This window comes from Abrus precatorius, unplaced genomic scaffold, assembly GCF_003935025.1.
Source record: "Abrus precatorius isolate BTA unplaced genomic scaffold, Abrus_2018 Scaffold4, whole genome shotgun sequence".
Lineage (NCBI taxonomy): Eukaryota > Viridiplantae > Streptophyta > Magnoliopsida > Fabales > Fabaceae > Abrus > Abrus precatorius.
This window is the reverse complement of record NW_020874384.1, coordinates 10,244,704-10,303,513: the sequence shown is the minus strand read 5'-3', so window position 1 is coordinate 10,303,513 and position 58,810 is coordinate 10,244,704. Positions and strand designations below refer to the sequence as shown.

The following is a 58,810-nucleotide window of genomic DNA, read 5'->3' as shown; positions in this document are numbered from 1 at the left end:
AATGTTTAAATTATTAATATACTCTAATTTAATCTTATAATATTTTATAGTTTTTAATAAAAATATTATTTATTAATTTTTCATTGTGTACACTTAAAAATTATTAAAACATTAATAAATATATAATAGAAACGAATTCAATGTTAACTTTGCAATATACTTTAAGCGGTTAGACAAATTTTATGCAAGATGACTAGGTTAGAAATATTTTCCAAAAAATAAAAAATAAAAATTCAACGTTTCATTTTGTTTTATAGGATATACTTCTATTTAATATTATATAAAATAAAATTATTTTAAGTGATATGATATTAGATATTGTATCTTTAATTATTTATCTTCTTTGAAAATAAAGTAAGGTTTAATTTGAGTAAATTTTTAGAAAAATCATTGTGAAAGATAAAATTTAATGTAAAAAAATAATTTTTTTAGTATAAGTTAGCAACAATTTATCTCCTCAAATTTTAAAAATTTAAATAAGAAAATTTTTAAATATAAAAAAGCATAAATTGTTTCTAATTTATAAAAAAAATATTTATTTTTTCTCTCATAAATTTTTTGAAAAATTTACTAATACAACATTATTCAATAAAATATAATATTGTATATATAACTTATTAGTCATGTAACCAATTTAACATAATATTTTAACAATAAATCAATGGGAAATAGGAATTTTAATTAACATTTTTTAAATTTTATTTTCTATAAAAAAATATAAGTGTACAATGATCAAAATTAAATGAAATCCTTTAAAAAGTTAATGGTGGCTTTATGTTTAATTTCATAAAAGGTAATAAGAAGACTCATAAATAAAAATTTGAAGTTGTTTTCATGAAGTCGCCATCAAGTTGTCCTTTGATGAATGGGTTAGTATAATCCAAATAGTAATATTTTAAAGTGCGTTAATCTTATATATCAAGTGTTTGATGGGTCATACCTCAAAAACAAGCGTTTCATGCTATTCCCTATTCTACTTCATCGTCGGTCACATAAACAGCGTTGACTTGTATGCCGCAGACTCGTCGATGTTCAACATCAACAACATTAAAGATTATAATATAAAGGTTTGTTTTTTCATTTTTAAAAACTTTTTTTTAACATAAGTTTTATTTTTATTTTCTTTTTAAAAATACTTTTATAAATTATTTTAAAATATAATTTTTAAAAATTAAAAATCAAAATTAAAATAAATAAGCATTTTATTTGGACGAGTAGGAATTAGAAAGTAAAGAAATAAGAGAAACTGAAATAAAAAATAGAAATAGGGTGAAAATAAAAGAAAAATATTAGTATTGTTTGGATATAATTAAATAGAGTGGAAAGAGATAAGAAAGAAATTTAAAAATTTAGTTTTACTAGTTTAGATTGGGTGTAAAAAAGAAAAAAATAATAAATATAATACAAAATTATATATTTATTTTTTTATTAAAATTTTTACTTTGAGATTAACATTTATAGTTTTCATTAGATATGACAAAATAAGTTTATCTATCTTATTTTATCTCGTCTTGTTGTGAATATATTAGAAACGGGTTAGATGAACCTAATAACAAACTAAAAAAAGTTTTATTAACTTCAATTTTTAAAGTTGAGGATAAGTGGCTAATAATAGTAAAATTTTATCAGAAATAGAAATATTTATTATATTTTTATAATTTCAATATAATAATTGTATTTTTTTTTATAATTTTTTTTTATTTATAGATGTTTAAACTCATATAATTGATATTAGCAAAACTCAACTAAAAATAACATTTTATCTAACTTTTACATTGAATTCACTTATTTAAGAAATAAATTATAAAAATATATATATATTAAAATTTAAAATAAATAAATAATTAGATTTATTAATATTCAAATATATATAAAATTTAATTTGTGACACTCTTATTATTATTATTATTATTAATTCATTCATTTACATCTAATTAAACATTTATAAAAGAATACCTACAATGAATGAAATCATTGACACAAATAAATAAATTTAGATAATATGTTGGAAATCATAGGAAGTCTGCTTTTGGAATTATTTCATTACAGTGTGAACATAAGTTTGGTTAAAATTTAAACCCCAAAAGAAATTATAACGAAATATATGTCTTATTAAGGGCATAAACAGATTGAATCCAAACGATTTTTTTTATCTGGAATCAAAACAAATATTTAAAAGTGAAAGTTTAACTTACGAAAAGAGGATATTTGAACTTGTTATACTTATTTAAACAAATATCATTTAATACTTTAATTTAATTAAAAATTAACTTAAATATGATTTTGTCCCTTTAAAATTATAGAAATATAATAGTCAAAATAAATCTTATCATTACCCAGTTTTCGTTAATTTTTAATATCATCGTACTATTTAAAAAGTTAAATTTATTTTTAGTTACTATAAAATTATAAGAATTCACTTTTACTCTTTATAAAAAATTATTTAATCGCTTTGACTTCCAAGTTCCAACATCTTAGTCCACACTTTTAAGAATAGTTGAAACTTTTTCAACTTTATACTCATTCTTTTCGTCATCATTTGAAATTTCTTCAACAATCATTGTTGAAGAGAGAAATAGATGATTAACCATAAAAACAAGTAGCATCTTACATAGATGCAAAAATATATTGACTACATTTATGCTTTAGAAGATGAAGACAAAGTTGAAAATATCAGAAAAAAAAAAGCGAATTTTGATAATTTTATAGAGATTAAAAGTGAATTTGGATAACTTTATAGAACTAAAGGTGAATTTTGATAAATTTATAGAAATTAAAAGCAAATTTAATTTCAGTATTTTTATAGGAATCAAATATTATATATATGAGATGTATTTAATACAAAAAGCCTTTTACATGAAAGTGAAAGAAATAAGTTTGAATTATACACATATATGCAAGATATTCAGGAGCTATCAATATTAAACCTACAAAGTTAGGTTTAACTTATACAAATAATTGAATAAAATTTTAAATCCAATATTCTTTATTTAACTTAGCAAAAATTGAATTAGCATTTAATAAGTAAAAAAAATTCACAAATAAGTAAACTCATTTATATTCTTATAAGATATCTAATGACATGTAATTTTATTTAAAGAATAGATAAACACACAATGACATATTGATTTACTAAAATTTTTATAATTAATAACGTTAGTAAATATCAAATACTCCATTTCTTCTTATCTTTAATTAAGGTATTTTGACAAGTATGATTTAGGAATAGTCTCTTTAATTGACATTAACTATACATTTAATTATATGTATTTTTTTTTTTCAATCTCATGATTGAAGTTGAGAATTGATGATGAAATATTTTTAAGAATACGAATTGGATAAAAGGTACAATAATTGAAAACAAAGCAAAGATTGGTGTTAACTATGCGCAATGAAGAATAATTCAATCCTAATAAAATATTTGATATAGCCATCATAAAATAATTTACCTTAATTAGTTAACAATTTAACAAAAAGGATAAACATATATGTTTACCGCCTAAGAACAATATTTACAAATACAAACTAAATTGCCAAAAAGAAGTTAACTCAAAAAATGAGTTCAATTATCCTTTAATTTTCTCATACATATATTTTGTTAGAAAATAAAAATAAATTTACAATAAAAAAAGCAAGTCATTTAGTAATTTGATCCACTAATACAAATATAATTTATAAATATGATATTTTAAAAGTTAATGTTTCTAAAAGCTTTCTCAATTAGAAAATTTTTTACAAATTAATTCTCTTTAAGTGCTTATTTTTTATTTGAATATTATTTGAAATTGTAAATTTTTATAATTTATTATAAAATTTATATCTTTATTTTATGTACTAGAATATTTATTATTAATAATTATAATATTTACTATTTTTAAATTTATTAAATTTTAATATAGTCATATAATATTTTTTTAATTAATTATTTAAAAATTCATTATAATTTAATAATACCCATACAATATAAAAAAAACTACATTTAGTAAATTGATGTACATATAGTCAGCCAATCCAAGAAAATTGTGGTTACATATATAAATCATATTTTCCCTCTACATAAACATTTACATTGGGGTAGTATGCTAGTCTTATAGATCATGCTAATTATAATTCAATAACTACACCCTCTAAGTCTACTTATTTGAAACAACTATCACTATTTTTAAGTCTAAAAATATAAGGAATAAAAACTCATTTTTAAATGCATTAAATGCTAAATTCTTTCTATATTTTTATTTATTGTGAGATTTATATTAATAAGACACTCACATGTTATTCATATAACTGAATAAATTTAATACTTTTTATTAATCTTGATAAATTAATTATTGTTCTCTTATAAAAATAACTTGAGAGAGTATTGGCTAGTGATTCAAGAAAAGCAACATCCTAATTTAGTCCTTAAAATTGTTAACCAAATGCCGAGATGTCATTTTAAATGACATGTATGAGTGATTGAATAGCAAAAATGAATTTATATATGATGTAATATAGGGTTTTCCTTTATTTTGGTCTTTCAAATTCTTAAAATGTTTTATGTATCTATCTTTCTTCTTCATTCTATGTTAATATTATTATCACCAAAAATCACCATGGACAAAACTCATACTATTATCTAGAAAGGCTCTACATTTTTAGATGAAATGAAATCAATTTTAAAGAATAGGGATTTTGAGACTAGAAAGGAAAAAAAGAAAACCTAGAAAGAGAAGAAAGAGTTTGGGAAGAGAGAGTGTGTGTCAACCAAGGTTGCGATTGCAAGCAAATCATAGAGAACATAAACGAAGGACATCCATATTTAGTGTATTTCTCATTAACAAAAGGTTGTTATTGCTTCTGCGTTTTTCTCCCTTTATTGTTTTCCTATGTTTTAATATTCAATCCCTTTATTTCCTTCTTCTTTGCTAAGTAATCACACCAACCTTGACTTCAAGGGATGTGGGAGAGAGCAAGTCACAAAGATAAATCTGGTAGTCAAGGTGGAAAGCTCAAAAAAATTTGAGAATGAAAGAAAATTATATATCATATAATGCTATTTTGTCACACAATCAATCATATGTCATTTAATGTGACATTTCGTTACTATTTCTTAATGAGAAATAGGCAGGACTAGATTGATATACAAAGATGAATGTCAAGACCATTGAAAACATTTTAAAATTTAAAAGATTAAAATGTCTAACACTGACAATATCAAAGACTCAAATAGAAAACAAAATGCACGCACCAGGAAAAAATGAAAACAAAATCTGCTACTTATTTAATATTCCTTCGCAAACGTTTAAGTTACAGTTTTTACACTTTTCTGTATATCTCATGCCATCACTTTCCTTGACATTTACCAATGGAACAGGATGAATGAGGCAATAATTGGTCCAATCAACATAGCTAAATCCATTTCTTCCATTTTCCGTAAAGAAAGAATTTCCCAACTTCTCTAACTTTATCACCCAAACAATTCTCTCATCATCGACTTTCCTCAAATATATCTTCATCTTGATGGAGCACTGGGTTACTCTTCATGTATGCAAGGCTTGATTGGCTAGTTCCCTCAATCAATGATGACCGAACTACCTGCAAAATAATTCTTTTTTTTTGTCATGATTGATAGAATACCATCACACTTATCTTGAAGATGTTATAAAATTTTCTAGTTCTAGGAATGTGAGACTCGAAGAACTTGATGAAGAATAGAAAACCATACAATGAAAGGTTCCGAAATTGCTTTATTAAGATGAAGAGAAGATTACAAGAATTTAATGAATGAATTACAAGATAACCCAATCTAACATCAGAGTTGTCATTTATAGCAAAACTGACACAATTAACACTTAACAGACTTTGATCAACCCAGCTAGCAACATGTGGCAACCTACTAACAGCCTCACCGACTAAAGGCTTTAAATATTTCCTAACAGAAGAATACAGGAGGACGTGTGAATCTCAAAATTTCTGCATCAATTTTTACCTGTGTAATACATAAACTTAAGCTACATTCTCTTCCTAGATGTGGATGTGGCATCACATATTGCAAGTTTGTTGATTCAAATAATGCTTACAAAATTAACACTAAGTAAACTAATTATTTAGATAATCTGTCTCCATGATTAGTTTAATCTAAAACCAAGTATTAAATACACCATGAAACCAATGCTAGGCAACATAAACATAACAGATACTTTAGTATATAGTAAGAGGAGAAAAATATAAACACCCATAATAAACCACAAAACAAAGTCAAGTTTTAGGACAAGATTTGGTAATATCTGAGACCAATCTGTAATTTCAAACATTATCACCCTTGCACTAGCAATAATAGAAAGTGGGACCTTATGGATATCTGCTCTCACCAAATATTTCGATAATGAATTAATGATTGATCAAAACTGGATCACAATTATAGAAAAAAAGTTTCTATTAATAGAAAAGAGTACAAATGATTTCCCAGGACTTTTGAGAGGCTTAGAGTCTGCCACAACAATCTGAATTTCCTCTCAAATATCAAGATAATACTTCCCTCTCAATAGGGTTGTCAAAATGGGCTTGGTCCAATGGGTCAGCCCACTTAACCCACCAAATTAGCAGGCTGGGCTGGCCCCATCGGGCCCATTTTTTATTTTTAAAATTTTAAAAATAATTATTTATTAATTAAATATTAATTTTTATTAATATAAAATATTTTAAAATATTTTTTATTATTTATCGTAATTTTTTTATTTTTTTGTTAATTTTCATTGGGCTGGCCCATTAATTTAATGGCCCACCAACATTTTTTATTTTTTGGTTTTTGGCCCACTCTTAAACAGGCCAGATTAGAAAATTAAGCTCATTTTTAAAAGGAGCGAGTTTAGACTAACCCATTTTTGGACAAACTTTTGACAAGCTGGGGTGGGCTGGCCCGTTTTGCCATCCCTACCTCTCAATCCCTTCAATTCTTTGTAGGCTGTTTCCTATATTTCTCTTAACTATCCCAGCCCCAAGTAATTAACTACATATCTCCCAAGCACACAAATTCCACTACAGGGGTCACCTATCAACGACTATCATTGAAAACAAGAATACCAACCATCAATATCCAATAACCCAAACAAACATCCAGATCTGGAAACAGGTTCAAATAGCATATGTTCTTACTAAATGCTTATTCAAAAGCCATTTTGATAATATAGTTGGTAAGCTGTCTACTGAGAAAGAGAAAAGAGAAAGCTTATGATTACTGTGTTTGGAATATATGATGGAGCTATCTATTTATAATAAGTCATAATAAATACATGATATACAGTTATCTATAATTACAATAATTACATAAATTACCCTATTTACATATTACTATTTACATTAAATTTAGCACTTCTCCTTCTCCTCAAGCACAAGCATATAAATCACATGTACCATGCTTGTTACATAGATATCTGATATGGAGGCCCTCTCAAGTGAAGATATGTGTCGGTTAATCATTAGTGTTGAGAGGAGAAAAGCCAAGAGATATTGGAATGAATCCGTGTGTTTTGGTCATACCAGAGCTATTAAATTCTATAAGGAAAAGTACATAATTACAGAACATATAATTACTATATTTACAAGATTTTAACAAATTCTAACACTCCTCCTCAAGCTGGAGCATATAGGTCATATGCACTAAGCTTGTTATATATGCAGTTAATTTAAAGACCTCTTAGTGACTTAGTAAATATATCTTTTAGTTGATCATGGAAATTGACAAAATTAATAGATATTTTTCCGGACATGACTTTCTTTTTGACAAACTAACAATCAATTTCAATGTGCTTTGTCTTCTCATGAAATACTGGATTTGAGACAATATACATGGCGACTTGGTTATCACATATAAGTGACATATGTATAACTTTTCCAAACTATAGTTCCTGAAGCAACTGTTTGCCATAGCTCGATACTCTGCCTCCACACTGGACCTAGCTACAACATTCTACTTCTTACTTTTTCAAAAGACAAGGTTATCTCCAACAAATATATAGAACCCAAAAGTAGACCTTTCAATGGGAGATCTTGCCCAATCTGCATCCAAATACCCCACGACTTGAGTGTGTCCTTTATCTTCATACAAAAGATCCTTTCTTAGAGCTCCTTTGATGCATCGAATAATGCGAGTCACTGCATCCCAATGTTCCTTACATAGAGAGTTGAAGAATTGACTTACTACACTGACTATGAATGAGATATGTGGATAGGTAACAGTTCAACTTCCCTACTAATCGCCTGTACCTTTTACGATCTAAAAGAGGCTCCTCCTGATTTGGCAGGAGCTTGACATTGGGATCCATAAGTATCGACTAACATTCCTATTTCTTCTAGAATATCCATTATATACTTCCTTTGGGATATGATAATTCCATTTTTGGACCATGCTACTTCTATTCCCAAGAAATATTTGTTTGCCAAGATTCTTTGTCTAAAAATGTTTAAAGAGATGCTGCTTCACCTATGCGATGCCAAGATGATCACTACCCGTGATGACAATTTTATCAACATAACCAGGTAAATGCAACCAGTAGGTGAGTGACAATAGAAAACATAATGGTTAGCCTTACTCCGAATCATGCCAAATTGTTAAATCATAGTACTAAACCTGCTGAACCATGCTTTGAGTGACTGCTTGAAGCCATAAAGATTTTCGCAGTCAACATCCAGGACTAGAAGACTCCCAATGAGCAACAAAGCAAAGAGGTTGCTTCGTGTAGACCTCCTTGAACATATCACTATGTAAAAAAGCATTCTTGATATCCAACTGATAGAGAGGTCAATAACGGATGGCAACAATAGATAGGAATAGTCACACAAAAAGCATTTTGGCCATGGGAGAAAAAGTGTCACCATAATCCAACCCGAAGATTTGAGTATAGCCTTTGGCAACGAGACGAGCCTTAAGTCGGTCAACCTTGCCGAATGGACCAACCTTTACTGTATACACCCATCGACAATCAATAACTAACTTCCTTAGTGGTAAAGGAACGAGGTCCCAAATTTCAGTGTTCTGTAATGCACACATCTCATCTAACATATCTTGTTGCCATCTTGGATGAGCAAATGCATCATCTGCACTCTTAGAAATAGAAACAAAGGACAAAGAAAAAAGACAAGAATAATAAGGAGAAAGAAGATGATAATTCAAAGTAATATAATGAGAAGAAGGATTACAAGTAAAACGTACACCTTTTCGAAGAGTAATGGGAATGTCAGTTTAGGAGGCAGGACCAGAGGATAAGGCGAAAGAGTTGGCTTTGAAGGTGAGTCCATGGTGTTGCTAGCGCTAGGTGGTGGCAATACAGAATGGATATGATGCTGATAGACCTGCAAAGGTGGAGGAGATGGGTCTGGAGGGGATGGAGACTCCTCTGGAGGACAAAAAAGGACTAAAACGAGTGGAGTCGTAGCAGGAGAAGACTCAAATGTAGATGCTCTAGGTCCAAAGAATGGAATGGAATGAAAAAAAAGTAATATCAGCCAAGATGAAATACTTGCAAAGAGTAGGAGAACAACACTTATGCCTTTTTTGAGATCGTGGGTACCTAAGGAGAAGAGTTTGGGTAGTCTCAACAAGATGACTATTTTTGCGTCCTACAACCCCATTCTATTGGAGGAGGGTATGAGGCCAAGATGTTTGATGCAACACACCATGAGACATCATAAAGGTCTGAAATGGAGTAGACAGATAATCATGCGCATTATCACATGGTAAAGCAATAGGGATACCAAATTGATTTTTGATTTCATGAATAAAGAATTGAAAAATTAAAAATAACTCTGAACGTTCTTTCATTAAATATAACTAATTATAGTGAGAAAAATCGTTTCTAAAAATAACAAAATTAACAAAATATCTATACCCTAATATAGAGGAAATACAACTTGGACCCCAAACATTTGAATGAACTAAAACAAATGGGGATGAAGCCCAACTCATAATGTGACTAAAAAAAGAATTACGAATATGCTTTCCTAATTGACATGATTCACAAGACAAAGATCTAACTTAGAAAGACTAGGATATAACTGTTTCAACTTATCAAGACCTGGATGTCCTAACCGAGCATAAATCAGAAGTGGAAATGTTGTTGCTGAACCAACAAAAGAAGACATGTTGAGCTGATAGAGGCCATGGGACTTACATCTGGAGCCAATCGTCCTCCCTGTACTCCGATCCTACAAGGAAACAAAATTTTTGGTAAAAGAAATGACACAATCAAGAGACTAGGTAAGTTGACTAATGGACAATAAATTAAAGGGAGTCCCAGAGACATAAAGGACATCATGAATAGAAAGAGAAGGAAGAGGATGAACAATAACAAAAAAAGAATTAAATAGAAGTAAAATAGAGAAAAGGAGCTGAAGTAATAACAGAAAAACAAAGAGTAAAAATATAATAATGGAGAAGGAAACTTGGAAGTTAAAACAGAAAAGTAGAATCAAGAAAATAGAATAATAAGGAAAACCGAAAAAATTAGCGGAGTAAAACAGAATGGGAGAGGGAAAAACAGAATTAAAAAAAAAAAGAATAGGGGAGGGAAAAACTAAAAAAAAGAGGGAAACTGAAGATGCAGACTGAGTGAGAAACCGAGCATTGTTTGAAGAAGAAAAACACAGCACCAGAAGAAGCAAAATAGACGCAAAGAGCGTGACAAATAGAACACTGTATGAGGCAGAAAAACAGAGCACAGAGAAGCAAAATGGAAAATAGATGCTGAAAAACAGGGCCCTCCACTCGAAGTTGCCGAAAAACAGTGGAAAAAATGTCTTCTCTGGAGGAAATGGTGAAGAAGAAGTTGGCATTAGAGAAGAAGAAAAACAGAGCAAGAGAGAGAACATGTGTATGTACCACTTACTCAAGAAGAGAAGGAAAAATTTTTAAGTGGGACAAAAAGTTCATTTAGCCCTAAAAAAAAGCCCTAAACGACACTATCAGGGGCAAAATCAGACTTTTTCTCCCTTTCTCCATCACCATTCAAAAATCCACACTCACACCCAGAACTTGTCTACAATTAGGGCTCAACCTCTACAATGGAAGAAACACTTCACTACAACAAGTATCTCGCATCACTTTCAATCGGGTTGGATTAGAGGCCCATTTCATTTTTTTCCCTCAAAATTTGACATTTTTTGCCCTTGCTGCCATTACCGCCATGGCATCAAGCAATGCTTGATGAAATGTGTGCACTTCACAGCAATGGAACTTGGGACCTTGTTCCTCTTCCTTTAGGTAGATTTGTTGTTCATTGCAAGTGGATATACACTGTCAAAGTGGGTCCTGATGGTCAAGTGGATTGCCTTAAAGCTCGTCTTGTGGCAAAAAGATATACTTAGATCTTTGGCTTGGATTATGGTGACACATTCTATCCAGTCGCTAAAATGACTTATGTGCGTTTGATCTTGTCCATGGCCACCATCTTCCACTGGAACCTTCATCAACTTGACATCAAGAATGCATTCCTTCATAACGACTTTGTTGAGAAAGTTTATATGGAGCAATCTCCTGGTTTTGTTGCTCAGGGGGAGTCTTCAAAATTAGTTTGTCGTCTTTGAAAATCCTTGTATGGTCTTAAACAATCTCCAAGAGCTTGGTTTGATAAATTCAGCATTGTTGTTCAACAGTTTGGGATGATTCAAAGTGAAGTTGATCACTAAGTCCTTTATCACCACTCAGCCACAAGATGCATTTACTTGGTTGTGTATGTGGATAATATTGTTATCATTGGCAGTGACCATCATGGCATAACATAGTTGAAAAACCACTTATGTCACCATTTTCAGACCAAAGACAGTGAAAATTTTTGATATTTCTTGGGAATAGAGGTGACATAATCTAAGCATGGTATTGTATTTTTCTAAAGGAAGTATACATTGGATATATTAGAAGAAACAGGTTTGATGGGGGCCAAATCTGTGGTAGGATCCTAATTCTAAACTTTAATCAAGTTAGGAAGAGCCTCTTGTTGACCCAAAAAAGTATAGAAGATTAATTGATAAACTAAATTACCTCACGGTTATTCGACCCGACATCTCTTTTGCTGTTAGTGTGGTAAGTTAGTTCCTCAACACTTCCAGTAAAAGATATTGGGATGCATTGATTCGCATCTTAAAGTATATCAAAGGTGTCCTAGGAAAAGGTCTCCTATACGAGGATAAGGGTCATGATAAGATTGTTGAATATTCTTATGCAAGTTATGCAAGCTCTCATGATAGGAGGTCCATTTCTAGCTATTGTGTTTTGATTGGAGGTAATCTAATTTCTTGGAAAAGCAAGAAGCAAAATGTGGTTTCTCTCTAGTGCAGAGGCAAAATATCGAGGCATGGCTCCAGTCACATGTGAACTTATATGGCTGAAACAACTACTTAAAGAATTGAGATTTGGAGAAGATATTCAAGTGACACTCATTTGTGATAACCACACAGCCTTACACATTGCCTCGAATCCAGTCTCTTACGAACAAACGAAGCATATTGAGATTGATTGTCACTTCCTTTGTGAAAAGATTTTATCCAGAGTTATTGTCACCAGTTTTGTCAATTCAAATGATCAACTGACAGATGTATTCACGAAGTCTGTAATGGATCCTCGTATTAATTACATATGTGATAAGCTTAGTGTATATGATTCATATGCTCCAGCTTGAGAGAGTGTTAATTAGGTAACAGTATCTATGTAATTTATAGTAATTAGGTAACCGTATATTTGTCTTTAATTTTGTAACTATGATTACTATCACCGTTATTAATATAAATATACATCCTGTGGTGTAGTTGAAACACACAGAATTCTGCTCATGCCTTTTTGTTTTCTCTCATCTTAACAACCTATAATACTTTTTATATATTTTTTTGATCTGCCATAACTTTATGGCAGCTTTTTGTCTTTCTGCCATGACTCGCCATTTACCATTGATAACATTGTAATAAATACATGTTACAGTTATCTAGAATCACACTAATTACATAGTTACCCTTTTACAGTATTAACCTATTTATTTACATTAATATCAACAGTCAACACTATCCATAGCAGATATCTTTAAGCCAGCTTGAAAGGGTGTTAAAATTAGTAAATATCTATTATAATTTGCCAATAAACATTATTGATTTGAGTTTATTAGTGTAAATACTTAGCTAAATTATTTGTAAATATTTTGTAAATTAAGGAATCAACATTTTATTATGCTGATATCGTCATAGGAATCTCTCCTATTTCCTTTTTTGTTGTACTATGCCATTTTGGCATATTATTTTCAACTGCTTTTTGATTAAATTAAAATTTTCCAAATTATCAAGAGCATATAGCAGATTCAGATCATCCAACCTTTTCAATTTCTTCTACAAGATGTGTGTTCTCCTTCAAGTACTGCAGTGCTTTGTCCCTTCCCTGTCCCAACCTGTTATACGACACAAATTTAATGGTCAATGTTAAGCCATGCAAACTCACGTATCAAGACAACCCACCAACCATTTGGATAGAGAATGGGAAAGACAGTAAACGGACAAAAAAGAAGACAATGACGAAAAACAAAGTTGAATTCTATTGATTCAATTCAAAACTATACAGGGATTCCTCTTTAATAGAAGGAAATACAATAAATGTTTCAACTAAAAACGGAAATATGCATCCTAAGATAATGAAAGAATATATGGCAGTAATTAACTACCTAAAATGGGCCAAATAGAACAGAAAACAGAATAACTGTATAAGAAACCTATTTACAGAAAATATCCAAGTGCATTAAATAGAAACTTAATGCTGTTTAATGCCCCAGTTGACAAACCAAATTTATTCTTGTTTCACAAAATAATTAACTTTCTTTCCAATTTCCCATTTGTAATTACAAAAACCATTTGTAGTTAGTTCCCTACATTTAACAGAACCCTAATGAAAATGTGGCCAAAGATCCAATTAAAATTGATTTGAAGGTTCAAGGACCTAATTACAACAACCACCATCAAGCTTTATCGCATTAGGTAAAGTCTGCTACATGGATCAAATGACGCCAATGAGCTTGGTCAAAAACAAATTCTCTAACTTCAAGGCCCTATACAAACTTTTAAAGTATATGGATGTATTCATAACTTCTCAGAGTTCAGGGACCTACAGAGTAATTTAACCACAAGAAAGATTAGTTTTAATTTAAACAAAATCATGTTAGAATTCTCCCTCTCAACCTAGAATACCATTCCTCTTCTCCACACAAACAAGTGCAATAAACAGTTGCTAGCAAGGTTATCAAACTCAGATTCAGATTGTGAATCAGAAGGCCTATTTTCCGAATTGTGATTCGAACCATATCATGAATCGAAAGACTCATGATCGATAATTAAAAATAGCATATATAGCTAACAAGACATATAAAAGTACATATTCATGCTCAAAAACTAAAAACCACAAATTTAGGAGCATTTTAACATGAAACATAACAAAACATATATATGTTAGCATTTTGGAGTCAACAGAAGCAAGGGACCATTGAACTGCACCAATAGTGGGGGACAGAGTAGAAGCAAAAAATAGTGTGCTGAAGCAGAGGTAAGGTGACAACATATCTGCTATTGGAGGAGGCATAGAAAAGAAAACAAAATGGGGCTTCTTTTCTCCAATATTATGTGCTTGGATAGAATCGCATGATTCAGTCACAGAACTACTATTCATGGTGCAATTTGTACGCTTCAGATGCAATATGGACAATTCATGGACTCATATTGCTGCTGCTCCATATCATATCGAATTGCGATATGATTCATGTGATACTGATAACAATGCTTGCTAGGTGGCTATGAAAATGATTATGACCATGTTTGGTGGCTTCACCATTTTCCCAGTTTTACTACCACTGCTGGATGCTTTCTGGTCAAACAATAACGGTTATAGAAGCCTAAAACTATTTGTGAACTAGTACAGTGGTAAGCATGAAATTACTACAATCTTGAGCTTCTTAGGTGGAAATTTATCAAAGTAATTCAAGACTCCATTTTTCGATTCCTTCTATCCATCTCATGGCTGCTAATCATGAGAAATTTTCATTTCCTTTTAGTCACTACCATTTTATCCAAGAGTGTGACAGAGTAGAAGAGGGCAACGACAGTATGTAAAACACCTGTAATGTCAAAGGATAATGAAGCAATATGAATTGGAGAGTTGTGAACCATAACCACAACTGAAACCTGGTGCAGCACCCAGTCTCGGGGAATTCAGGTGGGGCAGAGAAAAAATGTCACCTGATTCTGTTTTAATTAAACTAGTCTGACCCATTGTGTTTAATCCAACAGTTATTATTATGTGTTCTCATCTCTCACAATAGTCAAGTTTCTCACTTAATATGTCCCTATATACACAGAATAATGAAAGAGATGACAAATAAGTACTAAGCTTCAGAAAGAAGTTGAGACAGTACCGATGATCTCCATAGCTATACCAAGAGCCCTTCTTTGAGACAATATCCATCATTTCTGCACAATCTAGAATGCATCCCTGCATTCAAAAGGCAGAATCAAAATAATGATATACACTAATGTGTATAAACACTTTTATGCAGTAAGACTCACCAGCTTACTGACTCCCTCTCCAAATATAATTTCAAATTCCGCTAGTTTGTATGGCCTTGATACCTAAAACAAGTTATTAAGGACCACCAGAACATCAAGTCAGTGCAAATAAAATATAAAAAATTATCTTTAGAGTAATTAGAACCACATTAGATGATGATTTCACAGGAGTGATTGCCATATTTAATTATAAATCCTAATTCACATCCTTATTTGATTTTATTAGGATTAGGATTAGCAGTCTAAATGAGTATAAATAGGGGTTAATGCTTTATATTTGTATCACTAATATAAATGAAACATATTATTCAGTCTTTTATATATTTTTCCTCCTCCTCGACCTTAATCCATTTAACAACATATCGGAGTGGTACCATCCTTCATACCCTACCCCTTTGCTATTGCTCAAGTTCGGTAAACATTGGAACTCTACGGTAACAATGTTATTATCTCCATGATTCTTTTCTTCCCCTTGACTTAGCACAAGTTCTAGCCACTATAAGCTCTAGAACAATGTAACTTCTCTTTCTCCTGCAACAGTGGGTGCCAAATCTATCTTTGTTTGTGAACCTTTACCTTGCAACTGCAGCCATCAACTCTGACATGCGCAGATCAACAAAGTTTTGATGTTGTGTAGTTGCTGAAACTCATGCACCTCCACACACAATTTGTTGGAGTTCGACTGGTTTCTCTCTTCGGTGGAACTGTTAAGTCATTTTTGCAGCCATCATCTTCTCCACTCACCCTGATGTGATAAATCTGATGACACCCTGCCTCAAACATAATTGTCTGATTCTCTCCATTGATGTGTTTTCAACATGGTATCAAGGGTGAGATTGAGAATGATCAAATAGTACCCTTTCCTGCAGACAATCAATCTGACTGTGAACCACGGATGATCATGTATTGACTTTTCTTTTCATTAGTGAAGATTCAACTTGTATTCGCTATCACTTACATATGTTATCTCAAACGCAGTTTGGCTCAGATACAATCAGGCCTCATCAGTTGTCTCCTATTATCCCAAATGCAATCTTACCCCATCTCCAATCCCAAACACTCGAGTCTAGCCCTGTCTCTAGACTCAAACACTGTCACTTGTCACAAAACACAGTTTTTCAATTTAGTGTGTTTAATAATTTGTAACAAGCTTTTAGTGTGCTTTAGCTTGAGGGAGTGTTAGGTCATCCAAAAAACACCTAATGACATCTTGTTGGTATCATTAGAATATCTTAGTTGATCTCTTAGGAATGATTTTCATATTTTGAGCTCATTCATTTCAATTATAAGAAAGAGAGGTAGAGTATGAGTGGATGTCGTGTGTCAATGAGTACACGCAATAACGACAACAACAACCAAGCCTTATCCCACAACTATAAGTGTCAATGAGTAAACACAAGGGTATTATTTATAATCAAGCTAGGGTACAAGAGAATCAGTGAAATATAAAATACAGTAACTGAATCCCTCAAATAGAGCACATGCTAATTACAATTATTAAAATATGGATATGGTAAATATAACAATAAGACAATAATTAACATCAACTTTTCTTCAAAAGTCACTTTAAAAAAATCTTGTGTAATCGTTTAAGCTTTTGAAAAGCAATCAAATTTCTGATTATTTTGTATTTTGAGCAGCTTTTGACAAAAAAGGCTGAAATTATAACTATCTTTTAAAATAGTGTTTTTTATAATTGAAACCAAACCAAGAATAGATTCCACTTTTCATAAATCTCTATAAATTAAATCACCTTCATAAAAGCTTAAACTTGTTTGTTTATTTGATTTAATTATGATTACAAATCTAGTATCTCTCCTCTTAAATCCTCTATAATTTCAACGATTCCAACAAAGAGAAATTTCAGTTCAGCAAAATTCTCCACCCACTAACTAAAGCAAATAATGTTAGATGCATCACAGGAGACAGCCTTAAGAATTTTATTACCAGTTTAGTCCACCTGAAGAATGCAGTACAATTAAAATGCTCGTGCTTAAATTACAAACAACCTTGAGAATAGGGAGGTCAAGAATGGATTTACAGTAAGCCTCAAGTGAAGAGAAAAAAAGGACAAAGTCAACGAAGTAGCCCTAGAAAGGATAAGAGTCATTCTTGAATGTTTTTCAAAGAAAAGAAAACAATACTCAAATGAAAGACAACACATTTTTTGATGTCACCACTCATGTTCCAATCATAGTAGTCAATAACAGCAATAGCGGGCACGATCGCATAGGAGCGGAGAGAAGCGAATCCTTGCTGCGATTTTGGGGCCATCACGTCATGGTTCAATGTAGTGGCTGTCATGCCACGATTTGTGGCCATGAGAGGGAAAATCACAGCCACTCATGGCCACTATGTCAAACAGGGCAAATGGGCAAGTTAGCCCTCCCTTTATGAAAGTTGGAATGCCTTTTAAGGGGGGAAATATTGGGATTTTGCCCCCCTTTTATATCGCAATGCTTTGTGCTTCTCTATCTTCGCAAGTCAAGATCAAACCCTACCTCCATCTCTCGTTCTCTTGCTTCGTCCTCCATCTCTGGCGTCACTCTTTGGTGCAAGTTACTATTTTTGGCCAAGTTTTGGTCGTCTTCTTCATCATCAGCGAAACTCAACTTATTTCTAAAATGAGCAAAGACATTTTTCGGTTGCCTTCTTCATCTCCAATGAAACCCAAGCTATTTTCGACAAGATGTAGACATCTTCTGATGATAGTATAACATTTTCTGGCTAGACCATTTGCATTAGAGCATTTTTCTGATGATTGACCACTCTTTGATCTATTTTCCATTTTTGTTTTGATTGTCTTCAGAATTACTGCTATCCCGCTATAGGTCAACCACTCCGTGCCGCTATCTTGGATTGACTACTATGGTTCCAATCAAACATAAAATAGTTGTTACGAAATTTCAAATTAGAGAGAACAATCCAAGATTACATAGAAGATAGAATACAGTTTTATCTTTTCCTCTCTGAAATTAACTAACATTATCAGTATTAACACCAAACCCTAATGTTTAAATTGTGCACATAGCTGATTTTTATTTCTCTAGCACAGTGCCCATTCAAGGGCCCTGTAGCATGAGCAAGGCAGAAAACTAATTTTAACTTGTGAGTTGTGACCCAATGTGTTTTAACAATGAAGAATTGGAATGAAATGTGAAAACTCTTAACCTTTTGGTCATACAGGCTAAAGTAAAATGTTAAAGAACAACTCTCATAAATTGTTCTTCTGATATTGTGAGCTAGCTCTGAGTTTGCCTATAACGTAACAAACTCTCACTATAGTTGAATGAGTCCATGAGCCCAAACATCGGGTGAATTCCCTAAATGTTAAGGTTTGTTTGCGTTGTGCTTTCATTTCTTACTTTCACAAATAATTACAGAAAAGTCACTTTATTTTCACTGTTTCTTATATTTAAAAACTTGTTCATGAAACAGTGAAAACAACATTTTCGATGTTTTTATTGCTTCCTATAGAAATCTTTGAAAACAGGAAACCAAAAAAAAAGGTGGCTATCCAGTTTTCTCAAACCAAAATAATTGTAGAAATTCTAGCCACATACATTGATTTGATGAAATGGAATTTAAATTATCAATATATCATCATATATGTTAAATTTGTCTCTCTGCTATCCAGTTTTCAGTATAGAGCATGACATTAAAACTAGAATAAATTCAACCAAGAAACAGAGAGACAGATAAGTGACAGGACAGAGTCAAAATTGTTTAATAAATGTCAAGTTTCAAGTGATTATGTTAAGCAGCATTACAAAAATTAGAATTTTTTTGAAGTGGAAAATTTCAAAATATATAAATATTGTCGTTTACAATTTACCTTGCTCTTTTGCACTCTCACGCGTACTTTAAGGCCAATTTCTTCATCTGCTTTTGCCTAAAAGAAAATGAAAATGCAGAGTAGTAGTGCTTCATGTCAACCAATTTTGACACTATAGTTAAAAGATTATATCAGTAACAAGTAATTCTTTGCATGTAAAAACTGCTGATATTTTTAGGTAGACAGGCAAATGGACAATAGCAAGGTTTAAGATGATATACAACATTATGCATGATATGACAGCGATATTGTGCTTACAGACTTAATCTTCCCTATAGGACGAACTTCTAGCCGAAGTGACGCAAAGAACTTCAATGCAATTCCACCACTAGTCACTTCTGGATTTCCATAATAGACACCAATCTACAGAAGTAAATAAAAACATAAATAACTTTAACAAAAGCTAGAGATTTGACAGAACACATATATGATTAAAACTCAAAAGTAAGCAGTTGAAATTTACAGCACTTTTTGTTATGCAGTCTACCAAAAAGTAGTTAGACTAATCAAATTGAAAAGTACCTTATATCTTATTTGATTCAAAAATATAAGTGTACAACCAGCTTTAGAGGCGTTTCCAGACATCTTACGCAAAGCTTGGCTCATAAGACGAGCTTGCAATCCTATTTGCTGCATTCCAATTTCCCCCTATGAATATGTGAAAAAAATTAGTTAGAAAGAAATGCAATCACTTAAATTACAAAACAAAAGTACCTAAATCAATCAAAGTAATTGTTTACTTCAATTTCAGCTCGTGGAGTGAGAGCCGAGACAGAGTCCACACAAATGAGATCTATGGCACCAGATCTACACATACGGTCTGCAACTATAATATGGAAAGCTCAGTCAATGCATAGACACCAAACAGCACCTTGCTATTGCAATATCCAATATGGAAACTGATAAAATGATCTAATCCATTCCAACCCAACCACATTAAAGGCAAATATATTACTCTCAAGAGCCATCTCCCCATGATCAGGTTGGCACACAATCAAATTTTCTACATCCACTCCTAATGCTTTAGAATATGCAGGATCAAATGCATGCTCCGCATCAACAAGCATTGCATTGCCTCCTAATTTCTGCAGATCACAACAGAAGTGCACATTGATCCCAAAAAACATGTTTAGATTAAGTCAATCTTTGTGATCAGAAATTTATGACTGGGAAAACTCCAGATAGATGAATTACCTGCACTTCTGCAATAGCATGAAGAGCCAAGGTAGTCTTCCCACTGCTTTCTGGTCCAAATATCTGGAAATAGATATAGCAGATAGTGTCAACTTGCCCATGACAGAGCAAATAAGTTAAGAGGGGTAAAACATAGAAGAACCAACAATTCTACAACAAAGTGCAAAGTAAAGCTTGGAAGAGTTAGGGCATTTTAATGCTTATATCAATTTTCTCCTGAGGTTAGTATCAAAAGTCCCACAAACTATTTTAACAGACTCCAATATAGCTGAAGCACAAATATACAAACTGACATAAAAAAAGGTTGGAACCACAAAAAGAAAGGCAAAATCAGTGAAGATTGTTGGAATTATGTAATTATAGTAATACTGTAAACAAAGAAATTAGTATCTTTGTAATTACGGCAACTCCGTAACTGTATATTCTATGTCAATAATCCCTATTATAAATATATTTTCTGCTGTGTAGTCAACACACATTCATCCTATGTTTCTCATTCTCTTTTCTCAACAGGGTATCAAAGCCTAACATAGGATAATCCTAATTCACGATTCCCCAGTGGGCCCACTGCTTGGTGGTGAAATTTTTTTTACGAAAACTGTCCTTCGCATTCAGTTTTCGGCAATTTCTGTGCATACTATTCCGGCATCTTCTCCGGCAAATTTCAACGACCACCACCCTTGGATCTGGTTCGCCCTGCTCCGTTCAGCCTATCCCCTAAGTTTCACACCAACTGCAGGTCTCACACACCCTCACACATGTCTTCTTTTCCATGTTTTCTCTCTCCTTGCTGCACCACCGCCAGCACATGGCAGCTCATCCAGCACTGTTTCCAGCCACTGCTTGTTTCATTGGCATCACCTCAACCTGCTGTACCCCAAACTACCCTTTATTTTTGGATCCAGTTGTGGGTCCCTGTTTTTTTTTTGTATCTCTTGCCTTGTCTGGTACTGTTCACACTGCACCATGGCTGCCTCTGCCCCTCCGAATCAACAACTACGTGGCTGCCCCTCTTTCCATGGAAAAGCTGGATGGAAGTAATTATGCCACATGGGCCTCCCACATCAAACTTTGGCTCAAGGGTCAAGGTTATGTTGATCATCTCACTACTAAGGAGGACTCCATGAATCCTGCTGAACAACCTAAATGGAGTAAAATTGCTGCTCAGCTGTGTAGGGTCATCAAATCCACAATTCACCCTTCTTTGAAGCAAATTTTTCACCCTCATGAGATGTGTGAGTCTGTTTGGACACAGGCTAAAGACTTGCATGCCAATGACACTCGGCGCCATTATGGGGTTTGTCAAAATCTCATGAATGTTTTTGCTCCTCAACGATTTGATGGCTTCATGACTGAATATTTGGGTAGAGTGACCAGCATTCTGCATGACTTGATGAAGTCTTGACTCTTGCTACCTCAATAAGTAAGGATCGTGAAAATCGTCGACAACTTTTTATGCTACTTGCTTTGTATGGTTTGCCTGTAGAGTATTTTGTTATTCACAATCAAATTTTGGGGTCGCCTATTGGACTCACTATAAATTCTACATGGTCCACCTTGTTACGGGTACTAGCTAAACCTCCATCTACTTCCATGAATATATCTCCTGCCTCTACTTTGCTAGACTCCTCTACCTTACTCTTACACGGTAGTGATCACTAAGGTAGAGGATCATGCTCATTCTCACAAACCAAGAAAATCTTGCTCTTTCTTTAAGTGTGACCATCGTCACAAGGAAGGCCACACAATTGACCAGTGTTTTGCCTTACATGGTCTCCCTCCAAGAGTAGCAAATGTTGTATGATCCACACCTTTTGACTCTGAACCTTTGACCGTACTACAAGCATCTGCTCCTTCACCCACATACAATGACTTTCTTCAATGGTTTGAGGAGCGTCAAGCCTCTAGTCCCATTGCTTCTGTTGTGCACACGGGTAACTCTATTGTTGGTGTCTCTCACTCTTCCTCCCTTGGCCCATGGGTCCTTAAGTTTGGGGCCACTGACCACATCACTGGTAATAGATAATTTTTTTCCACTATATCTACATCTAATTACTTATCCTCTGTCACAATGGTTAATGGATCTCAAACACAATCTCAGGGTATTGGTACTGTCCACCCTTTCCCCTCCCTCTCTATTGATCATGTTCGTCTCACTCTATCATCTCTTTCACTAAAAATCCTGTTTTCCTACAAAACCAGAGTTTGGGAAGGATGATTGGCACCGGATGTGAGTCTCATGACCTCTATCAGTTAAATACTTTTGCTCATGCTAATTTGGCAGTTGATTCACCTTTTCTCATTCATGCTCAGTTAGGAAATCTCAATTTAACCAAGTTAAAACAATTAGTACCAAGTCTTTCTAACTTATCTACTTTGTCATGTGAGTAGTGTCAATTAAGAAAACATACTTGTAGTTCTTTTACTAGTCGTGTCAATCGTCGTTCAACTTCTCGCTTTTCTTTAGTTCGCATTGATGTGTGGGATTCAAGTCATATTGTATCTACTTTAGGATCAAAATATTTTGTTACCTTTATTGATGATTACTCTAGAGTCTAGATGTACTTGGTTATTTTTAATGAAAGATCTTTCTGAGTTATTTTCTACTTTTACAACTTTCTTTTTTGAAATTAAAACTCAATTTGGTATTCCAATTTATAGTTTACAAAGTGATAATGCTCATGAGTAGTTATCCAATCAATTTCAAAATTTTATGACTTCAAACGGTATTCCTCATTAGACCTCTTGTCCTCAAACTTCACAACAAAATGGGGTTATTGAATGGAAAAATAGACATTTTATTGAAATTGCTTGTACTCTATTGTGTCATAATCAGGATCCTAATCGCTTTTGAGATGATGTTCTTACTGCGTGTTATTTTATTAATAGAATGCCATCCACGGTTCTTCAAAACCAAATCCCTCACTCTATCTTATACCCTTACCAAACCCGTCACTTGTTACCACTTCGAGTCTTTGGGTCAGCCTGTTGTTCATGACCTTTAGTCCTGGCCTTGATAAACTCTTACCACGTTCTCACAAATGTGTTTTTCGAGGTTACACTAGGTCTCAGAAAGGTTAGAAGTGTTACTCTCCCGCTCTTCGTTGTTATTTAATTTCAATTGATGTCCCTTTCTTTCAGTTTGTTCCTTACTTTACACCAGTCCTCCTATTTGCGGCTGAGTCTACTTCTTCCTCTCCTCTAGCTTCTGTTCCTTTCCACTATCTTCCATCAACCATCTCATGCTTCTATAGAACCACCTTCTTTGCATCTTTTACAAGTGTATCACTGTCACTAGCCCCTCTCTGTACCACCAGTGTCTATTGATCCTACCTCTAACTTGCTTCTAATGCCACTCAACCTCTCTCCTCCAAGCTTGTCTCCTGAGAATAAATTTTCCATTGCTCTTTGTCATAATCCTTTTGCTCATTATGTTTCTTTAACTTACCATCATTTGTCCTCTTCCAATTATACTTGTTTGTCTTCCCTGTCCTCTATTTCTATTCCTTAGTATACACGTGATGCGCTCTCATTGTGGTTGGAAACAAATAATGATTGATGAAATGTGTGCTCTTCAGAATAGTGGTACTTGGGATCTTGTTCCTCTTCTTCCAAGGAAGTCTCTTGTTGATTGTAGGTGGGTCATGGCGGAAAGCAAAAAAACTGCCATAAAGTTATGGCAGAATAATGGTGATCATATATATATATATATATATTGCAAAATGTGATATAAAACTAGAAAACTAAGTACATATAAAAGAAGGAAGGTTTTGAGAAAAAAAGAATAAAATGGTTGTACAATAGTGAAAAAAAGCTGAAGTTATAACAACAGAAAAGTAGAGAATTAAAATAAATATGGAGAAGGAAACTTGGAAGTGAAAACAGAAAAATAGAATCAAGAAAACAAAATAATAAGAAAAAACGAAAAAAAATGGGGGAGTAAAACAGAATGGGAGGGGGAAAATAAGAACTGAAAAAAAAAAAGAAGAGGGAAAAACTAAGAGAGAGGGACAAAGCTCAGAGAAGTAAAATGGAAAACGGACGTCGGAAAATAGGGCCTTCCACTCACAGTTGCCAGAAAACAGCCGGAAAGGATGTCTTCTCCAGCGAAAATGATGAAGGAGATGGAGAAGTTAGCTTTAGAGAAGAAGGAAGAAAAAAAGTGCAGAGAACCCTAAATATTTTACCCTTCAGAAAATTTACTGCTTGAGAAGAGAATGTAAAAATTTTAAGTGAAAAAAGTCTATTTTGCCCTTAAAAAACCCTAAAATACATAAAGCAAGGGCAAGATTGGAATTTTGCTCTCTTTCTCCATTACACTTCAAAAGTGCACACCCACACCATGACACTACAATTAGGGCTTAACCTCTACGAAGAAATACTTTACAGCAAGCATCACATGGCGGACCGCCGCTCCACAACGGCACAGCAGCCATGAAGAAAGGAAGAAAATATGTGATTTAGGGTTTGGGCTCACAGATTTTCGTTTTGGAGCAGGTCCAATCAGTGGCCCAACTCAATTTTTCCCACAAAATGCCATTTTTCTACATTTTCCGCCATGGCCGCCGTTACCGCCATGGATGTAACGACCACCATGGCGCTGCCATTGAAAAACGCCATAAAATGGTAACACTGTAACGGCAGGGTTAAAAACCGCCACCGAATTCCACCATGGCGCCGCCGCCATGGCCGCCATTTAACAACACTAGTCTTGATGGTAAAATTGATCGCCTTAAGGCTTGTTTGGTAGCCAAAGGTTATACACAGATATTTGATTTGGACTACAGTGACACTTTCTCTCTTGTCACCAAAATGACATATGTCTAACTCCTCATATGTATGCCTGCTATCTGTCACTGGCCTCTTTTAAAGCTTGACATAAAAAATGTTTTCCTTCATGATGATCTTGAAGAAGTCTATGGAGCAACCTTCTGGATTTGTTGCTCAAGGGGAGACTTCAGGAGTTGTTTTCAGAGATTATTTTATGGTCTCAAACAATCTCCAAGGACATGGGTTAGCAGATTTAGCATGTTAGGTCAGCAGTTTGGCATGACTCGAAGTGAAGCAGATTACTCTGCTTTTTATTGTCATTCAACCTCATTTTGTATTTACTTAACTGTATATGTAGATGACATTGTCATTACAGGAAGTGATCACCATGACATTGAATAGGTAAGGCAATGCCTTTGTCAGTACTTTCAAACAAAAGATCTAGCTAGACTTCGATACTTTTTGGGGATTGAGGTGGCACAAACCAAGAGTAGTGTTGTGATTTCCCCAAGGAAGTATGCAATGAATATCCTAGAGGAAACAAGAGTGATGGGGTCAAACCTATTGATACTCCTATAGATCCTAATACCAAACTTTTGCCAAGTTAGGGAGAGTCACTTTCAGATCCAGAAAGGTATAGAAGACTTGTTGGAAAATTAAATTATCTAACAGTTACTCACCCAGACATCTCTTTTGTTGCCAGTGTGGTGAGTCAATTCCTTAACTCTAGTGATGAACATTGGGATGCAATAATCTGCATTCTGAAATATATTAAAGGAGCTCCAAGAAAAGGTCTCTTATATGAAGACAAAGAACATACTTAAGTTATGGGATATTCAAATGCAAATTGGGTAGGATCACCTAGTGATAGGAGGTCTACATCTTGCTATTGCATCTTTATTGGTTGAAATCTAGTTTCCTGGAAAAGCAAGAAGCAAAGTGTAGTTGGAAGGTCTAGTGCAAAAGCAAAATATCGAGCCATGGTTTTAGCCACTTGTGAACTTATTTGACTTAAACAATTAGTCAAAGAATTGAGATTTGGGGAAGTTAGATAAGTGACACTTGTTTGTAATAATCAAACAACATTACATATTGCATCAAATCCAATTTTCCATAAGAGGACTAAACATATTGAGATAGACTGTCACTTCATTAGAGAGAATATTTCATCTAGAGATATCACTACTAACTTTGTGAATTCTCATGATTAACTGACAAATGTCTATACTAAGTCTTTAAAAGGTCATCAAATTAGTTATATACGTAACAAACTTGATGCATATGATTTATATGTCCATGCTTGAGGGGAAGTGTCGAAATTATTATAGTAATGCTGTAAATAGTGAAATTAGTATCTTTGTAATTACAATAACTCCATAACTATATATTCTATGTCAATAATCCCTATTATAAATATATGCCCCATTGTGTAGTCAACACACGGATACATTCTATGCTTCTCATTCTATTTTCTCAACAAAGATAAACATATAAATGGAGAGAAATAGAAATGAAAATCAGGGACAAGTAGACCGGGGAGGGAGAAATTGTATTCTAGTAGCAGTTTTGATCCAAAATTCAAGTTTAAGCCTCCAAACTAAGGTACCTAAGGGATGGATATTGGGGATGGGATAATATTTCCCATCCAAGGTTAGAACTCCTAATAAAGAAAAACTTTTGGCTAATTCATTATGCAATGAAGAATAGATTATAATCATTTATAGCTTTTGAATTTGAGTTTTAAGCTAACTCAACTCCAAAAGCTCGTAAGGTGAGAATTATTTTAGCCTTTATAATCTCTTATTTAATTATATCTATAGTCGATGTGAGACGTTCAACAAGAGAAAAATGCTTATAGACTTCATAACAAATGGTCAAATGCATTCCAGCATTTTATATCTTGCAGACACAAAAAGAAATGAACGACAACATGAAGTACACAGAAAATACCTCTACAATTCTTCCTTTAGGAAGACCACCACCTAAAGCACAGTCCAATGTCAAACACCCACTTGGGAAAGTTTCACTGCAACATTCAAGATGATAAGAAAAACTGTATATGTCATCTGATCTAAATCACAGAAAATAGTGACAGAGCACAAATTGATGTTTTTCAAAAGTTTAATACACATGGGTGAGGAACATTAGTCAGACAGATGACAGAGAATATGAAGATACATACACCAAAGCTCCACCAGCACTGCCCAATCTTGTAACACTACCCTTTCCAAAAGAGTTGTTTATATCATTCATCGCTGCTTCCAATGCTTTTTGCTAGAATGAAAATTTCATTGTCAGATTGAAAACACTTTTAGTTAGCAACATATCATAACAATAATGTATTACTCATGTGAAACCTTACTAGTAAACTACTGATTTATGCACCATGTGGCAGACATTATATATTCATCAAAATAGTTGGCATGTTAAATGAGCCTAATAGGCTAATAAATAAAACACTATATTCCATGAATATTAATAATCAGGGGAAGAAAGAAAAGATGATATGGTGAAATTTTGAATATCATTCTAACTATCCAGAAGATAGATAGAATACATGATAACATACATACATAGAACTGATAAAATATCATACAAACATTGTGCACATATAGTTCCACATCATTCTTTGAGTACCAGATCTCTTTACCAACAATTCTTGATAAGCATGAATTTATAGCTGAAAATCCTTCTAGACATTATAGAATTCACTCTTTTATTATGGGGCTGTAAAAAAGGTTAAAAAGTGTATTAGGGCTTTTTTTGTCTGTCCACTTGAGATCCTAGTATATGTGGCTGATTTAAGAACTATATTACGAATCATAAAATGCACTACACATTTCACAAGTCGGAATATTTTCTGCAAGGATATGAGAATTTCCAGATGCATACTCTTCTCCCCTTATCTTCACAATAAAAGGAACACACGAAACCAGTATATAAAACCATGCCTTTCTTAAGCTGTCAATGTTAATTCCATCTCCAAATTCAAATAAAACTTTGTCACAACACTTTTTACTGATTGTTTTCCACAGTTCCTTACTACACCCACATTGCCATGCCAAGTCAGCAATTTTAAGAACTGTATATATAAAGCCATCAATAACCAAACAAATTCAAGCATGCTCTCAAAGTTTTGTGAAATTTCCTTCAAAATCAAAACCTATATTTTTGTTAGTTCAATGTCAATATAGAGTTAACTAAAGCAACATTACCACATATAAAGTTATATTTTCCCAAAGAGATATTACCCTTGTTCTTATTTATCTGCCCAAAATAAAATTCCACGACTAAGGAATCCAATCATTTTGTATTAACTAATTATTCAATTTACTAATTTTACTTTGTATCAGCGAGTCTTCTTTTGATTCTTGACTCGATATAAATATTTTATATAGACAAAATGATATCAATAAAAGAATAGTAACTAATACTATCTTAATATTTTAATACATAGGAACAATTTTTTTCTTCTTTCTTTGAGGAAATAAATAAAAACAAAAGCAGCATTAATCATAACTTTAGCAGAAGACAAAGTGTCAACAAGCGTACAAATGAAAAATTCACTTCAAAAGAAAAGTGACACCTTTGTGAAATCAAAACCCAGAAAAGCAAAAGAAGCGGTGGCATACCCTGTCGAGGAAGCGAGGGTCAAAGTCTCCCGAAAGAGAACCATTGAGTTTGTTTTCAAGCTCGCATTGAATATTGGCATTCTTGAAAGCGGAGAGGGGGCGAAAAGAGTGAAACCTCAGAGGAAGAGGAAAGAAGAGAGATGAAGAGGGTGCCTTCAGAATAACCCTCTGGGGTTTCAGTGGAAACATCAAATCCATTGCACAATGAAGAGAGAAACAATACACTTGTTGCACACTAATAATATTAGTTTAACAGAGATAATAGGGGGAAAAACAAAACTCAAAACAAAAACGAGACACCAAGGAAGGGTCTGCTCAGACAAAAATCTACATTTTGGGTCGGGTTGTCGAATATATAACTACAATTATATATTAAACCTGTCCGGGAAGAGGGGAATTGCATTTGCAACCTGTCAATTAGATTTTTAATTTTTATTTATACTTTTAATTTTTAATATTTCAAAAATTATTCTAAGTAAGAATGTTTTTGAATAGATAATTTTTACTTTCTCAGATATATCATGAAACAATTATTATTATTAATTTTAAATTAATAAGTAGTAGAATTAACAGTTCCTTTAAAAATAATATAAATATTTTTTAATTTTTAAAATATTAAAGGAATTATAAATATTAATTTTTTAAAAATATACAATGCACTCTTAAAGTATATATTAAATAATGCTTATTTCTTTTTTTTTTACTTTGATCTTAATTTAAATTTTATATACAATGCACTTTTAAAATATAATTTTAAAATTTATATCTCTTTAATTTCATTTTATTTATTGAAATAGTAAAAATTATTAAATATAAATTAAATTTATTATTTAAAATTAAAAAGTTTAAAAATAATTATTAAATATATTTTAAAATTTATTTAAATAAATTTTAATTTAATAATATATACACAATTTATAAGAAATTTACCAGTGAAGTTTAATTATATTTTTACTTCCAATAAAATAGTATCATTTATGATAAGTTTTTTTAAAAAAGTTTTATTAAAATTCAATACCTAATTTATTTAAATTATTTTCCTACTCGTCAACTGTAGGACATTTTTGAAAGAAAATTTTAAAATTTTGAAAATTGTAGGAGATCTCACTTAAGTGAAACTAGATTTTCTAGACCACTTGCTCTAGAGTATTTTCATTCAGTGTGAGATAACTCTCGTCCATACAAGAATAGATAATATTGTCTCAATTATCCTCTCGTTTAGGCTATAAGGCAGAGGGAAAATGCGGAGTTCTCTGGATGAGATCTCACTCAAGCGAGAAAGCATCTTGCCCAGATGAGATTATCAGAAACCTGTGTAAAAATTTCTATTTGGTATTCTCGTCCAGACAAGAATGTATCTTGCTCAAGCTAGAGTCCTCGCCTAGGCGAGAAGTTATGGGCAAAATGTGTATTTAAGGAATCTCCCTATTTCAAAACTTTCTCTTCTTTTTTCTAGAGAAAACTCTCTTGAACTCTGAACTATCTTTAAATTCGAGCTCGAACATATATTCTACTCGATTTTAAGTAAGTTCCTTGGAGCTCAATCTTCAAACCTTACTTCTATTCTTTATTTTCTTCTTTCTTAAAAGTGTTCTACCTTATAATAAATAGGAAGAACTTGGTCCTTTGAACGATATCTTCCACAAAACTCTTCACAAATCATCTCATCAAGGTAAGAAGAATTTTGTTCCATCTTAAAACATTGTATGTATTTTGTGATTATGAAAGTGTGATAGTGTGCTTCTTATTTCATAAATATATGTTTAAACTAGATTTCTTGTTGTTTGTGAAAGTGAATGAACTTTATGATGCATATTTTTTTATTGTTCCTTGTATGACTAAAGTATATTTTATTAAGAGTACATGATTTGGACTAAGTCCGAAAGTGCCATACCTTAGGCACTATTTGTTTAACTAAGTGATGAGAAATGAATAGAGGAAAGTGTATTATTAGTGAAAGTTGATGAAAGGAAAATGAATGTGAATAATTACAAAGATACATTGAGAGTATAGAGTTAGAAGACGATTTTTAAAATATGGGAGAATTGAGGGTAGTGAATGTTATTCATAGTGGTTATAAATAAACTAATGAAAGTGAAAGCACACTCATTTCTTGAATAGACTCTTGATTATACTTTTGCTAAAGGACCTATTACTATATGCGTTGTATTTGTATATATGAGCTAACTAGCAACTATTCACTTACATGTGTAAGACCTCATGCAATGCAAAAGGCAACGTTTGACTATGATCACAGTGCATATAATTGACGTACATGAGTTATTAATGTACATGAGTTTATGGTGTTATTAATGTATGTTGTATTGTATTTGATATTGTGGAAATTCAAATTGTATGTTGATTATGTTTTAGTGGTGAGAATAGAACACATCCTTACTAATATTTTCAGGAAACAAAGATAACCACTTCACATAGACTATAGACTGACAGACTGGACAGTAAAAAGTAGTTAAATTATGTATTTAGGAAATGACAATAGGTTTACCATTGTAAATTTGTAATAGATAATGAAAATGGATCTAAAGATGTTTTTACCTTAGAGATGACAATAAGGTACAATGTTCCTTTTTCATATCTTATTAGTAGTAAGATCCACCACACCCTCAGCTTATATAGAGAAGGACAGTTCGAACACCAACAATTGTAAACTATGTTTACACCTTCCATGACCACGATCATATGGGAAGACTAGTTACATTTACTAGAGAGCAGATGACTAGTACGAAGGTTGTTATAGATGCTAGAGATTTCTATGATGAATTAAAATCTGACATCGAAAGAGCTGAAAGAAATAAATGGTTGGTTTGAGGATAATGACTATAGTCATACCTTCCGTGTTATTAGTATGAAGATAGATTGCTCATTAGAACTTAAATCATTTTGATTTTGTAATTATATAAATGAAGTCTTAATATATTTTTGGGATTATGATTTGTAAATATCAAACTTTTGTATCAGAATGAAAATTCAATATATGTATATATTTTTTACTATTCAAGTGTAAATTTTTATTTAGTAAGTTATAATGTAATGGTGAATGTTTATCGTATATCATTTTGAATATTTTTGCATTTACATAAATTGAATAATATAAATGTAAGCTTTAATTCTTGTCAAATTTTCACACTATAAGTATAAAGAAGTTCACTTTATTTTCTTTTATTTGTTATAAAATATTACATAAATTAAATAATAAAGTAAAGATGCTATATCAACTTCTCCTCCCTATTAAGTATTGAACTAGATAATAAGATCAAACTTATCATTGTCTTACATTATTTAATTATTGTTAATATTTTATTATATACAAATTAATATTTAAAAATTAAAATATTTATATTATTTTAAATATAATACTTATTCAAAAAATCCTAAACATTTTTGGCGACATTCTTTTTAATTATTTTTAATATTTTATTATATAAAAATTAATATCAATATAAAAGTTTCTAAAAAATATTTATATTATTTTAGCCACATTCCTCTTCTTCTCCTCCAATGTTCACTTCTGCAATTCAAGTTAATGTTAATTATTAATTAATTATGCCCAACCTCCCTTTAAAGCAAGTAGACAAAAAAGTCTGAAAGAACCATGTGAGAAAGGAGAAAAAGAAAGTAAAATAAGAGACACAACAAAAAAAATAAACTTTTTTGCAAAGTTATATTTTAAATAATATTAAAAAAATTAAATGATTGATGTAACAATGAGGAGTTGAATCTTTGTTATCCAACTCATCACTTAATAAACGAAAATTAATAGGAGAAACTAAATCCTAACATTTTAAATAAGTAAGGAATTGAATTCTAACAAAAACTTTTTTAACACTTATCCCAAATAGTGCAAATGGAAGAGATAAAGCAAGCCTATGCTACATGCAAGGATTTGATGATAAAGATTACGACGAAGGATAAATTTAAAGAAGAAATGGCAAAAAAGATAATTATGTGAAGATTATAGAGATTGAATCATCATATGAAGATACATATGATCTTTTTAATTATTGGGTGACATTTGATTTACCTAATATGATAATAAGTTTGTATAAAGATAAGTTATTGTATTTTGGAAGAATGAATTTTATTTTAAAAATGATGATATTGTTTTTTTTATTATGAAAATAGTATTCAAAATCTAGAATATTTATGTATCATTAATTTAAAATTTCTCTTGAAGACTATGAAAGTTAGTGTTTCCATTGAAAATTGATATTAATAGTTAAATTTCTAGAGAAAATTGTAGATTTGAAATACATGGTTTATAATGAGACATCCCTATTACCATTAATAGTTTTATCTCAATTATCATCTCAAACACCAAGGGTAAAATTTATTAACTTAAAAAAATTTAATTTAACATGCTATACTTATATTATACATATCAATATCTTATAGGTGTCATATCTATAATGCATGATAACATATATTACAAACCTTCTAAGTTTCTTATTTATTCAAATATAATAGAATCCGAAAAAAAAAAAAAAGAATGTATGAAGATAAGTCCAAGCAGACATAGTATACATATAATTTTTCATCCCCACTTGCCCCTTTGTTCTCAATCATCTAATCCATTAAGAGAACAGTGATCAAGTACCAAATAGGTTGCTATGTAATAAAGGAGAAAAGGAACCTCAACTCTTGTTAGGCCTTGTATGCAACATGAGGATTATTCATAACAAATATAGTTAACATAATAAAACTTGTAAATATAATCATTTGGTTAGCATTATTGTTCACTTTGAAAATATATTTAGCAAGTGTACTAAGTAGTTGTAGCAAGTAATAAAATACAGAATTGTGAGTTTTGAGTATCATTCGCAAGGATTGATACAATTAATTACCAATTCGCAAGATTAAAAATTATTTGAGCTAATAAATTTTTTTGATAAGGTTTGAATGTTTGAGACAAGAACATAAAAGTGCAATAAAGTAGAAGTGAAATAGAAATCAGAGTGAAGGTTTCCAAAGGAAGTTACTATACAAATGAAGTTAGGATTAGTTTCATCTATTCGTTAATTGCAAAACTGATTGCTATCTAACTTCTTAAGTACCTTAATTGATTGATTATCAATTTCACTAAGTTAATTAAAGTTCAATTCATTGACTCAATGATCCTAATATCTAATCAATTACTCTAATTCTTGATATGTAAATCAATCAAATATTGCATTAAGAATGAGAAATCAATAGACCACAAGAGATTCAATTCAGATACGAGATGTTCACTTAACTTCCATTCATGTAAGATCTCTATGTTTAATTCAATTGAATAGCTAATTCAAGAATTGCATTGAGGAAAGAATTGAATATTCAACATAATAAAAAAAATAGAACTCATATCCACAACTAATTTACAATTTTCAAATAGGATTCATCAATCCCTAACAAAACAAAATCAAAACATCATTCTAAAAAAATGAGAGAAAGTAAGAGTAGAAGAGAAGATGCAGAAAAACTCTATGAATCCAAGTTTTAATCCTGATTTCTCTAGAATTGAGCCTTGAAATTTGCCTCAAAACCTCTTTCTCTATCTTTCTAAGAGTGTGAAAAAGAAAAATTGAGCAAAAAAAATCCGTTAAAATCTGAGTTTCAAGCTATTTATAACTTTTTCGTACTTCTGATGTGATCACTTTTTATGTCCAGAGTAGCTACGCGCGGCTATTTTCTCATCCTTGTTCTTTAGAACTTTTACTTTTCGTACTGAAAGTGTTTACGCGCAGACTCTTTCTTATCCTTGTTCTCTGGAACTTTAACTTTTGGTACTGAAAATGTTTATTTGTAGACATCCTTATTCTTTGAAACTTTCACTTTTAGTTCTGAAAGTGTTTACGCTCAAGTCTTAGCCACAATTGCTCTTTGAAGTAATCACTTTCAGTGGTGAAAGTAATCACACGCAACTCTTTTCTCAACCGAAAGCTTTGGAAGAATTACTTTTGATACCAAGAGTGATTATGCGTAGAGTAGCCAAATATAATTGCCTTAAAGTGATCACTTTAGGCCTTCAAAGTGGTTATGCTCACCAATTGCCATATATAAAACCTCTGCAAAGTTCACTTTTGGTGGTGAAAGTGGCTACGTTAATCATATTTCACTCCCCAAGTCTATAGAATTTCACTACTAAAAGTGATTACACCTAGTCTCAATTGACTTCTATGCCTTTGGAATGTTTACTTTCTGCACTCAAAGTAATTACGCTCAACCTATTTAATCTCTTAAAGTTTCTAACTTATGTGTTTTTCTTAAAATTTCCTGCAAAACTAATTCAACAATAAAATTTGCATAGAAACTCTATTAAATTCAAATAATTTGATTTATTAAGAAAAATTAAAATTTATGCATAAATATATTTTTATGTGATTTTTATCTTCCTAATTACAATTTCCTATGAAAAAATCTCCTATAAAACTAACTATAAACCTAACAAAAATTTAGATTTACCAGTTATTAGAGCTCTATTCTCCTATTCTCATACTAAATGTCAAGGTTTATGTAGGATTAATAGGTGCATCTCTACCACTCATTTTGCATTCATGAACATTTAATTAACACAACACAAAGAAAGGGTGAGTATAAACATATTCACAAAATACAATTTCATGGACATGACACTTTTAAATTTTTTTAGATTTCATGCATTAACTTGTAAAATTCATAACTAAATAAATGCAAGTCTAAAAAATATAAATCATTGGAGTTTTCTTTCTTTAAGTGTCTACTTTCATATAAAAGTGTAAGCATAATTTAGGCACTTATAGAGAGCAAAACGAAGCTGAGTTTCTTTCTGTTATTCACATATTACCCTTCTCAGTACCCAACATATTGAAAAATTTATAACTAATTTATTTTAATTCCAAAAATTATGAAATCAATGATGTTATTCTCTTGCTATAGATAATTGAATCAAATTGATATTTCTTTAATTTCTCAAAGTGTTACCTCAGTATATATAATTGAATTGCACAGGCATTGATCTAAGAAATTCAAAAATATAACAAACTATAACAATTAGATAAAGCTATTTGTAACAATTAGATAAATTTGTTTATAACAACTTCAATAACTAGATAAAGCTATATGTAACAACTTTATTTCAATCCTTAATTATAGGAACCAAATCAAGTTGTTTATTTGAATTAACCAATTGGTCTAACACGCCTTCACAAGATTAGGATTTTGTTAATGACACTAATCTTGTTTCTCAGATGTTGGTAACGTGCCTTTGATAAGGGTTTGGTTAAGTAATCAGCTAGTTGATCAGTAACACAAACATGATGAACCTTGAGTTTTCCATGTTTTACCAAGTCTCAAACAAAATGATTGTCAATTGAGATGTGTTTCATGTGACTATGGTAAATTGAGTTATGAATAAGATAAATAACACTCAAATTATCACAAAGAAGTAATGGAGATTTAGAAGTGGTAACACCTAATTCAATAAGGAGAGAATGAATCTAGAAGAGCTTTGTAGTTGAGTTAGCTAAAGATCTATATTCAACCTCTGTAGATGGTCAAGCAACGACGTGTTTCTTGGAGGACTTCTATGAAATTAAGTTAGATCCTTAAATATACAAGATGAGCAAAAGGGGAGGTAAAGTTATTTTTGTTGTTTGGCGAATCCGCATTGCTATATGCTAAGAGAGTAGAAGCTTGTGGTATTTAAATCATTATGCCATGAAAAATAGTAGATTTAAGATACCAAAGAAGATATTTAAGAGCATTCAAGTGAGTGGTAGTAGGTCTTTGCATGAATTGCGCCAATTTATTGACTGAAAAAGCAATATTTGGTCTAGTCATTGACAAGTATTCAAGGCTGTCATTGTAACCTGATAGAATGTGTTGTCAACAATAGATAAACCATTATCATTGCTAAGAGAATTACTTGTTGACATCAGAGTAAGAACAAACTTGATTTCATGCATTTTTGTTCTTTCTAGAAGATTTGTAATGTATTTATGTTGGCTTAAAAATAAACCAATAGGGGTTGGTACCATTTCAACACCAAGAAAATAATGCAAGTTCCCTAAGTCTTTGATGGAAAAGGAATGTACAAGAACTGCAATGCAGTCAATAATTTTATTGGAGGAGTTCCCTATAATTATTATGTTTCTACACACACAAGAATGCATAAAATTGCATCGTTATTTTTTAGAATAAAAAGAAAGGAATCATATTTTAAGTTAATAAATCCATAATTACATAAGAATTGACATAAGGTATGGAACTAAGTCCTTGGTGCTTGCTTGAGTCCATAGATTGATTTTCGTAGATGGTACACATGATGAGGCTTCTTTGGATGAATGAATCCTGGAAGTTGTTGCATGTTAACCTCTTCATGTAGTGCACTATGCAAAAAGACATTATTCACATCAAGTTGACGAATTTGCTAATCATTCTAAAATATCAAAGACAAGACCAATCTCACAGTCGTTACTTTAACAACAAGACTAAAAGTTTTACTATAGTCCAGTTCTAGTCATTGATGGAAATCTTTTACCACAAGTCTGGCCTTGTATCTATCAATATCACCATTGACTTTTCTTTTAATTTTGTAAACCCATTTACTTCCAACTAGATTTGTAGCTTGAGATCGTGGAAACAATTTCCAAGATCCTTGTTAAACCAAAACATCAAATTATTTACTCATGGCATCATGCCACCCACTAGACTTGAAGGTATGACTTAAACATGTCGATTCCACTAATGAAAGCATTGGGTGCTTGGTGACAAAAATATATTTTGCATTGGATTTGTGTATATTATTCATTACTCTTGGGATAAGTCGTAATCAAGGGGGCAATATAAAAAATTGAATTAAGTTATCTATAATATTTTTATATTATTCAATAACAAACTACAATAAATAGAGAAAGTTATCTATAATAACTTTATTTAGGTCCTTAATTATACAAACCAAAACAAGTTATTTATTTGAATTAACCAATTGGTCTATGTCTGTTTTCAAGTAAAAATTATAAAAATACATTATGAAATTAAAAAGAAATATATTTTCTTTTAAAAAATATTATATTTCAAATATTCAATAATTTTAACAAATTTCTAATATTAATAAAATCTCTTGAAAATGGAAGTATAATTTTTTTATAAAGAATAAAAAATCTGCTTAATAAAATAAATTAGCAGCATAAATATTAACTTTCAGTATAATAAATACTTAAAATATTCAGACGATGCCAAGGTACTCTCAGTGAAAATGGTTTATTAGAAAAATAAATCAAACATTTGAATTTAACAAAATTAGGATGAACAAGATCCTATTAAGAATGTGAACCAAGGGGATAATTTAAGAGCATTGATCATATAGTCAATTCTTACTAAACATGTACGTATATATTTATCAAAAATATCTTGATTGAAAATTAACTTATTTTTCTAATAACTTATTATGAGTATATTACCTTCCTATAACAAAAATATAATTCAACAACTTCAAATAGTAGTATCCATATTGTTATAAAATGTATTTGAATTAATTATAGTAAGAAGATACAATTAATCATTTATTAAATTAAATTCTTAAAGGAATATTTTGTATTCATGAATAAAAAATAAATAATTTGGTGAGTATAATTAATTTGCTATAATAAAGTCAATTATACTTAGATAATATTATAGTTGAAAGAATTATTTTAATATTTTTGCAATTATTGATTAAATAAATACTTACAATAATTTTAAAACACGTAAATAATTATTTCTTATTTGATAGATATTCATTTTCTTAAATATTGAGGATAAACATTTTCATTTTTTTATTATAAATTTATTTTTTAGATAAATATCATTCATTAAAAAAAAGATTTATAAACTTTTTTTTAAAAAAAATAATGTATTTAACACATTTATATATAAAGTGTAGAGAAAAGTGATATTTAAGTAAAATAATATTTATTATTTTATCTTTTCAGTAAATCAAACTTGTATTTATAGTTTCAAAAATCATGTTTTCTTTAGTTTGTAGGAATATAACTACTATTATTATCCTAACTTGAGTATATAAACGAGGATGTTACAAATGTTCTAACATCTAATGTGCAATGTGTTAGGATATCAAACTTGCCATGTCCCCGTTAATTTAAAATATTTTTATATATTAAGTGACTAAAATGAGAAAAAAGTTAATACACCGAATTAAAACAAAATAGAGTTAAGATATCAACTTACTAATTTAGCCTAATTTTAACAATTAATAAAGACATATAATGATCAAATTTTATTCCTTTTACTCTAAAAAAAACCATCTTATTAAATAAATGTATTTTTAAATAATTCAATAATTATTTTTTTAACTTTGTCTTGCTCAACGTTTTCGAAAAATGCATTAATACTATTTAATTTTTTTAAACGGATTGTAAAATCAGTCAACACACGTATTTAAACAAAATTCAAAATAGTATTAATATATTTTTTCTGGAAACGACGAGTAAGGCAAAGCCACAAAAAATAATGTTATTTTAAAATAAATATTAATAAAATTGTATTTTCTTCTTTCGATTTTTTGTTCATTATATTTCTCTCTCGTTCGTTCTTAGCTTTTCTCTCTTATCTTCTCTGTGCTCAGATCCTTATAAGTAGAGGACGGTTTGTGCTGCAATCTATAGCTCTAGGGTTTGGAGGAAACAGATTTCGAAGCTTCAAATTCTTGTCGTTATTCGTCAATTTGGAGCTTCGAATAGCAATTTATTTCCATCCTGAAGTTTCCTATTTGATCTGAAAGGATTTTTTGTCTCATGAATGTGGATATAGCTGTGATTTGAAAAGTCTTTCCCCTATTCCTTGATCTGTTTGCAACAAAACAAAGAAGGGAAAAAGAACGAAAGCGAAAAAGACAAAGAAACATGATGCAAAAGAATCAACTCAAGAGGGTTTATTCTTTCTCTAGTTCATGAATTGGTTATTTTATGATGAAGGATATGAAAAATTGGATATGCGGTGCCACAAAAAAAGAGGAGAATTTGCAATCTATAATGGTTAAAATAAAGCTTGCGTCCATTCTTTTCATAAAATCCTTTTTTTTGTAAATGGATGTCGGAATAGTATAAGAAACATGTTATATTTGACTATTTGTTGTCCTATTACGTGATTACATGTCAAGAATTCCATTTAATTTATATGTTTTGAAGAGTTATTTGCTCGTTTTTGGGCTTCAAAATTCAAATAAGCGTTCAAGTTAGTCATGATATCTCTAGAATTGGTCAAGGAGTTTTGAATATTTGATACATTTTTCTCTAGAATCGTTGAATTTGAGATAATATGAATTTTTATAGTTAATATCTTTCAGGACATTAAAGAGTTGGAGTCTTTCACTGAGTATGGGGATGGAAACAGATACAAGATCCGTGAGGTTATAGGGAAGGGTAGCTATGGAGTTGTATTTGAAGCAATTGACACACACACGGGGAAAAAGGTTGCAATAAAGAAGATTCATGATGCCTTTGAGCATATTTCTGATGCCATTAGAATCCTTCGTGAAGTCAAGTTGCTAAGGCTATTAAGACACCCTGATATTGTTGAGATTAAGAGGATCATGTTACCACCTTCAAAAGGGGAGTTTAAAGATATTTATGTGGTCTTTGAGCTCATGGAATCTGATCTCCACCAAGTGATCAAAGCTAATGATGACTTGACCCATGAACATCATCAGTTTTTTCTTTATCAGATGCTGCGAGCGTTGAAGTATATGCATACAGGTGTATAATTGTGTGCTTTTAACTCATTCATTCTTTTAATCCTATTTACATTCTTTCTACTCTTCATTATTTCAATAAAATATGTCACTAAACTATATTTGAATAAGCTTATGTTTGGTTGTAGCTAATGTGTATCACAGAGATCTTAAGCCCAGAAACATATTGGCAAACGCAAATTGCAAACTCAAAGTTTGTGATCTTGGATTGGCAAGAGTTTCATTCAATGATACCCCAACAACATTATTTTGGACAGTATGTAGATTCATTTAATTACTTGAAATGAAAATAGAGCATATAGAAGTTATGAGTATTATCTTTATTTTTTACGTTCAGTTAGCTGCAACCAAGGTTTGTCATCTCTTTCTTTTGGTGCATCTTGTAGGACTATGTGGCTACAAGATGGTACAGAGCCCCAGAATTGTGTGGATCATTTTTTTCTAAGGTATAGTTTGGCTAGAATATGTGTTTAGTAGATTATTTGTTCATAGAGGTTTTGAAACCTTCTGAAACCCTATCATGAATCAATTATTCCAAAAGCTTAAATTGTTAGATAAAGACACATGAATGATTTTATGCTGTTAACATTATATTTTATATGTTTCCCTTCCCATAAAACTAGATAGTATTATTTCTTTCTATAGTTTGAGATCGACTTTGAAAGACACAAAAGGACACAAAGATCTGGATTTATTTATTTGTTATAAAATGCCATTAGTAACTTTGAGTAGATAGTATTATTTCTTTCTATAGTTTGATATTTTGAAAGACACTAAAGAACACAAACATCTGGATTTAATTTATTTATTATAAAATGCCGTTAGCAACTTTGAGTGCATATACAAATAGGAATGGAATGATTTTGTGCCAAATCATGGTTCCACCCTTTTAATGGAGTTTAAAATAAACTGCATTTTAAAATTTGTTTATTGTTAAATAAATTAAAATTATAGAAGAATCCATATATATGTGTGTGTGTTTGAAAGGTGTTCGTGTGATATCTTTGAAAAGTACGAGGAATTGTAGCATCAGTAGAAATAGAATGGAATGCAATTTGTTATTATTTGTAATTTTAAATATTGTTGATATTTGGATTAGCTTTATTTGGAAAAAAAAATTGTTTCTTAAAGCACTATCAACTTGATGTTGATTATAAGCTATTTTGCAAGCTAATAGCTTAGGTGAAATAATATGTTTTTCCTTGACGACTATAAAATGTAACAATAAATTTTGAGTTTATAATAATTGTAAATTTTAATTTTAGAGAAATATAAGTATTTACTTCATTTATTTACAAGAAATAAATGAGACACGGCTAAGAGAGAAACCATGACGATCCAAGAATTTAAAATATTAGATGATAAAGCTAAATACAATATTATTAAGTTGATTATTATCTATTATACACATTAGAAAGTTAATTAAAGTAAAATTAAATTATTTTTGAAAAATTTAAAACTTGGCCATATAAATACACGGTGGAGGGAGAGCCAAATTTGTTCCCTAGTCTATCGGTGAGATATTTATTTAAGTAAGGGGAAAAAAAAAAAGCTAAACAATATGTGTATTAATTTTTATCACACATTTTTCTGGTAAAATTATTGGTCCATGAGAGTGTTCATTTATTCATGTGGTATATATTGACCGAGCAACACAGTCAATTTCGTTTTTCTTTCACCTAATTCAACAAAATTCTCTTATCTCCTCATGTTATTTAGAAGGTTTTTTATTCTCTTCCCTTTACCTGCAAAGCTCATACACTAAAACCCTCATCATCCCTTTCTCTTTGCCACTCTCCAAGGTTGACAATAGAGGCATTTGGAACCTCTTTCTTATGGTGTGTAGGCAAATTAAGATGAAAGAGGTAGGGAGAGAAGAATTATTGGTTAATGTTTTAGGTAACAAAGTTATAATTTTTTTAAATCATATGCATGTTAATGATATTAAAATACAAAAATTGTCAAATGGCTATGCAATTATCACATTTTAAAGTAAGTATATACACACATTTGGAATAGGAATTAATTGGTCTATGACATCGATGACAATGACAACTACGTCTCACTAAGTACATGTGCAAAGAAGCTATTAAAGTTCTTTGTCGTCACTATACTAATAGTCATATAGCAGTGAATATGACTACACACATTATAAGAAAAAATCTTAATAAGCATGATTCATTTGTTAGGTGCACCAATAAAAATTTAACTTATTTAGCATACTTGTTCTTATGTCATGTTAATATTTAGTTTACAATATGTAAATGTATTATTATGTATAGTTCAATTTTATTTTTTTTATATCTAAGGAGACATTTTCAAATAAATTTTTTATATTTATTTTACTAAGCATAGTCATGCATTTTGTAGTTTAATTGTATTAAGTGACTTTATAGATGTTGCTTTTGTTATATAAAAAGAACATATCTCATTTAGATTACTTATATTTTTTTTATATAATTTTGTATAAAATGACTTTTATGTGATTTACAGCAAACAACTTAGATTATAATAATTCATATTTAGGGATAACTATAAATTTCTTCGAGAAGTTAAATTATCTGTCCTACAAGTAATTGTGTTAGACAACTTGTCTATATGCATGAAGTGGTATGATTGGAATGTAATTGTCATTTAATATTCTAGTATTGTTGGCATTTTGTATGTAGTATACACCGGCAATTGATATATGGAGCATTGGATGCATTTTTGCTGAGTTGCTGCTAGGAAAGCCATTGTTTCCTGGCAAAACTGTTGTGCATCAATTAGATTTGATTACTAATCTTCTTGGGACACCATCAATTGAAACTATTACAGGAGTATGAACCACTCTTACTTTCTTCATTTGTTTTCTCTTTATCTTATTTATACGTGCTTGATAACGTTAATACTGTCATGAAAATCTATTTAAGGACTATTGCGCACTGACTTTCATTTAAATTTTGCAGGTTCAAAATAATAATGCAAGGAAGTACTTGATGAAAATGCAAAAGAAAAAACCTATGCCATTTGAACATAAATTTCCAAATGCTGATCCATTGGCACTTTGTCTTTTGCAAAGGCTTCTAGCATTCAATCCAAATGATAGGCCAACAGCAGAAGAGGTATCATGTTTTACGTTACATATTAATGCCTCATCTTGGTAATAATATAGTATTTGATTTTAGGACAATCTTTCCAACGTTGTTTGTTGTTCAATATATAAGAAAAAGAAACCTAAATGCTTGTTTGGTTGGCAGGCATTGGCTGATCCTTACTTTAAGGGCTTGGCAAAAGTTGAGAGAGAACCTTCATGTAAACCAATTTCAAAATTAGAATTTGAATTCGAGAGGAGACGAATGCAAAAGGAGGATGTTAAAGAATTAGTATATCGAGAAATATTGGAATATCATCCTCAATTGCTTAAAGATTATATAAATGGAACTGGAGGCACAAACTTTCGATATCCCAGGTCGAAAAATACTTTGGTTGAATATACTAGAATTTCTCAAGTATAATGTATGTTTCTATAAAATGCATATTATTTACGGATATATGCTCCTTGCAGTGAAATAGATCAATTCAGAAAGCAATCTTCTTATTTTGAGGAAAATCATGGTAAAAGTGGACCAATGATTCCTCCAGAAAGGAAGCATGTCTCTCTTCCAAGGTAATATTAAGAAACACCATGGAAGGATTTCCAAATGATATATATATATATATATTTAACTTCTAACTATGAATTTTGGTTCACATGTTCAATTTTGTTTGTCTTCTTTACCAAATATTTTTCCAATGGATATGTTAATATAATCACGTATTGTTTTTGTAGGTCTACTATTCATTCTAATACGATTCCTCCTAGCACCCAGTCGACCTTTGTTTTGCATGAGAATAGTTTGAGAGAAGAAAGATCAAATATTGGAACTCAATTAAGTGTTTTACAACCTCCACCACAGATGCTAGCAGGTATATATAAGTTTAAACTATAATATGTGCTTTCCTGTTCTTTCATAGAGGAGGGATTAGAACAATGAACAATGAAAATTACATAGAAGACTGCTAACAGCCCTCGTCCCTGTACAATTTTGTATTCACCTACCCTTTCTTTAAAGAGTTGTTATGTTTGGGAATGAAGTTTTTGATTAAAAGAAAGGGGAAGATAAAGTTTGTATTTTAAGTAAATATTTTTAAAATTCACGTTTATTTGAAATATAATATATAAATTATCATAAATAATTTTTAATATATTAACATAAATTTAATATATTAATTATATATATTTATTATCATAAATAATATATAATTTTTAATTTAAAATAAAAAACATATCCTCTCATCTTTTTTTTCTCTCAAAATTCTCTTCCAAACATATTAAAGAATCAAGAGGCTAGGCGACATAAGCCAAGCAAACAATGGTTGCATGATAGATTAGGAGAAAATGGCAGTTGGGCAGGTTAGGGCGGAGAGGTAGGGCGAAATTTCACTTTGACTGGTCTTGAAAATCCTAAATCTTTCCAATAATCAAATGGATCGATACATCCTGTTCTAATTTTGATCTAAAAGAATGAAACGACTTACTGTTAAGAAATATATACCTAAAAGCCAACTCCAAAACTTCATTGAAACCTCACAATGTAAAGTATTTACATTGATCAGTGAAAAGTGTAACATATTAGGAGAAAAGGCCATCCCATCCAAGTGTAAGAATATGTAGCACATAAACTATCTTACTAGATAGGGTTATAAAGAAAACTACCTACCTCGCTGTGCATTATTTTTTAGAAGTTTATGCATGTTTGAATCTCTAAGGATCATAATTTCCTTTTACTAGCATAGCCTATTGATATTATAAACTTGTAATTTATGTTATGGTGTTGCAACGTAATGTTTAATACAATACTACGTTGTTATATTTCTCATCAAAAACACTGTTAAACATGTTTTCTTTTCTTGCCACAGCTAAACCAGGGAGAGTTGTAGGGCCAATTTTTCACTATGAAGATGATCAGAGAAACATAAAAAATACAAATGATCCAAGGATTATTTACCAAAGTAATTCTCAAGCAATCTCTTCACAATATTTCTTTAGGGATCATACCCCAAACCCAAAGACTACATTAGATATACTCGAGGATTTTTCATACGTCAAGAACCGACTCCCATGCCAAAAATCCAACAGATCAACTAATGATTTCAACACGAACCTATACTATCGGCAAGGTGAGAACAATCATTTACATAAGCGTGTAACATCTTTTGATGCTAAACTACTGCAGGCACAATCATAACTTGATGTTGTTAGTGCTACAACAATAGTTGTTGCCACTCGCAATCACCATTTTTCAAGAGCTTTAAGTATGGATCGTCATAGGATGGTAGGTCATGTGAATGAAACTAGTACTCGAGCCCAGAATTGTAGGGAATGAGGCTTATTAACTTTTAGATGTGTTTAAGTTTTCTTTCTTTACTTTTAGATCACCATCCTTGTAATTATATGGACACCACTCAATTGATTAATAAAGAAAATTGATTGTTTCACTTTGTCTTCATTGAAGTATTATTTTTAAGTGTCACAATTGGAGTGATGACAGAGGGATGAAATATTGAAAGTAGAAGGGAAGAGAAATAGAGAAAAAGGTAGTTGTTACTAAAATTTTTATAAAATAATGAAAAACTTTATGAAATAGTTAGCTTAATCAAGATATAAATTTGAAAGGTATTAACATCTTATAATGTTTGTAAAAATATCATCCTAATTAATTATGGAAAGATAAAGTATTTATTTCAGTTACAAGAATTTGATATTTTTTGGTTAATTATTAAAATAAAGTATTTATTTAAACAGTTGAGTCTAAGCTTTGTAAAATATTAGCATATTTTGAAATAGAAGAAAAAAAAATATTAAAACAGTTGAGTCTAACAAGTTTTTATCCTTGCTTCTATATATTTTCAGTTGCAATGAGAAAATTAGTGTCTTGAAAGGAGCTTACAATAAGGAAGGAACCCTTTGAGGGTGTGCACGTTTAATATGAATGGGTGTTGAAATTAATCAGGCTCGACAACTTTTTATCCTCGCTCATGGTTTGCAATAAAGTTAGAGTACATAGTTCTTAAAGTAAAACTTTTATAAAAACATCACATACAATTGAAAATAAAACCTATCTTTATAAAAAAAAATTATGTAAACAAAATGAATTTAATTCCTTTTTGAAAAGTATTTAAAAATATAAAAATATTCTTTAAAAGTATTAAAACTATTTGAAGAAAAATAATTTTTATTTTTTTTTATTTTTTTCAAAATAGGACAGAAAAAATCTTCACATTATAAGTTTATAATTTGAAAATAATCAAGTAATTTATCAATCAAGATTATTAATTGTTATGTGAGTTAAAACATATGTACTTTGACTTTTAAAATAGAAAAATATAAGAAAATATTTAAATTTTAAAAATTAAATATAAAATAATTCACATACATAAGATACAAGACAGTATAGTTACATTTATATCCTTTTGGTTTTATAACTTGTAAATAATAACGTAATTTTGTACATTGTTACTATAAATCATTTTGTAAATAAAAAATTACAATATATTAAATATATGATTTATTTTGGATATAAAGTGTGTATGTATTGTTTATTTTATCTTGAATAGAAATAGAAATATTATTCACACATCTGATTATACATGCGCACGTGAATTTGTAAGATAAATTAGTTTCTTTTCATAAGAGAGCTAAAACATGATGCATTTAATTTGTTTATTTACTAATATTGTTAAATATCCCTGATTTAATTTTGGCTTTCTAAAGAATATCTATCTCTTTTTAAATTTAAAAAATGTTACTTTTCTATATTTTTTCTTTTAATTGACAATCTTTTAATTTTTGTCTAAAGTCAACTTTATTATTAGAATTATATGTAATTTATATTATATATATAACAAGTATCTTATAGAAGAAGTTCAAGCTTAGGCCCAAGTCTAAGCTTACAAAGAATTCCAAAATTCATTATAAGGGCATAGGAAGACTTATGACTATATATATATATTGCTTAAAGTTAAATATGACTCCTTAACTAGATTTTTTTGCTAAAAGGTTTAATTTTAAGTATTATTATGTTAAACTAGACAATCTCCTAAATTGAATTGTATAAAATAGTTTAGAAATTATTTAATTTATGATTGACATTTATGGAGTCAAAATATAATGAAAGTACTTTTTCTGCTAGGATTTTTTCTTGCAACTATTAATCTTATAAAAATTTTCCTATTCTTGTAGCAATCTTCTTATATTATCAAACATCACTGTTTGTAGTGTTATTCATATAATCTTTCCATCCTCTTATTCTATCTTTAAAGTGGTAATTCATTTTCCTTAATTTTGAAAATTAGTGTTGATAGTTTCTTAATCTAAAAATTCTAATTTTTTGTCTAAAATAATTCTTAATCATATCTCGCATCATATAATTCCATTGCTAGGTCCTAATTCAAGAGGTACAGTAAACTTCATCATTTGGTATTAAAGCTAGCCACTAAAGCTTGTTTGTGGATGTGATTTAAAGGTGAGAAAAGGTTAAATTGTTGACGATCTTGGAGGTTGAATGTGTTTGCACTTGGATGCATTTGTTGGAGTATTTGAGGACTTGAAAGTTATAAAGAAAAGAAGGCTTAACTCGGCATTACAATTTTTTCAAGTAGGTTAGGTGGCATGTTTTTGAATCATCTGCACAATAGATGTAAACAACTATAGCAAATGCGCCAAACATTTGATTAAGGATAAAAAAGTTATTGTTCTTACGAAGATTGAACCAATTAGTCAATATACGTCTTAAATATATGATTAAGCTTCAAAAGACATTAAAATTGTACATTAACCTAGCACAAATTATTTATAAGATATTTGCATCTAAAGGAAGTGATGTAAAAGGATTAATATGCAGAACTAATGCAATGAATACATAATTATGTCTATGATGCAACACAATACAAAACAATTACAAAACAACAAAAATAATATGTAAACAAATCATGTAGAGAAATTCTTCTAGATGTCACTTCATGCAAAATATATGTCTATTTTAGTGTTGACACAAGCATTGCATGATATTGATTGTATTGACCATATTAAAATTGTAACTCTTGTGTTTAGACACGTAGAACAACAATGAAATTCACTTTAAATTTGAGTATAAGACTAATATGTCTGTTGTAAATTACACTCTTATTTTATTCAAAAGAAGCATTAAGTACATAAATGATTTATACAATTTATCATGCAAAACTAAAACATAAACAACAAATCTAATCCATTTCTCTAGTCATCTTTGTATAATTTAAATCGCTGGTGTAGTAAAATATAATATTTCAACCTTCTACTGTAATTCCTAATTAGAAAAATATAATGTTTCAAAGAAATTTAACTAAGAGGAGCATGTACAATAAGAAATGTTAACAACTATAATGCAATTTCATCCTTATGTCTAGACGATGTAGAAAAAGAGAATACTTTACTCCAAATTTAAAAATTAAACCAATATAAGCTTCAAAATCATTCTGAGCATTGGGACGTTGAAATGCGCGGTGGAACAATTTTGAAACCTTTATTCTATATTTAGCAAGTGAAGGCAAACATTGCGACATTGAAAGCCAACATTGAAACACGTATTATTTACAGGCTACTTGAACTATGGGTGTTGGAATGCTGAAATACAGTATTGGAATGCCCAAACTGTATGTTGAGCTACAGGCTGATTTTATAGGAGGGACGTCTCACCCAACACAAAATACTTAACAAAAAGGATAGCATTTCTACAAAACCAATATTGCCATAAACGAAGAAGCGTTGGTAAAACTCACTGGTACAATTATTGAAGGTGATAAAAGTTATTCCTTCACATGCGAAATTCTTGAGAAGATATAGAAAAGATCAAGCTTTTGTACGATGACTCTAAGCCATTTAAGTATTTCAGCTCTAGGATGACGAAACGACTAGAATCCTTGTTGTCATTCTTTCCAAAATTGTCACCTCTCAAAGAAGTGCTAAGGACAACGTCTCAAACCTAAGAAAATTTTTCTCTGGCTGCCGTCTCATAACAAGAGAAGAATCAAAATTCCAGCATTCATCTTTTCCCACAGGAAGAGGGTGATTAAATTGCAAATCTTCTTTATAGGTAGTTTTATCACCAAGATTTTCACCAAAGATCGCGATCATTCTAAGATCGTGGGATCTCTCACCCTCCCTACAATCATGATCGTAAAGAAGGTCGGGAACCTGTTAGGATCGTGTCAGATCGTGATCTTTCTTCTTCAGATTGCAAGATCAACGATCCAATCCGATCTTCTTGTATAATTTTTTCAAGTTTGACTGGAGGTTTTCGGGTTGGGTTTTACGATCCATTTTTCAAAAACCCATTTCCTGGGCAATGATTTTTCGAGCTTTCCACACCTGAACCCTTATTCTTGTGTGACAACACTTCTTTAACCTAGGTCACAATTTTTCTTGGCGCTGCTACTTGCTGTTTGTCCGTTGTTCTACTGTGAATCGTTCTCTATTTTGCAACCCAAGTGCTATTCCTACACTCTTCTTGTCTGCGACCTAGTTGTTTCTACTCACTTCTCTTATGCAACTTGGGACCTTTGTTCATCTTCTGTTCTTGCTGCTCTTTTCTCTTCTACCATGGTATCCAATTTCGAAGATTGCTAGGTATGAGGTTGGTGGTAGTGAAAAGGATCTTACGATTTACAATCTTTTACCCATCTCTCCCGATAATAGGTAGGATCTTGACAACATTAATTTTCACTAATAAACTCATTTTAGTTAGGATTGCCGCTTGGAAAAAGAAAAGAGAACAAGTAATCATTCACAGGTTTGAGAGAAAAATTGACATTACCAATTGAAAAGTAATCATGGCATGTGAAAACTAAAAGTTCTGGAACAATGTCCAATTGACGTGTCAGCTTTTAGGATATTTGTAAAATTGATCCAGAAAAGCTTAAACGATGCTGAGATATACATGACATTCAAGAAAGTTAATACCCTAATTTGTCTACAAGGTACAACGCGAATGGGCACTACCACATCTTGGTGAGGCAGTGAAAGTCCGCAAGCATAACAAGGAGGACACTCAAGTAACCTGTTATTGCAAACCATACCTCAGGCACACCTACCATGGGAATCTCAACATCCTAATCTGGGCATATTCTTAAGGATCTTAACTAAGAAAGTTAATCACCATTTAAGAGATAAGATCACAAAATATTATGCTCCCACTTTCCTATTCATATCAAAGTGATAACTTCCTTTCATGAGAATCATAACTTTCTCAAACGATAAAAAAATAAAATCATACTCTATATAGAAGGGCCAATTATTTAGATAGGAACACACATTCTCTTTCATTCACAGACATGTGTAATTTTTTTTACTAACATAAGCATTAGAGTGTCTTTTGCATGTACTCTCATTTATGTTATTGTCAAGGAGTAAAATCATCAAGAATGATTAAGTTTTGGGCCCTCAAATCCATTTCAAAATTTAAGTAACAACATATATATATATATATATATATATATATATATATATATCAATTTATATGTTTCTTGAGTTTATAATTTAAAATGTTTTATATTGTAAATTTATTCTAAATAATAAAAGAAATATATAAGCTTTTTCAGTATATACATTTAGGTATTAAATTTAGTATTAACTACTTTTTTTTGTAATAATTGTTTTATAATTATTAAATATGAAATTAATAAATTTAAAAAGTATATTACATTTAATGAATATAATAAATATATTACATTAAATGAATGCAATATTTAATAGTAATGTATAAGTTAATTATATATTGTACATAATAAATATAGCATTTAATGTTTATGTATAGTCAATTCTACTTTTCCCGATATAGATTATATAATTAAAATTTAAAATGATATACTTAAATAATGGTGTAAAACAGTTTGAAGAAATTTTAGAACATTTAAATTTAAATAATTTTATAAAAGTTATTGCATATTAATTTTGTTATCATAATTTGAATCGGCTAACTTTTGGGAGTTTGAAACTATTTTTTTTTTTATATAATTTTGTTGTGGTTGTGTATAAGAGAAATTATTTTCAAGTTCTTGTACCAAAATTTGTGAAATTTCATGTACGTATTAAAAAGGGGAAATTAAAAAAAATAAATGATTAGGCGCCTATAAAGCATTACTTAAGAAATATTTACATTTCCTTTATCGTACAAGCATATTTTAATAAATACATAAAATATGTACATTAATTTTTCTGTATCAATATTAAATACGGAATATATACACATTAATATTGCATAAAAATACCTTACACTGCATTTTCGTTCCATAGTTTAGACTACTATATACAAATGATGTTTCATCAATGCATTAACCATGGCAGCGTATATTACTTGTCTTCCTCTGTCTCATCCTCTTTTCCTTCTTCCTCTTCCTCTTTGTCTTCTTCCTTCTCTGCCTCTTCAGTGGCTTTGGTAACTTCTTTAAGGATAAGCTTCAAGAGTCTCTCATACATTTCAATTGCAGATTCCAACATGTCAATGGCTCTTTTCTTGTCATGTACCACCACATCCATGACCTCTCCAAGCTCTGTGATTTGCTTCATAGTCTTAATCATCTCTTCATCACACAGCTCATAAGAAGTGAAGAACCCATTAGCTTGACCAATTGTAGCATTATTTCCCTTTCTAACTCCAAACTCACCACTGCCTCTAGCTACAATCATATCACTGATGTTTTCCATGCCATTCCCCAAAACCATTGTGACTTCTCCCCTCTCAACATCCCACATCCAAGCACTCCCATCTTCTGCAGCAGACACCAAATTCCTCCCTCCATTCACAGAAACCAAAGACACAATTGACCCATTATGGCTCCTAGGCCAATTTTTCAACTCATAGGCTCTACCAAGTAATTTTCTGCTCCCAACCTTCATTAATCCCTTATAAACCAACCCATCTGCACCAGCAGCATAGAACCATGACTCAGTTGAATTCAATGCAACCCCAAAAATGGCACAAGGGAATGCCACAGTGCACATGAGAACCCCATTATTTGCCAGATTCCAAAACTTACATGTGCAATCTAGTGAACAAGAAACCAATGTACCTAGTCCAGAGTTGTTGAAAGCAGTCACTGAATCAGAATGTGCCTTCCATTTGTGCAAAATCAAATCTTTTGCATCTGAACAAGAGGCCTCAACAACAAGCTTAAAAGTTGGGATCAAAGCAACGGTTCCATCATCACTACCTGAAATAACTAGCGACCCATCATCACTAAGATGAAGACTGGAAATTGCTCTTGGGTGTACAACAAATGATTTGATCACATCCCCAGAAGAAATTGAAAGAGAATGAACACTCCCTGATATGCCACCAGCAAAAAGAAATTCTCCTCCAGGGGTAGCAATGAGTGGAGCAACAGGTTCAGGGACAGGGAAGTTATGGAACACAGTCGAAGTATACCAATTATAGATGTTAATTGAGCCTGCACCTGTGTCTGAGGACACATGAGAGGCAGCAATTAGGCCTTGGCCTGCCATGGCGAGGCCGCGGCAAGGCGACCGGCTGCCGGAGAATCGGGCGACGGTGGCGCCGCTGGAGGGCTCATAGGCCGTGATGGGGCCATGAGGGGAGCTGGTGAGAATGATTTCATGTGAGGAAGAGGACATTTTCTGGACGGAATTGAGAGTGAGGAAACGTGAATTTGTATAACAATTGTACCTCCTAAGGCGATGAAAACAAGGTGATTGCAATTGATCCAAGGTGACTTCTCTTGTGATCATGCAACTTCTGCAGTTATCTTTTCATACCAACTTCTCTGGGCTTTGCTCTGTAAACGCACGTTTGTTCCTTTCGCTACCCAGAGAAGGGACCCATTTCCTTTATAAGTAAAGTCCTCTTAGGCATTTATTTATTTTTTAAAATTTTTCTAGAAAAATATAAATTTCACAAATCTAATTCTTAATTTATATGATATTAATTTTATGATATCCATGTTAACTTTTAAGATAAATTCAACACTTATTTGTATATAATTTTAATTGTTAATATTTATCTAACATTTTAAAAGGCATATTTTATATTAAAATAAAATCAATTTGTGAAATATAAATAATTTTAAATTATATACAATTTTATACACTTAATTTACCTAAAATAAATTTTGAATTCACAATTGAATAATAAAAGTATATTTATTCTATAAATAAAATCCTTTTATTTATGTACATATTTATACAAAGGGGTATATTTGTAATACACTTTTTGTTAAATTTATTAAAAAATTATAAAATTTTGTATGTCTTATCCCTATTTATTAATTTTTATTGATATTCTTCTTGGTAAATTTTAGTTAGTAAATAAAAATATTTTAGATAATACATATTTCTAATACATATATACATATACACGCACTTAAATAAATAAATTAAGTTTTATAATGATATATAAATAGTCAAAATTAAAATATTTAAGAAGTCGCATGATCATTAAAAAAATAATTTTTTTTAAAATTACGTTATTCATATATTTTAATCTTAATCTTAATCATTATATATATATATATATATATATATATATATATATATATATATAACAGAAATGCGTTAATATGCTAAATTTTATAAACATTTACATATTTTAATAATATTTATAAATTATAAAATAAAACATGTATAAAATTGTTATTAAGAAATTTTTATTTCCATAAATTTCAATAGTATATATTACGTTAATTTTTATACATAAAATATAGTATCAAATAATTTTAAATTTTACATATATAATTTATGTGGTTAATAATATTTATGTGTTTATTATAATTATTCTTAAAACTAATCTTAAAAAGTAATATTCATGTGTTTATTATAACTATTCTTATCTCTTGTGCTCATAAATAAATGTCACTTGTTAATCTCCTCTTTTAATTTTTAAATTTTTCTTATGTTGATTGATTTAATTTTTTTTAATTTAAAAGGTTTTGATTAGGAATGTGCCTCAAGTATTAAATACAGTCATTTCTCTCCTGAGAATTTAAACTGCAGTTTGTGACTTTGTAAGGAATTAGTTTCTTTCGTTGAATTCAATCCCGTTTATAAATAAAAAATAATATTAATATTAAATTTACTTTTTAAGATTAGTTTTAAGAATTCAATAGTTATAAATTGTATTAAAATTGAAAGTATTTATTATTCTTTCATATTTTTATGTAATAAATACTTTTTTCATATAAAATCTTATCACTTTTAGTTGGTTAAAATTAATTCTTAAAATTAAAGTTAACATTTTTATTAATATAAAAAATTATTAAATAATATTTTTTGAAAAAAATATTGTATATAGTTATATTATATTTTATTAAACAGTTTAACTTTAATACATTATCAATGTAAATATTTGTATAATGTCAACTAATGAAAATTCATCGTAGTATAATTTTTATATTAATTATTATAAAAATAAAAAAATTCTTACTAATATTGCAATTTATAATTGAGGAACATTATACTTGTATAGAAATTAAATTTTTTATTAAAATATATAAAAAATGAGTCCTTAATTTTATCATTCCATCATTCGAAATAAGCATTCCATCATTCGTAATCTTATTTCTCTCACGATATCAAAGAATCCCCCTTTATCATTGCATTAATCAGTCACTAAAAAGATAAGAATAAATACTTCTTCAAAGATTCAATTTTTTTTAGAGATTTATAGAACAGAGAACTGATAAAATTAAAATGTTATTAGAAATAAATAATTAAATGTCAATCAATTAAAATATGCATTTATTGATAATATAGTGAGAATATATATATATATATATATCAAACACTCAAAGGATTTAATTAAAATAATTTAATTTAATTTAATTTAATGCATCGTAAGTGTAAAATTTTTTATATTAATAAAAATATATTATTAATATATATTTTATATTAACTATTATATAAATGAATGACTTATATTAATTCACAATTAAATGACAGTGTAAAATATTTTACAGTATCAATATATATAACTTAAATTCAATTTTTTTCTTTTAAAAAATTCAAATTTTCTCTTAAATGACACAATATAAAACAGGAAATTTAATCTATATATGTACTTAGTACTGAAATTCTTGCACTGCAATTGCCACAAGACATTTTATTTACATCTTTATATTTTTAAAATTTCAAGTTATTACTTCATTTATTTTCCCTTTATTAGCTTTATTCATATCACGTTTTGAATTTCCATTTGCTAAATCTTTCTATTTTATAATTTTTAAAAGCATATAAACAGAAAATATATTAATTTTTTAAAATTATTAAAATTAAATATATATTTTATTACATATATGATCACCAAATATATACAAAACAAAATAGACAATACATTATGCTTCTAACTTTTCAAATTTTATATTTTATATTCTTTTTAAGAATTTGTAAAACAAGTAACCATTGAAATGTATTAATTATTAATAAATATTAAAAAATATATTTTATTATTTATATTAATCATTAATAGTAATTATTTATGATTAGAGAGAGAGAAATTTAGGTTTTTTTGGTTCTGAGAGTTAAAACATAGGAAGTCAGTCCAGATAGTGGTCCCAACAATAAGGCTTTATCTTTGGCAACAAGTGTTTGTCAGTTAGGATGGTCTCGTAATTTGTTGTGTTAATAAAAAAATCAATATAAAAAATATTGTCTATAGTTAGAAGTGTTAGGTCAATTTTAGGAAGTAATAAATAAAATATAGAAACAAGAACACAAAATAAAGAAATAGCAATTTCTCTGTCTAGACAAAATCTCTCAATAGAGAAAATAGAAAATTTATTACATAATTGATCTATATTAGAAGTAAAATCTTTAAAAATTTATAAATTAAGATCTCTTTGCAAATCAAAAATAAATGAACAAATACATGTACTACAATACTCACTATAGAAACAACAAATAATAATAAAAAAATCTAAATTTTAGGAAATGATTTATTAGAAAAACATGTATAAGAAAGATACCATTTTGGATTAATTTGAATAGTAGTTAAACCTATCTATAGGATGAGTTGATGTGCCTATTCTTATATTACTATAAGATATGAAGTTATACAAAATACAAGACTCAATAATAGCATCCTTAGAAAGTAATCTTCATAATGGTCTTGTCTTATTTAACTGTTATCCTAATTTTTTTAATGAACCTGGATAATGATAAAATAGCAGAAACTATAAGAATTTGTATAAAAATTCTTCAACAAATGTTGCAAATGAGTTTGCATATCCTTTTCACATAATTTATAGAGTATGTTATAAAGTCTCAGAAGTAAATTATAATTTTAAAGCTTTAAGATAAATAAAGAAAACTAAAACAGTAATGGTAGAAGCAAAAATAAAAAGAAGTCTAGTATAAACCCCTAAACCACTTAGTTAAGAAGAACTAAGTAAAAAGATTCTAAAAGAATGGGTTATGAAAAACAAAGTAGAAATACCTAAAGTACATAATACAAATATAAGAGAAATCATACAAGAATGATCAATTATTCATCTTAAGATGCATAGATCTAATTCTTTAAATCAAAACAAGTTCTTAATAATAAAAGAATTATCTAGAAATTTAGTAGATAACTCTACTATTAATTTAAGCTTAAGAGGATTATACAACAATAGTAGACTAGGAATTTGTAATGCCTAAATTTAATTTTCTAAATAAGTAAATTTCAAAAAAAATTAGAAATAATAAAAATTTTCATTCATATGGTTCCCAAAGCATGGTTCAATAAAATATTTCGAAATAGAGATTGATTACAACTTGTATCAATAATTGTTACAGGACTTAGTTAATACATCAAATTTTCAAAATAAATTCCTAGTCCTATAGCAGTTTCATCCATCTTCACTAAGTTCGGTGCTAATTGTCTTGATCATCTGAAAAATAAATATAAGGGTGAGTACTCTACACTATCCAACACATACAAACACAGAGATTCACCTTGCACACCCCACTTGTTTTCCCACATATTCCACTCAAATATAGTTAACCACAAGCAACACTTTTCAAACATTCCAATTCAATAACAACTGGTGCGCTCACTGCACCAATAACATTCACACACACACACAGAGACATGTGCTCACTGCACTTACCCATGCTCACTATGACATTGTGACCACAATTTCACACCATGGATGATCGTCAGTTATCCCTGCCTCCGGATACTACGTGGATGGTCACGAGTTACTTGCCAAAGGTGTTGGTCAGAGGTCTAGTCAGGAGGAGAGTGTGTGGCCTGTGGTATACTCACGCTTACTGTTGGTGTCACCATCACTCTCTCTTCCCCAATGTATTTCCATCGTTCTCATCTTCCACACCTCCAATGTATCACTGAACCATTCATAACATATTCACAACCTCATTTAACATGCTCTTTCACACACATTTCAGCCACATACAGTATTCATTAACAGCACATAGGCCCACATTCATTCACAGTACTTGGCATAGATGCCCACTTTTATTTGCATTACATTTAACGCATAGCTATTTTACACACAACATTTCAACATAATCTAAATTCATCAATTTATTCCATCATACACACTATTCAACATTCATTACACTATACTCTATTCAATCTTTCCACCATAATGTCATCACAATCAATCAATTCTACCAAACACACACATTCCAAACCATCCACATGACATTGCATAGCAAATTACATGGTATTCAAACATAATGAGATAGGATAGAGTCCTCCCTTACCTCAATTCGAAGATCCACATGGTATTCAACAATAGAATTATCCCACACACAGGTTTCATCCTAAATACATAGAGAATTTCTATGAGAACTCAAAGAGAACCAAGAAAACAGAGAATGAGGTCGAGAAACCAAAACCCTAACCATAAAAACTTACCTCCAAATGCCTTAAACGTGAATCCAACCTTCAATCTTGCTCTCAAACGGTTTTGGAGGCAATTTAATCAGTGAAATAGGGTTTGAGATTGAGAGAATCGAAGAGAGATATGAGAAATGAAATTCTCGAAACCCTAAACCTTTTAAATCCCCTTCTGGTTGCG

General features: G+C 30.5%; 3 protein-coding genes across 4 annotated transcripts; 1 reads left to right on the top strand and 2 right to left on the bottom strand.

Annotated features, from left to right (window-relative positions):
- Window positions 1-5,000: 5,000 nt before the first annotated feature.
- On the bottom strand, window positions 5,001-29,332 carry LOC113864370 (DNA repair protein recA homolog 1, chloroplastic). 2 transcript variants are annotated; one of them, XM_027497994.1, is made up of 13 exons: window positions 28,993-29,332; window positions 27,543-27,634; window positions 27,311-27,386; window positions 20,591-20,653; window positions 20,352-20,481; window positions 20,137-20,222; window positions 19,919-20,044; window positions 19,655-19,759; window positions 19,397-19,453; window positions 15,562-15,624; window positions 15,411-15,487; window positions 13,331-13,403; window positions 5,001-5,574 (listed from the first exon to the last, which is right to left on the bottom strand). In XM_027497994.1, exons 1-13 carry the CDS (start codon window positions 29,188-29,190, stop codon window positions 5,467-5,469), a joined length of 1,254 nt encoding a protein of 417 aa, XP_027353795.1. In that variant the 5' UTR covers window positions 29,191-29,332; the 3' UTR covers window positions 5,001-5,466. The 2 variants fall into 2 exon arrangements, with proteins under 2 accessions (XP_027353795.1, XP_027353796.1); XM_027497995.1 differs by lacking the exon at window positions 15,562-15,624 and having other exon boundaries at window positions 5,274-5,574; window positions 28,993-29,214.
- Window positions 29,333-40,366: 11,034 nt separating this feature from the next.
- On the top strand, window positions 40,367-46,024 carry LOC113864371 (mitogen-activated protein kinase 19-like). The gene is made up of 9 exons (XM_027497996.1): window positions 40,367-40,721; window positions 40,846-40,973; window positions 41,104-41,163; window positions 43,387-43,536; window positions 43,666-43,821; window positions 43,957-44,168; window positions 44,265-44,366; window positions 44,529-44,665; window positions 45,659-46,024. Exons 1-9 carry the CDS (start codon window positions 40,559-40,561, stop codon window positions 45,985-45,987), a joined length of 1,437 nt encoding a protein of 478 aa, XP_027353797.1. The 5' UTR covers window positions 40,367-40,558; the 3' UTR covers window positions 45,988-46,024.
- A 6,103-nt stretch (window positions 46,025-52,127) lies between these two features.
- LOC113866104 (uncharacterized WD repeat-containing protein alr3466-like) lies at window positions 52,128-53,408 on the bottom strand. The gene has a single exon (XM_027500993.1). It carries the CDS (start codon window positions 53,406-53,408, stop codon window positions 52,128-52,130), a length of 1,281 nt encoding a protein of 426 aa, XP_027356794.1.
- Between the last annotated feature and the right edge of the window lie 5,402 nt (window positions 53,409-58,810).

Excerpts from the sequence above, each read along its gene's own strand:
- LOC113864370 (XM_027497994.1), bottom strand. The coding sequence starts at position 29,190 with ATGGATTTGATGTTTCCACTGAAACCCCAGAGGGTTATTCTGAAGGCA. Across the intron at positions 27,387-27,542 it reads AGTGCTGGTGGAGCTTTGGT|TGAAACTTTCCCAAGTGGGT; the intron begins GTATGTATCTTC and ends TGAATGTTGCAG. Across the intron at positions 13,404-15,410 it reads TATAGCTATGGAGATCATCG|GTTGGGACAGGGAAGGGACA; the intron begins GTACTGTCTCAA and ends GTCGTATAACAG.
- LOC113864371 (XM_027497996.1), top strand. The coding sequence starts at position 40,559 with ATGTTACCACCTTCAAAAGGGGAGTTTAAAGATATTTATGTGGTCTTT. Across the intron at positions 40,974-41,103 it reads CAACAACATTATTTTGGACA|GACTATGTGGCTACAAGATG; the intron begins GTATGTAGATTC and ends TGCATCTTGTAG. Across the intron at positions 41,164-43,386 it reads GTGGATCATTTTTTTCTAAG|TATACACCGGCAATTGATAT; the intron begins GTATAGTTTGGC and ends TTTTGTATGTAG.
- LOC113866104 (XM_027500993.1), bottom strand. The coding sequence starts at position 53,408 with ATGTCCTCTTCCTCACATGAAATCATTCTCACCAGCTCCCCTCATGGC.